Here is a 72,089-nt window from a genome sequence, read left to right as displayed (position 1 = left end):
ATGCGTACTTATGCAAGACGTCAAGGTAGTAGCATATGCATCACGACAACTACGACCCCATGAAGGAAATTATCCTACTCATGATTTGGAATTGGCCGCGGTGGTTCATGCGCTAAAAATTTGGAGACACTACCTCATTGGAAAAAGGTGCCAAATTTTTATTGATCACAAAAGTCTCAAGTATATATTTACTCAGTCAGATTTAAAACTCCGTCAACGAAGATGGCTTGAGTTGGTCAAGGATTATGATCTTGGAATAAATTACCACCTGGGTAAGGCTAACGTGGTTGCCGATGCACTCAGTCGAAAGCCTGTCAGCCTAAATGTCATATTGAAATCCTTGCCTCCTGAACTTCAAGAGAAAATCGCTCAGCTCGACCCGATCATAGTTAATGCTAGCGTCGCTAATGTTTTGGAAGTCACCCCCACACTTGAGGAAGAGATCCGCAAGGCCCAGCTGGCTGACATCGAGCTACAAAAACGTGTCAAGAGCCCAATGGCAGGGCAGACCCCAGATTTCTCAAAGGACAAACTCGGTACCCTCCGATTCCATGGAAGGATTTGTGTACCCAATCAGCCAGACTTAAAGAAGAAAATCCTGTCGGAAGCACACAAATCCTCATATTCCATTCACCCGGGAGGTACGAAAATGTATGAGGACCTTAGACAAATGTTCTGGTGGGATGGAATGAAGAGAGATATTGCCTATTTTGTGGCCTGTTGCGACATATGCAACAAGGTGAAGACAGAGCATCAGAAGCCAGCCGGACTCCTCCAACCGCTGCCGGTTTCGCAATGGAAATGGGATGACGTTTGTATGGATTTCATTACAGGACTGCCTAAGACTCAGCGAGGCAATGATGCAATCTGGGTCATAGTGGACACCTTAACTATGGTTGCTCACCTCATTCCGATCAGCACCAGATATCGAGCGGATCAACTTGCACAGCTGTATGTATCCAGAATAGTCAGTCTGCATGGAGTCCCCCGAACCATCACTTCCGACCGAGGTTCCCTGTTTACCTCCGCTTTTTGGTCACGTCTCCATCAAGCCTTGGGGACAGCGCTGAAATATAGTACTGCTTATCATCCTCAGACGGATGGACAGACAGAGCGGGTAAACCAAATACTCGAAGATATGTTGCGAGCCTGTGCTTTAGCCCAAGGACCTAAATGGGAAGACTGCTTGCCATATGCCGAGTTTTCATATAACAACAGCTTCCAGACAAGTCTAAAAATGTCACCGTATGAAGCTTTGTATGGCCGTAAGTGCCGCACTCCTTTAAATTGGTCTCAAACTGGATATGGCCGTATCTTCGGAACAGATCTCATGATGGAAGCTTAGCAACAAGTTAAGGAAATGAGGGACAGATTGCAATTGGCCAAATCTCGACAGAAGAGTTATTATGATGCAAAGCACCGACAGATCAGTTTTGAACCCGGAGAACACGTATACCTCCGAGTCACTCCTATGAAAGGAGTCAAGAGATTTCAGACTCATGGAAAGTTGGCACCTAGATTTATTGGTCCATTTCTAGTCATGACCCGAGTGGGCTCTGTTGAATATCAGTTGGAACTACCCCCTGAATTGTCGGACGTGCACAACGTGTTTCATGTTTCCCAGTTAAGGCGATGTATATCCCCGCCTAAGAAAAGGACTGCTATGGCTGAGATAAAATTGGCAAATGATTTAACCTATGAAGAGAGACCGTTTAGAATTTTGGATCAGATGGAAAGGGTCACTCGCAGTAAAGTAAGAAAATTCTACAAAGTTCAGTGGGAGCATCACACAGAGTCAGAATCAACTTGGGAGCGGGAAGAATTTCTACAGTCACATTATCCAGAGTGCTTTTCCCAAGCAACCGAATCTCGAGGACGAGATTCATTCTAAGTGGGGGAGGTTTGTGACAGCCTGGTTTTTGCCCTCCTTTATTTGCCTAATTTTTCATTTGAATTGATTTTGAAATTTGGAGTTTTTGAATCTTTTCATATGAACTTAGACACTTGGGTACCCTTGGCTTTCACCCAAGTGCATCATTTCTCTCCCTAACCATCATTCCCTCTCTGATCCTACCCAAAATAATATTTGGAATATTTTTCTTAAATGAAAAATATTCATTTTTCCTCTCTAAAACCCTAGCTAGTTCAATGAGCTCCAAAGCAACCCCAATTTTTCTGGCTCACAAAAATCTGAGAAAATTCACAAATATTCTTTGAACCCTAGGGCACCTTCCTGAGCAAAAATATTCAGCACTTTTTGGAATATTTTTGCTACAGAAAATATTTTCAGTTCTGGACAGAAATGGTGGTTCCTACAGCAACTACCATTTTACTTGCTCCATTGTGCCTGAACTTTCTTGTGCATCATCACCTTAGTAGATGATGGCTAGCCTCCAAAGCACAACCCCCAACTCCCAGCCATTTGACCTCAGTAACCTCTCAAAGTTACTGCTCAGAAACTTACCTGGCTTGTAAAATCTTCTCTACTGCATCTGGAGCCAAACCAAAGCGTGGTAATCTTCAAAACTACCACGAACAACAAGCCAGACATGATCTTTGGACGTTGGTCAGCCTGAGGGAAGAGTTCACGCGGTGACCACGCATGTCCATGATGCCAGCATGCGTGTCGACGCGCTCCGAGTGCCGCCGAGCGCTCTGTTTCGCGTGTGCTCGCTTCCCGGACTGCCCGAGCGTGCCAAACTTCGCCACCATCTTCGTCTCAACTCCCTTAACTCCCCTGGCACTCGCCGATGCCAGAGCTCGCCGCAGCGAGCACGGGCGCGGTCCGGCCAACGCCATAGTGCGCTCTGCACTGTGCTCGTCGCCTTCCTCTTGATCCTGTGCTCGTCCCCGTTCGCCCACAGTCCCCGCGTGAGTTGCGTCGCCTTCTCCTCCTCTCACTGACGCCGCTTGTTGCCGGGCGCAGTGTCCAGGTGTCACCGGCGGAGCCCGATCCACCCCCCGACGCTGGCCTATAAAAGGAGCCACCCCCAGCCTCCTCGAGCACCATCCTCCACTCCCACACACTCCACAAACGTGTAGATAGCCGTAGCCCGGCCGGGCAGGCCGCGGGTCGCCGTCCCCGAGCTCGAGCTCGCCGGCGATCCCCTCGGGTCGTCGCGGTAGCTCCAGCCCCTCCCAGGCCAGGGCGACCCTTCCAGAGCCTCCGCCTCTCTCCGGTGAAGCCGTCCCGTCCACTTGGAGCCCCTGGAGTTGCCTCTGCTCGCCGTCTTCCTCATCTCCGGCGACCCCCGCTCTCTGCCTCCACTTGCGAGGTCGATTCCGACGCCGTTCGAACACCCCTAGCTACGCAACGGGTATGGGCAGGTGCGCCTCCATCCCCTCTCTCGATCCCTCCCTCTCGTTTGGGCTAAGGAGCCCTCGTCGCCGGCGAGTGGTCCGGCGAATCCGCGACCCCCTCTTTTTCCTCGTCCCTCTCCCCCTCGCCTGACTAGCGGGGCCCGCTAGTCAGCCACTCTGTAGGTGCGTGAAGCGGTATGAGTGGTGGCGCCCTGAGGCTTTACGCCTTCGACGTCACCCCCTAGTCTGTTTTATTTAAATTCAAATTCATTTAATTTACAGATAGCTTGAAACAACTATAACTCTTCAACCATAAGTCCAAATGAATTGATTCTTTTTGCATTGTGTTCTTTGCAAAGAAATCTAGCAGCTCACCAAAGATGAGATTTTTCTGTGCTGCCTAGATTTTCTGGTGATTTTCAGAAGGGTTCTTGATATTTTCTTCTTGTGTTTAAAATTATTTTCAGAGGGTGAGGCTTGTCTTGAGGATCACCAGAAGGCTTGTGAACCTCATCTGCACTAAGGCAAGCCACAACAACATTTTCATGGTGCCATTTCAATATTTATGATTTTCTTTCTTGAATGAAAAGTTTAATCCATGCATTTAAATAACCATTATGTTATTTTTATTCTATTAAGTGCTTATTTCAGTTAATATGCTTGATTTACAGAATGTTTGAAACTAACTTAGCTGGTAAAGAATCTAGGATTCAATTGTGATGATGAAAGAATAATATTGTGATACAAATGAGTAATTACTTGAAGTTATTTTCTTGCATGAGTAAAATAATAAAAATTTGCTAGAAAATATTCTGGTTAAAGTAAGGTTTTTCCTAACCAGAAAAGTGGCATAAGTTGTTGATGATTATGCTTAGTGTGAATATGGTTGACTCAGTCATTTCCATTAATATGTGATGCATGGGTTAAGTTGCATTTCATGGCATACTATGACACCGGTTATTTTTACCTTAAGTTGAACCTGAATATAACTCAACTTGAACATATCGTTGGCCGGGTCATGGTGCCACTGAATCGAGTTTTTCCCAGTGCAACCACATTTGCCTTATGGGAGGCCTTGATTCGGTCCGTTGTCACCCAACTAGGGAAGGTTATGGGCTTGCTTACCCTGGCCCGGTAACCAGACATAACCTTGTGTGCCCGTTGTTGAGATTATGGTACCGGGTCTCCTTGTGGGATCGTTTTGGCCACGACGGTGGTTGTTGTGTCTTTGGTAGACACGGGGCTACCCAGGACTAGCCCAGTGGGGATTGTGTCGGAGTGGCCGGGAGAGTGTCATGGCAATGGAGGGGTTTTGTCGGAATGCCGTTGGTCCACCCGAATGGGAGTGCGAGGCCATGGGTTCCGTGGTGTGGGTATAGTGTGCTACCTCTACAGAGTGTATAATCTATCGATAGCCGAGTCCACGGTCACGGACACGCTCGTAGTAGGTCCCACCATGGGTGAACGTTTAATAAATTTTGCACACTAAGTTATGAACTTTGCACTGTTGATGATGGCGGAAAGGCCATCGAGATGTTCGAGACCAAGCATTGGTCGTGGTTGTGATTGCCGTAAGGATCACAAGCCACCCATGCCAAGACCACGATGGTGGTTTGTGTGTGATCCGAGAACGATCACGGTTGGTAAGTCAGTCCTGAGGGACGTTTATCACAAGAGCATGGTCACAGCATGTTGAAGCATTATTGCATTATTAATTGGTTAATTATCATGATATTGTTTGTCATTATGATTAGCCTGTTGTGAGATTGCAAGTACATTCAATGTACTGACCTGGCGTGTCATGCCAGATTTCAGGAAAGTCTCGTTGGAAAGGAGCGCTGCTCGAGTCTAGATCGTGTCCACATTGGTGTCCCTGTGCTATGGAGTTTCCGCTACGACGTTGTTCCGTTGTCGTGTAGTTGTTATGATCGAGGCCCCTTTATGTTCACTAAATAATGTACATATTGTTCAGCCGCATCGTGTGTGCCGCTTGGCCTCGACTCCGTTGTAATATAAACTCTGGTTCGCTAGCATCAATAAAGCGGTTGTTTTCTGTACCAAGATGTTTTGTGTTGCCAGAAGACATGGTCTCTGGGCTGGCAATGCATGGTAAACCGGTCGCTCTGAGCCGGGGTGCCACAAAATTGTAAGAAACCTAAATATTAGAATGATTCCTGCAACTGCACAATAATGTGCTATTAGCGAAAGGACCATGCATGAGCAAACCTCGATGGTAAACCGCAGTGTCTCCAATTGTTTCCCTGCAACACATATAAGGAAGATCTTGATCAGTTTAACTAAGGGTTGCCATACTATCAGTAGATTATGTATTGAGTACAACCAAATTCAATTTATTTCTCACATGCATAACAATATAAAATTGTACCCACAACAAATGCAAATGGTGTGGGCGGCGCTTAACCGGAGGACGGGGCCAGTGATTTCGGCAGAAGGTGTCGCGTCGTTGGTCGGGGCATGTGGGACGGGGAAGGAAGAGGATCGTGTGGGTGGGGTTTGGATTACCTAACCATATCGACGAGGTCGCGCAACAAGAAGAAGGGTCGCCGGCGAGGAGGCCGCGCAACAAGAAGAAGGGTCGGCAGCGAGGAGGCATCGCTGCAAGAAGAAGGGTCGCCGACGAGGAGGCGGCGCTACAAGAAGAAGGGTTGCGGGCGAGGAGGCGGCGCTGCAAGAAGAAGGGTCGCCGGCGAGGAGGCTGAGCTGCCAGTAAGCAGCAGTGAAGGTTTGAACTTGGAAAGCAAGGAGGAACAGTGGAAATGTGGCTTTTGGTGGGAGGGAGGGGGCGGGGAGATAGATATTTCCGCGGTGGCAGAAAAATTTCGCTCGGTGCCGCGAGAAACTGGCGCACAAGTGTGGTTCAAGCGCGGGCGGTGGACTGTAGACGACGAAGCTTCCTGCGTAAGCCAGACAAGAGGGTGCGCCCAGATATTTTATATCGCATCCCACACGATTCTTGCTAGTAAGCTGTTTGTGGTATACCCGATTTTTTCATTATGTTCTGAAAGAAAAAATGGTGTTTCGGAGGGAAAAGATGGTGTTTGAATTGCTAGAACATTTATCTACAGTGAACATGCAACTACATGAGTGTTGTGTTAAAATCTGGAATTATTCCGGTTTCGTTTGGCATTTTTATGCATTAATTGAGTTTCTAGGCATTTAGTGTGTATAATTCAAATTTGAACTACAAGCACATGCTCCAGTGCACCAAAGTTTGTTGAAAAATCACATGCGTGTCTTTGGGTGAATTTATAGGTCCCATGCAAGAATGGGAATGAAATTCAAACATCTGGGCGTCGTGGCTCGGCCGGGAACATTGAGAAACTTGGTTTTTAAATTCTTGTAAGTCCCAAACTTGCCTGAAAATCATGAAACTTGGCATGGAGACAATTCATGGCACCAGCATGCCGTGGTAAAAAAAATTGGCCGAATTGGGACAAGTTTTGGCATAAGCTTCTTGCAAATTGTAGCTTCTCTGAAGAAGGCATGTGGTTTCGTGAGGGAACGTGTCACCTTTGTGTGCGAAACGACATACGCTGCCCCCCTCTTGATTTTCTACAAAGCAAACACAGAACTATATGAGTGTTGTGTTTAAATTTGGAATTATTCCAGGTTCATTTGGCCCTTTTTATGCATTAATTGAGTTTCTGGGCATTAATGTGAATAATTCAAATTTGAACTACAAGAACATGCTCTAGTGCACCAAGGTTCTTTGAAAAATCACATGTGTGTCCTTGGGTGAATTTCTAGGTCCCATGCAAGAAATGGGAATGAAATTCAAATATCTAGGCACTGTGGCTCGGCCGATAACATTGAGAAACTTGGTTTTTTAAATTCCTGTAAATTCAAAACTAGCGTGAAAAATCATGAAATTTGGCATGGTGTCATTTCATGGCACCGACATGCTGTGGTAAAAAAATTGGCCGCATTTGGACAAGTTTTGGTATAAGCTTCTTGCAAACCGGAGCTTCTCTCAAGAAGACTCGTGGTTCCCGAGGGGGGACGTGTCACCTTTGTGTGCGAAACGATATACGCTGCCTCCCCCCTTGTTTTTTACAGAGGCAACATAGAACTATATGAGTGTCGTGTTAAAATTTAGAATTATTCCGGGTTCGTTTGGCCTTTTTTGTACATTAATTGAGTTTCTGGGCATTTAATATGCATAATTCAAATTTGAACTACAAGAACATGCTCCAGTGCACCAAAGTTGGTTGAAAAATCACATGTGTGTCCTTGGGTGAATTTCTAGGTCCCATGCTAGAAATGGGAATGAAATTCAAACATCTGGGCGTTGTGGCTCGGCCGAAACGGAAATATTGAGAAACTTGGTTTTTTAATTCTGTACATCCAAAACACACTTGCAAATCATGAAACTTGGCATGGTGTCATGACATGGCACCAACATGCCGTGGTAATTTTTTGGCCGAATTGGGACAAGCTTTGATATAAGCTTCTTGCAAACTGGAGCTTCTCTGAAGAAGGCTCGTGGTTCCGAGAGGGAACGTGTCAGCTCCGTATGCGAAACAACATACACTGCCTTCTCACGCCTTGTTTTTTACATAGGCAGCTTAGACTAAATAGGAGTTTCATGCTAAATTTTGGAATTATTCTGGGTTCGTTTGGCCTTTTTTATACATTAATTGAATTTCCAGGCATTTAATGCACATAATTCAAATTTGAAGTACAAGTGCATGCTCCAGTGCGCAAAAGTTAGTTGAAAAATCATTTATGTGTACTTGGGCGAATTTCTAGGTCCCATGCAAGAAGTGGGAATGGAATTCAAACATCTGGGCGTCTTGGGTCGGTCGGAAACATCGAGAAACTTGGTTTTAAAATTCCCGTAAATCCAAAACTTGCCTGAAAATCATGAAACTTGGCATGGTGTCATGACATGGCACCAACATGATGTGGTAAATTTTTTTGTTCGATTTGCGAAGGCGCACACATTAACAATCAACAAAGTCATTTCGGAACAAGTGCTGTCACGTTACAAATCGAAAACACAAGTATTATTGAAACCGTGGGCATTCTACTTACCATTTACGTGCTGCCATGTGTCCCCTTTTTTTATTGGCTAGGAGGTGCCGTGCGGGGTAGCTATTTGAGTACGGGAGGCATGCGATTAGACCCGTGCACGTGCTCATCGGGAGGAGAGCCCTTTGACCTCAATTAATGGCACCCGAGCCCCTGTTTCATGGCGTGGCTATGTCTCACTCGACTGAGACTTAAGAGAGAAAAAAGAAAATCTGAAAAGAAAGTTTTGCACGGATCTTGATGTAAGATCCGACAGACCTATATAGCATCGACTGCGACATATAGCAAGACTGATGAATATAAGCACGACGATAGTGGATAATTAAAAAAGCCACATACGGCAACGCCCGAAATACACAAGGGCAAAAGAAGATGGAAGACGCAGACAACGATCTGGCTCGCTGATCTCTACTTTCTTGATGCGTTGCTGCAGGCCGCGGAGACTAGTTCTTGCGGCAAGCGGCGATGAGCTCCTTCGTGTCCTCAAGACGCTGCTTGAGAGATTTCACGGATTCCTCCACCAGCCGTTGGCGCTCGATGCGGAGCATGACATTCTCGTCCATAAGTTCTTGACGATGACGCCGGTCCTCTTCAACAAGGCAGTGGTCTCCTCGTGTTGCTTCATCCTTCCGGCGGTCTTCGCCCTCAGCAGGCCGCGCTCGGTGCGGAGCTTAACCATGTTCTCCCCTAGTCCTCGGATGACGCTGGTAGCATTCTCAAACGAGGCATTCATCTCCTCCTGCACCTTCATCCAGTCTTAGATCCGACCCATCAGGTCATCGAGCATAGCGCGCATGCGCCTGTGAGAGTCCTCGCCTGCTCGCGAGACATTTTCCCAGGCCGCAGCGGCGCGGGCGGACATCGCTGCTGCATTCATGGCGTGGCGGGACATCTTTGCTGCTTCCGCGGTGCGGCCGGACCAGCCTGCTGCATCAACGGCGCGGCGGGACCTCTATGCTGCTTCGGGGGCGCGACATGTCGGCTGCTTTCGCGACGAGGCGGGACATCTCTCCTGCTTCTGCTTCCACGCTCACCTCTCCCTGGTGGTAATCTCTTGACCCAGAACTCACGCTGATCATGGCAGACGCAAGGGAACGACGATGAATGACTTGTTTGTTTTTGTGGATGAGGAGTTGAGGAGGAATGTGCAGTCATTTTGGAGTAGTAGTATTTATAACCGAGTACTACGCTCCTAAGTGGGAAACCGTTTAGGTTTTGATCGGTGTGAACAGGTTTGTAATTAAATATAGCATGGTAGTAGTAATTTGGAATATGACGGGACACAGGCTCAAAATTTATTGAGGGTTCTATAATTTCTAAGTGCGGCATTATTCCTGGACGGCGTAATGTGGGCACGCTTTCTTGACCGCATATGTGGCGTTTGCACCATAGGGTGCACCACAATAGGCGATGTCAGCACATGTCTTGTTCCAACAATCATGCGCGCTCGTTATTACCATCGCACATGATTCTTTTAATTAGAATGTGTGCCTGTCTAGCGCACACATGTTGATTTGTCTAACTATTTCTGTTTGTTGTGGCTAATCGCAAACAGTTCGTCCGTGTGAAGTGTATGCCGTCAATGGCAGACACATTGATCTGGCTCAGTGTTTTTGTTGTGTTGCCTAATCGCATACAATTCACCCGTCTGAAGTGTATGCCCTCAATCGCACACACCTTCATCTGGCTGCCTGTTTCTGTTGTTCCGCCTCATCACAAGCAGTTAATCCGACTGAATTGTATGCCGTATATGGCACACCTTCATTTGGCTGCGTTTCTGTTCTTCTTCCGCATCGCAAACAGTTCATTGAACTGAACCGTATGCCCCGCATCACACACGCAACTAAAATCTAAACTGTGTTTGATGTATCCGCCATCCCAAATGTTTTACATCTTTTTTGACGGTTTTTACATCACCGTTTGTGATTAATGCATCGCACACAGTTTCGTCGAAGGGTCTCTGATTGTTGTGTCGCGTTAGCAGCATCCTACAGTAGTGATTACTCTTTTTTCCATGAACTTAATACACTAGATGCATGCTGGATAGCGGTCGATGTGTGGAGTAATAGTAGTAGATGCAGGCAGGAGTCGGTCTACTAATCTTGGACGTGATGCCTATATATTGATCATTGCCTTGGATATCATCATAATTATTCGATCTTCTATCAATTTCCCAACAATAATTTGTTTTCCCATCATGTGCTATTTCTTGAGAGAAACCACTAGTGAAATCTACTGCTCCTGGGTCTATTCTTTATCATATTTGCTTTGAGATCTATTTCTATTCGCTTTTGTTTCCAGATCTATTATTCCAAAAACCCAAAAATACCTTGCTACACTTTTTTTAATTATTTTATTTTGTGTTTTATCGAGATCTATTTATCCAATCTACAAAAAAATTATCCCGTCAACTCGACAATTGCTGGCGCCTTTACCCGTAGAGGGATTGACAATCCCTCATAAGCGTTGGGTTGCAAGTATTTGTTCTTTGTGTGCAGGTACTGTTTACATAGTATCGCTTGGTTCTCCTACTAGATTGATACCTTGGTTTCATAACTGAGGGAAATACCTACCGTAGCTCTGTTGCATCATCCCTTCCTCTTTGGGGAAATACCGACGTAGTTCAAGCGACATCAAAAGGAACTTCTGGCGCCGCTGCTGGGGAGACATCATCAACATCTATCAGGTTCCTAATCACGAATCTCATCTCCTTGCAATTTACATTATTTGCCATTTGCCTCTCATTTTCATCTCCCTCACTTCACAAAATTTATCCGTTTTATTCGCCCTCTTTTTCGTTCGCCTTTTTCTCATCTGAACTATCTTTTTCTGTGTGATCTTGCTTGCCTACTTTGTCACTATGGCTAGCATGACTACTGCTCCTTTGTCACCAGATTTTGAAATTTTATACTTCAAGCAGAAACAAGGAGAAAATTTGAAAGATGCTTGGTATAGGCTAATGGAATCCTATTGCATTAGCAATCTAAAAGGGGATGCAAAGATTTTGCTTCAAATTTTTTATATAGGATTAGCTTTGCATAATAGACAACTTTTGGATTTTGCCGCTAAAGGGAACTTTATTGAGCTTGATGCTAATACTGCTTATGAGATCCTAGAGGGGATTTTGGGAATTCCACCAACCAAAAAGGGGATTTCTTTTACTCAAGAAGGGGCTCAAATTTTAGACAAGTTGAGTGATTTGCATAAACATTTGGTTGAGTTACAAAAATAGAACGAACCTCTTAAAAATATTAGTGGAAACCTCAATCGCATGAATACTTTGATTACTCTTTGCAGTAAGCGCTTGGATATTTTAGATCTCAAGTTGGTCTCTTTTCCCAAAAATCTTGGGAAGCGTAAAGAGCCTCCCGGGTTTGAAAAGGCCCTTACAAAATTGCAAAAACCAAAGATGATAATACTTGAATCTATGCATTATGCCTAGCTAGGGGCAATTTCTTTTTGCCTTTTTTCTTTATGTTCTTGAGTGTTTACACAATTATGCTACTAATATGAATGTATTTTTAAGTTTTAATTAGTGTTTGTGCCAAGTAAAGCCTTTGGGATCATGTTGGGTGATAGTTGAGATCTTGTTGAAAAACAGAAACTTTTGCGTCCAGTAGCAGAATTTTGTAAAATCACAGACGGGCGATAAAATTCTGACTTTTTACACAAGATTGATATACGAATTGCCTGGTTGTTCTAATTGTTCAGAATTTTTGGAATTACAGAAGTATACAAAGTTTTTAGATTACTACAGACTGTTTTGTTTTTGACAGATTGGGTTTTCGTTGCATTGTGTGCTTATTTTGATGAATCTATGGATTGTATTGGGGGGTATAAGCCATGGTAAAGTTGGAATACAGTAGATATAATGCAAAAATAAAATATGAATGGGTTGCAACATTACTTGGAGTGGTGATTTTCTTTATTATACTAACGGATTTCACGAAGGTTTTGTTAAGTTTTGTGTGATTGACGTTTTCAATTTTTGAGTGAGATCACGATCGATGAAAGAATAAGGAGTGAAAAGAGCCTAAGCTTGGGGATGCCCCATGGCACCCCAAGTTATTATTCAAGGAGAACCAAGCAACAAAGCTTGGGGATGCCCCAGAAGGCATCCCCTCTTTCTTCTAACAACCATCGATAGTTTACTTGGAGCTATATTTTTATTCGTCACATATTATGAGTTTTGCTTGGAGCGTCTTGTATTATATGAGTCTATGCTTGTTTTGCCTTTTAGTTTGGGTCATCTATCCTTGCTGGGACACACCTATTTGAGAGACCCAAAATTATGCTATGATTTGTTAGAATTTCTCTTTATGCTTCACTTAATTTTTCTGAGCTATGGAATTGCTCTAGTGCTTCACTTATATCTTTTTGAGCACGGTGTGCTTTAATATTTTTGAAGAAATGCTCTCATTCTTCACTTAGATTAATTTGAGAGTTAGTTAATTTTTGAATAAATTCTCTCATGCTTCACTTAAATTATTTTTAGAGGCAAAAAATTTATGCTCATGTTCTTCACTTAAATTTGTTTGAGCTTGTCAAAAGCAATTGCAATATATGAAACTAGTCCCAAAGTGATAGATATTCAAGGGGAATATAATAAAAACTTTCATGAAGATCATTGGACAAAATAAACTTGATTCTTTGTAATAGTTTTGAGATATAATGATAGTAATATATGAGTCATGTTGATGAGCAATTATTCTTTTGTAAGAATATTGGTGTTAAGGTTTGTGATTCCCTATGGAAGCACGGAAGTCAATAGTTATGCAATGAAATTACATCCTACTTATGATGCATTACTCAGTGTTAGTTATGCTTAATGATCGCTTATGTGATTTTTTGTTTCTTGGTTGGTTGCTTCTCAATCTATTTGCTAGCCTCCACTTGTACTAAGTAGAAATACGACTTGTGCATCCAAAATCTTTAAACCCAGTTTTGCTCCATGAGTCCACCATACCTACCTATGTGCGGTATTTCCGTGTCATTCTAAGCAAATTTGTATGTGCCATCTCTAATTTTCAAAATGAATTTCCTTTTTGTGTGCTCGTACTGCTCATGAAGCGGCAGGGGGTGGCCAATATTTTCCATGCTAGATGTGTTATTCTCAAGATGATTGTTTATTCACTTGTCATTGCACGAGAGTACGATGGTAATAGGTTTGCCCAGTCCCGAAATGAAAAAGAAATTTACTTTATGTTGTCAAATAATAAATTCCTTGGAAAGTGTTGGTATGGAAGGCACCCGTGGATACGGCTAGCCATGGATTGTGAAAGAATGGTGGAAAAAGGAATAAACTTTATTTTCTGTTTGGGAACCGCCTATGATATATCTAGCATGGAAAATGTTGGGAATTACTCGGTCGTTTTTGTTGACAGGAAAAGTTTGCCTCTCAAATTTTTTATCTCTTAATTTTTGCTTTGAGCTCTGGCACCTCTACAAATCTCTACTTCCCTCTGCGAAGGGCCTATCTATTTACTTTATGCAATTTTTATTTTTTAATTGAGTCTCCATCTTCTCTTATAAAGCACCAACTAGGGAGCACTATGATCATACTTGAGCATTGGATGTAGCTAATATGCGAGTGTGTTTCATGAATGGATCAATGATTGAGCATGATGGGCTAGGGATAACTTTATTTAGTTTTGATATTTTGAAAGAAATGGTTGCTTGTTGATATGCTTGAGTATTGAAATCTTCACGTCAAAACTAGACTATTGCTTTGAACCATATAAAAGTCCAAATGTCCATGCTACAAAAGATAAGAATATGTGATGAACATGTTAGGCAGCATTCCACATCAAAAAATCTTTTTTTATCATTTACCTACTCGAGGACGAGTAGGAATTAAGCTTGGGGATGTTGATACGTCTCCAATGTATCTATAATTTTTGCTTGTTCCATGTTGTTATATTATCATTCTTGGATGTTTTACAATCATTTTATAGCAACTTTATATCATTTTTTGGGACTAACCTATTGACATAGTGCCCAGTGCCAGTTGCTGTTTTTTGCTTGTTTTTGCTTCACAGAATATTAGTAACAAACGGAGTCTAAACGCAACGAAACTTTTTTGAGAATTTTTTTGGACCAGAAGACACCTAGTGGGCCAAAGATGTACCAAAGGTTAGGCCCGAGGTGGGCACAACCTAGGAGGGCGCGCCAGGAGGCCCAGGCGCGCCCAGGGGAGTTGTGCCCCCGTCAGTGACCTCCCGCACCGCCTCTTCGCCCTATAAATACCCAAATATTCCAGAAACCCTAGGAGAGTCGACGAAACACAATTCCAGCCGCCGCAAGTTCGAGAACCACGAGATCCAATCTAGACACAATCACAGAGGGGTTCATCATCCTCATTGGTGCCTCTCCGATGATGCGTGAGTAGTTCACCATAGACCTACGGGTCCGTAGGCAACAACTAGATGGCTTCCTCTCTCTCTCTCTCTCTCTCTCTCTCTCTCTCTCTTGATTCTCAATAGAATGGTCTCTTGGAGATCTATTTGATGTAACTCTTTTTGCGATGTGTTTGTTGGGATCCGATGAACTTTGAGTTTATGATCAGATCTATATCCATGAATATTATTTGAGTCTTCTTTGATCTCTTATATGCATGATTATTTAAAGCCTCGTATTTCTTCTTCGAATCTTTGGTTTGTTAGGCCGACTAGATCGATTATTCTTGCCATGGGAAGAGGTGCTTTGTGATGGGTTCGATCTTGCGGTGTTCTTTCCCAGTGACAGAAGGGGCAGCAAGACATGCATGTATCGTTGCTATTAAGGATAACAAGATAGGGTCTATTCCTACATGAATAGATCTTGTCTACATCATGTCATCCTTATTGCATTACTTCGTTTTTCCATGAACTTAATACACTAGATGCATGCTGGATAGCGGTCGATGTGTGGAGTGATAGTAGTAGATGCAGGCAGGAGTCGGTCTACTAATCTTGGATGTGATGGCTATATATTGATCATTGCCTTAGATATCTTCACAATTATTCGATCTTCTATCAATTGCCCAACAGTAATTTGTTTACCCACCGTGTGCTATGCTATGTCTTGAGAGAAGCCACTAGTGAAATCTACGGCCCCCGGGTCTGTTCTTTATCATATTTGCTTTGAGATCTATTTCTATTCACTTTTGTTTTCTGATCTATTATTCCAAAAACCAAAAATATCTTGTTGCACTTTTTATTACTTATTTTATTTTGTGTTTTATCGAGATCTATTTATCTAATCTACACAAATTTTATCCCGTCAACTTGCAATTTCTGGCGCCGTTACCCGTAGAGGGATTGACAACCCCTCATAAGCGTCGGGTTGCAAGTATTTGTTCTTTGTGTGCAGGTACCGTTTATATTGTGTTGCTTGGTTCTCCTACTATATTGATACCTTTGTTTCATAACTGAGGGGAATACCTACCGTAGCTGTGCTGCATCATCGCTTCATCTTTGGGGAAATACCGACGTAGTTCAGGCGACATCAGCGGCGAAGGGACTATTGGCCTTTCACCAACCTATAAGAGTAAAAATATAGCGACGGGAAGAAGTATTCTCCCATTTCCCTCACCTGCTGCCTCTCAAGCTCCAGCGCCCAGATCCAATCTCACCCTCCTCCTTCGCAGCGCATCCTAGCTCCCATTCACAGCAATGGCCGATGGCACCCTCAAGGGGCACTGGGCCAGTTCCTCTGTTACAGATGGCACCATCCTGGAGCTCCGAAGCATGAGATACATCCCCACAGAGGTCACCACCCACGCGTCGGACCCCAACCAACAGGTGCCCGCTCCCAATCCAGGGGAGAGGGTAGTATTCGTTCCCCACTTCGTCAGAGGTCTGGGATTCCTGCTGCACCCCTTCGTGCACGGGGTCATGTTTTACTACGGGCTGGATTTTCATCATATGGCCCTGAATTCCATCCTCCACCTGGCCTCCTTCATCACGGTCTTCTAGGCCTTCCTCCGCGTCGAGCTGCACTTTGGCCTATGGCTGAAGATCTTCGGCGTCAAGCTGAAGTCTAGCGGCTCCAACCTCGCGGAGTGTGGAGGCGCCATGATCAGCAAGAACCAAAAGGTCGACTGGTTCAAGGGCACCTTCATAGAGACCGTCAAAGAATGGCAGCATGAGTAGTTTTACATCACTGAGCCGCTTGCCGCTGGCTAGGCCGAGGTCCCAGCGTTTTCGACCGGGCCCCCGAGGAAGCTCGTGTCATGGAAGAAGAAGGGCATCGCCTGGGGAGCCCTGGGGAGGTGGAGGCACTGATCAAGAAGATCTAGTGGTGTCTAATTAGAAAAACCTCCAGCTTGCCGACCTAGTAAATGTCATGCTCCACCGCCGCATCCTCCCACTCCAACTTCGAGCCACCCCGATGTGGGAGCACAAGTCCGAGGAGGCAGGGCCCGTCCATCACTTCTTCCCCTCCAACTTGGTCGGAATGTGGACGTGGCTGTTTAAGTCATCCGAGGATGATTTCCCCTCGGAAGGGCACAACCTCGGCTTCGAAGCTGGCTACGACGCCCTCGAGGTAATCTGTTGATGAACAGTTCTATATTATGCGATGTAGACCTTGACTAATTAACTGATCTTTATGCTTGCAGAAGTGGATCACCAAGGCACAATGGATGCTGTGATCGCACACTGCCCGAGGGGGAGAGCACCCCTGCTCACAGCCCTCCTAGTCATGGACCCGCGCCTGGTGATCCCCAAGGGGTCAAAGCTCCAGAATGGCGAGGTGGGTCTTCGGACCCGGGAGACCTTGGTCACTAGATCCGAGGAAACCCACGCATCCTCCACCGACGAGGACAATGTGGAGGAGGACAAAGAGGAAGAGAACCCTTCCCTCAAGGGGAAGAGGGCGGCGTCCAAGGACGCCGAGGCTGAAGCGCGACCAAAATGTTAGAAGAGGGCGCGCAAGGCCCCTACCGAGCCCGCCAGCAGGCCCGCTCCATCAGAGAAGATCACCTTCTTCGACGAGTTGGACGACGATTGATGACCCACAAGTATAGGGGATCAATTGTAGCTCTTTCTGATAAGTAAGAGTGTCAAACCCAGCGAGGAGCAGAAGGAAATGACAAGTAGTTTTCAGTAAGGTAATGTCTGCAAGTGTTGGAATTGTAAGTAGCAGAGTAGTTTGATAGCAAGATAATTTGTAACGAGCAAGTAACGATAGTAGTAACAAAATTGCAGCAAGTAGCCCAATCCTTTTGAGGAAAAGGACAGGCCAAACTTATGATAAGCAAAGTGTTCTTGAGGGTACACGGGAATTTCATCTAGTCACTTTCATCATGTTGGTTTAATTCTTGTTCGGTACTTTGATAATTTGATATGTGGGTGGACCGGTGCTTAGGTGTTGCTTTTACTTGAACAAACCTGGTACTTATGATTAACCCTCCCGCAAGCATCCGCAACTACGAGAAAAGTATTAAGAATAAATTCTAACCATAGCATTAAACTTTTGGATCCAATCGGTCCCTTACAGAATAGCGCATAAACTAGGGTTTAAGGTTCTGTCACTCTCACAACCCATCATCTAATTGCTACTCCACAATGCATTCCCTTAGGCCCAAATATGGTGAAGTGTCATGTAGTAGAAGTTCACATGACACCACTAAGGGAATCACAACATACATACTATCAAATATCGATCACATATCAAATTCACATGATTACTTGCAACATGATTTCTCCCGTGACCTCAAGAACAAAAGTAACTACTCACAAATGATAATCATGCTCAAGATCAGAGGGGTATTAAATAGCATATTGGATCTGAACATATAATCTTCCACCAAATAAACCATATAGTAATCAACTACAAGATGTAATCAACACTACTAGTCACCCACAAGCACCAATCTATAGTTCCGATAACAAGATTGAACACAAGAGATGAACTAGGGTTTGAGATGAGATGGTGCTGTTGATGACGATGATTTCCCCCTCTGGGAGGGAAGTTCCTCCGACGGAATAGCTCCGTCGGAGGGCAAAAGTGCTCCTTCCCAAGTTCCGCCTAAATACGGCGGCGCTCCGTCCCAAAAGTCCTCTCTTTATTTTTCTAGCTCAAAATAACCTGTATACCAGAAGATGGGCACCGGAGGTGGGCCTGGGTGAGCACAACCCACCAGGGTGCGCCTGGGCTCCCTGTCGCGCCCAGGTGGGTTGTGCCCACCTGGTGGGCCCCCTCTGGTAGTTATTTGCTCCAATATTCCTCAAATATTCCATAAAAAATCTCCGTGAAGTTTCAGCTTGTTTGGAGTTGTGCGGAATAGGTGGCCTGACGTAGCTTTTCCAGGTCCAGATTTCCAGCTGCCGGAATTCTCCCTCTTGGTGTGTACCTTGCAAATTATGAGAGAAAAGGCATTAGAATTACTCCAAAAAGCATTATTATGGATAAAAACATCATAAATAACAGTAAGAAAACATGATGCAAAATGGACGTATCAACTCCCCCAAGCTTAGACCTCGCTTGTCCTCAAGCAAAAACCGAAATCAAAAAACATTTCCACATGCTTTGAGGGAGAGGTGTCGATAAAAACAAAATTCGGACATAGAAGCATCATGTTCATTATTATAACAGCAACAAATTTAAACATAAGACTTTTGTCATAGAACTTTTATCATAGACTTCTCATGAATAAGTAGCAGTTCATCACACAGTCGAAGTATAAAGTAAAAACTCTATTAGAAACCAACAAACTATGTTCTTAGTCAACTTTGCAACTGCAATTCATCATCTTTTCAGGAAGGGTCATGTATCGGAGCCTTTAGGCAAGTCCACATACTCAACCATCATATAGTCTTCTATGATTGCTAACACTCACCGCGTACACATGAGCAAAACGTTTCAACTGGACACATAGAAAGATAGGAGCTTATAGTTTCGCCTCCCAACATATTCACCTCAAGGGTGATGTCAACAATAATAACTCACGCTATCTATATTCAACTGGACATATGTGCCTAGATCTTTCCTCACCACATGATGCTTGCCAAAGGAGAAAATAAAAAAGGAATAGAAGGAAAACTTTGACTCTTTGCATAAAATTAAAAGATAGGCCCTTCGCAGAGGGAAGCAGAGGTTGCCATGCGCTTATTTGTTTGTATGCTCAACCCTTAGTGCAAAAGAATGTCATGTTGCATTGCCCCTTGTGATAGCGACCTTTATTATGCAGTCTGTCGCTTTTATTCTTCACCATCACAAGTTCGCGCAACGCTCAATTTCCTCTTACACTAAATGATCTCACACATTTAGAAGCAATTTTTATTGCCTTTTGCACCGATGATAACTTACTTGAGGGATCTTGCTCAATCCCTAGGTAGGTATGGTGGACACTTGAGAATAAGATTTGGGTTTAAGGGTTTTTGGATGCACAAGTAGTATCTCTACTTAGTGCGGAATTTTTGGCTAGCAAAGATAGGGGGCAAGCACCACATGTTGAAGGATCTATGACAATATGACTTCTATGTGAATATAAACAAACATAAACCATTAAGTTGTCTTCCTTGTCCAACTCAACAATTTTGGCATATAATATTTTGATGAGGGCTCACAATCACAAAAGATTTCTAGGATAGTATATTTATATGTGAATCTTCTCTGTCTTTATTAATTCTTTCATGAGTTGCATCATTGACTAAGGCTATGTTTGTCAATCTCTAATAAAATTTTCTACTTATTATTTTCCTTATGTGGTGCCATCACCTACCCTAAGATTAGTATATGATCCTCTTGATTTATTTCTTTTCTTTTTATTTATTTCCTTTCTCTTTTTCTTCCTTATTTCCTTTCTTTTATTTGCAACATGAAAGTAAAGAAAGCAAAAACTCAAACTAACTTTTATATATCTTGCACACGATTACAAGGATAGATCACTAAGAAAACTCTCAAAGAAGAAAGGATCGAACTAAACTTTTATTCATCTAAAGCAAAAGATCCAACTAAAATAAGTAAAGGCAAAAGGATAGTGGGATGATACGATACCGGGGCACCTCCCCCAAGCATGGCGGAAGCCAAGGGGAGTGCCCATACCCGATACTCAATTCTCCTTCGGTGGTGAATAAGATGATGGTGGTGATGAAGCGATCCTGTCCTTAAGGATCAAGAGATTCTCCAATCGACGGATGACGCTCCGGAGATGGATGATATGCTCTTGATGCAGAATATTTTCGCGAGTAAGATACTTATTTTGTATGCAAACTATTTCAATGATGCGAAAGGCTTCAATCTCAGCAGGAGTAAGATGAGTAAGGTAAGGCTTAAGGATATCTTCTTCCTCCTCCTCGGTCGGCAGTGCTTGTTCTGCCACCGAGGGTGAATCTATGGTAGCTTCCTTGCCCTTGTCTCCCTTGACGACATCCGTGGGCTCCTCCCTCTTCAGCTCGATCTTCATCAACCAAGCATCTTCTTCCATGTTGTTGGAGGAGGAGGAAGACATGATGCCTGGCTTGATAGATCTGACCGGAAACAGCAAGAAAAGAGAACAGAGGATTTCTCCACGATACGGTGGTTAACAGGTTCGGAAAGTATATATAGATTTTTTTTATCTTGGAGGACAAGCAAGCTATAGAAAAACGGAGCCCGGGAGGTGTCCTAGGTGTACGCTTCCTGGAAGTTTCTTATTTTCCTATTTTCCTAAATATTCCAAAACTGACAAAAAATATTTTTATGGATTTTTCGGAGTCCGTTTACTTACCGTATCACGTACCTCCTTATTTTCATGATTCTGGAATGTTCCGGAAGGACTCTTTTATGTGTTCGTCCGGTGTCAAAGTTTGGATAAGATTGCTTTCAACAATAATAGGCGTACCTGAGATATAATGTTTTATTCGTTGCCCATTGAAAACCTTCGGGTTAGTACCTTCGGCATTATTTATTTTGATGGCTCCAGACCGATAAACCTCCTCGACAACATATGGGCCTTCCCATTTTGAGAGGAGTTTTCCTGCAAAGAATCTGCAATGAGAGTTGTACAAAAGAACATATTCTCCGACTTTAAACTCACGCTTTTGGATTCTTTTGACATGCCATCTTTTAACTTTTTCTTTGAATAATTTTGCATTTTCATAAGCTTGGGTTCTCCATTCATCTAAAGAGATAATATCAAATAACCTCTTTTCTCCGGCAAGTTTGAAATCATAGTTGAGTTCTTTGACTGCCCAATATGCTTTATGTTCTAACTCAAGAGGCAAATGACAAGCTTTTCCATAAACCATTTTATAAGGAGACATAGCCATAGGATTTTTATATGCTGTTCTATAAGCCCAAAGTGCATCATCTAATGTCTTAGACCAATTCTTCGTGGACCTATTGATAGTCTTTTGCAAAATTAATTTTATTTCTCTATTGCTAAGTTCAACTTGACCACTAGACTGAGGATGATAAGGTGATGCAATTCTTTGGTTAACATCATACTTGGCAAGCATTTTACGGAAAGCACCATGAATAAAGTGTGAACCACCATCAGTCATTAAATATCTAGGAACTCCAAACCTTGGGAAAATAACTTCCTTAAGAATTTTAATAGAGGTGTTGTGATCAGCACTACTGGTTGGAATAGCTTCTCCATTTAGTAACATAATCAACAACAACCAAAATATGTGTATACCCATTAGAGGAAGGAAAAGGTCCCATGTAATCAAATCCCCAAACATCAAATGGTTCAACAACAAGTGAATAATTCATAGGCATTTCTTGACGCTTACCGATATTACCTATTCTTTGACATTCATCACAAGATAAGACGAACTTACGGGCATCGTTGAAGAGAGTAGGCCAATAAAATCCAGATTGCAATACCTTGTGAGCAGTTCTATCTCCAGCATGATGCCCTCCATAATCTTCGGAGTGACATTTCCATAGGATTTGCCCCTGTTCATGCTCAGGTACACAACGTCTAATAATACCATCTACCCCTTCTTTATAATGATGTGGGTCATCCCAAAAGTAATGTCTTAAATCATAGAAGAATTTTTTCTTTTGTTGGTATGTAAAGCTAGGTGGTAAATATTTAGCAATAATGTAATTAGCCTAGTCAGCATACCAATGAGTACTATGAGAAACATTTATTGCAGCTAACTGCTCATTAGGAAAACTATCATCAATAGGTAGTGGGTCATCAGGCACATTTTCAAGCATAGATAAATTATGAGCTACGGGGTTCTCAGCTCCTTTTCTATCAATGATATGTAAATCAAATTCTTGTAACAAGAGAACCCATCGAATAAGTCTAGGTTTAGCATCTTTCTTTTCCATAAGATATTTAATAGCAGCATGATCGGTGTGAACAATTACTTTGGAACCAACAATATAAGGTCTAAATTTATCACAAGCAAACACCACTTCTAAGAATTCTTTTTCAGTAGTAGCATAATTTCATTGAGCACTGTCTAAAGTTTTACTGGCATAATGAATAACATTCAGTTTCTTATCAACTCTTTGTCCTAGAACAACACCAACAACATAATCACTAGCATCACACATAATTTCAAAAGGTAAGTTCCAATCAGGTGGTTGAATAATAGGTGCAGAAATTAAGGCTTTCTTGAGTGTTTGAAAGGCTTCTAAACAATCATCATCAAAAACAAAAGGAATATCCTTTTGCAAAAGACTCGTAAGAGGCCTAGAAATTTTAGAAAAGTCTTTGATAAATCTCCTATAGAAACCAGCATGGCCTAAGAAACTATGAATACCTTTTATATCTTTAGGACATGGCATTTTCTCAATTGTATCAACCTTAGCTTTGTCCACTTCAATACCTCTTTCAGAAATTTTATGACCCAAGACTATGCCTTCATTAACCATAAAGTGGCACTTCTCCCAATTCAAGACAAGATTTGTTTGTTCACATCTCTGCAAAACTCGATCAAGATTGCTTAAACAATCATCAAAAGATTTCCCGTAAATAGAGAAGTCATCCATGAAAACCTCAACAATCTTTTCACAAAAGTCAGAGAATATAGCAGTCATACATCTTTGAAAGGTAGCAGGTGCATTACATAAACAGAAAGGCATATGTCTATAGGCATAGCTTCCAAAAGGACAAGTAAAAGTGGTCTTTTCTTGATCAGGTTGAGAAACAGGTATTTATGAAAAGCCAGAATATCCATCAAGGAAGCAAAAGTGTGTGTTCTTAGATAATCTTCCAAGCATTTGATCAATAAAAGGCAAATGGTAGTGATCTTTTCTAGTAGCTTTGTTTAATTTTCTAAAATCAATTACCATTCTATAGCCTATAACAATTCTTTGTGGAATAAGTTTATTCTTATCATTAGGAACAACAGTTATACCTCCTTTCTTAGGGACACAATGAACAAGACTTACCCATCTACTATCAGCTATAGGATAGATTATACCTGCTTCCAGAAGTTTTAATATTTCCATTCTTACCACTTCTTTCATCTTCGGATTTAACCGACGTTGGTGATAAACAACGGGTTTAGCATCAGGTTCCATATTAATTTTGTGCTGACATAGAGTGGGACTAATGCCCTTTAAATCATCAAGAGTATATCCAATAGCAGCTCGGTGCTTCCTTAGAAATTTCAATAATCTTTCTTCTTCATGTTTTGAAAGTTTAACACTAATAATAACAGGATATATCTTCTTTTCATCAAGATAAGCATATTTCAAAGTGTCTGGCAATTGTTTTAATTCAAACATAGGATCACCTTTAGGTGGAGGACGACCTCCTAGAGTTTCAATAGGCAAATCGTGTTTAAGCAGAGGACGTTGTTCAAAGAAAATCTTATCTATTTCATTTCTTTCATGCATATGTAAATCATTTTCATGGTCTAGCAAATATTGTTCGAAAGGATCAGTGGGGGGCACAGAAATAGAAGCAAGACCAATTAATTCATATTTACTAGGCAATTCTTTTTCATGAAGCTTTCTATTAAACTTGGAAGAATTAAACTCATGAGACTCATCACCAAAACTAACACCGACAGTTTGTTTCTCACAATCTATTCTAGCATTAACGGTGTTCAAGAAAGGTCTACCAAAGATAATGGGACAAAAGTCATCTTGTGGGGAACCAAGAACAAGAAAATCAGTAGGGTATTTTATTTTCCCACACAAGACTTCAACATCTCTAACAATCCCAATTGGTGATATAGTGTCTCTATTAGCAAGTTTAATAGTAACATCTATGTCTTCTATCTCTGCAGGTGCTATGTCATTCATAACTTCTTGATATTAGGTGTAAGGGATAGCACTCACACTAGCACCTATGTCACATAAACCATGATAATAGTGATCTCCTATTTTAACTGAGATGACAGGCATGCCAACAACAGGTCTATGTTTGTCCTTTTTATCAGGTTTGGCAATTCTAGCAGCTTCTTCACAGAAGTAAATAACATGCCCATCCATATATTCTTCCAAGAGATCTTTAACCATAGCAATACTAGGTTCTACTTTGATTTGTTCATCAGGTTTAAGTGTTCTAATATAGCTTTTGTTAACCACAGTTAAAACTTTAGCATGTTCCTTTATCCTAACAGGAAAAGGTGGTTTCTCAATATAAGCGGAAGGAACAACTGGATCAACATTGTAAAGTATAGTTTCTTCTTTAATTGGTATCGGTTCTTTAATTTCTTATTTAATAGGTGGGTCATATTTAAACCACTTCTTTTTAGGGAGTTCAACATGCGTAGCAAATGATTCACAAAAGGAGGCTACTACCTCAGAGTCAAGTCCATATTTAGTGCTAAACTTTTGAAAAGCATCGTATCCATAAAAGATTTAACACAATCATACTTAAGCTTAATACCTGCCTCTTTACCTTCGTTGAGTTCCCAATCTTTAGAGTTGCGTTTAATTCTTTCCAAAAGAACCCACCGGAATTCAATAGTCTTCTTCATAAAAGAACCAGCACAAGAAGTATCCATTGTTTGATCATTACGAGAAAGCCGAGCATAAACGTTCTGGATAATAATTTCTCTTGAGAGCTCATGATTGGGGCATGAATATAACATTGACTTAAGCCTCCCCCATGCTAGAGTGATACTTTCTCCTTCACGAGGCCAAAAATTATATATATAATTCCGATCACGATGAACTAGATGCATAGGATAATTTTTTTGATGGAACTCCAATCGATTCCAATTCCAAGATCCAATATCATCACATAGCCTATACCATGCCAATGCTTTTCCCTTCAAAGATAAAGGGAAAAACTTCTTCATAACTTCATCCCCGGGTAAACCTGCAAGCTTGAACAATCCACAAATTTGTTCTACATATATCAAGTGCATATGAGGATGTTTGGTTCCATCTCCTGCATAAGGATTAGCTAACAGTTGTTCTATCATACCCGAAGGAATTTCATATTCAATATTTTCAGTAGGTGCAGTAGGTTGAGGGGTAGCTAATTGTGGTTCTGGACGAGGTGAAGATACCCCGAACAAACCCCTCAAAGGATTGTTTTCCATAGTAACAAGTGGCAATAAATTTCAGCACACTATATAAATGTTTCCTTACCAAATTCCACTTACCAAAGGCGCTTCACTCCCCGGCAACGGCACCAGAAAATAGCCTTGATGACCAACAAGTATAGGGGATCAATTATAGCTCTTTTCGATAAGTAAGAGTGTCGAACCCAACGAGGAGCAGAAGGAAATGACAAGTAGTTTTCAGTAAGGTAATGTCTGCAAGTGCTGGAATTGTAAGTAGCAGAGTAGTTTGATAGCAAGATAATTTGTAATGAGCAAGTAACGATAGTAGTAACAAAAGCGCAGCTAGGTAGCCCAATCCTTTTGAGGCAAAGGACAGGCCAAAACGGTCTCTTATGATAAGCAAAGCGTTCTTGAGGGTACACGGGAATTTCATCTAGTCACTTTCATCATGTTGGTTTAATTCGTGTTTGGTACTTTGATAATTTGATATGTGGGTGGACCGGTGCTTAGGTGCTGTTCTTACTTGAATAAACCACCTCCTTATGATTAACCCTCCCGCAAGCATCCGCAAATACGAGAAAAGTATTAAGAATAAATTCTAACTATAGCATTAAACTTTTGGATCCAATCGGTCCCTTACGGAATAGCGCATAAACTGGGGTTTAAGCTTCTGTCACTCTCGCAACCCATCATCTAATTGCTACTCCGCAATGCATTCCCTTAGGCCCAAATATGGTGAAGTGTCATGTAGTCGATGTTCACATGACACCACTAAGGGAATCACAACATACATCCTATCAAAATATCGAACACATATCAAATTCACATGATTACTTGCAACATGATTTCTCCCGCGGCCTCAAGAACAAAAGTAACTACTCACAAATGATAATAATGCTCAAGATCAGAGGGGTATTAAATAGCATATTGGATCTGAACATACAATCTTCCACCAAATAAACCATATAGTAATCAACTACAAGATGTAATCAACACTACTAGTCACCCACAAGCACCAATCTATAGTTACGATAACAAGATTGAACACAAGAGATGAACTAGGGTTTGAGATGAGATGGTGTTGTTGAAGATGTTGATGGAGATTGCCCTCCTCAAGATGGGAGAGTTGTTGGTGATGATGATGACGATGATTTCCCCCTCCGGGAGGGAAGTTCCCCCGGCGGAATCGCTCTACCGGAGGGCAAAAGTGCTCCTGCCCAAGTTCGGCCTCGAGACAGCGGCGCTCCGTCCCGAAAGTCCTCTCCTTATTTTTTCTAGGTCCAAATGACCTATATACCAGAAGATGGGCACCGGAGGTGGGCCTGGGTGAGCACAACCCACCAGGGCGCGCCTGGGCTCCCTGGCGCGCCCAAGTGGGTTGTTCCCACCTGGTGGGCCCCCTCTGGTAGTTATTTGCTCGAATATTCCTCAAATATTCCATAAAAAATCTCCGTGAAGTTTCAGCTTGTTTGGAGTTGTGCGGAATAGGTGGCCTGACGTAGCTTTTCCAGGTCTAGATTTCCAGCTACCGGAATTCTCCCTCTTGGTGTGTACCTTGCAAATTATGAAAGAAAGGCATTAGAATTACTCCAAAAAGCATTATTATGGATAAAAACATCATAAATAACAGTAAGAAAACATGATGCAAAATGGACGTATCAACGATCTCTTCGAGATGGGGAGGGAGAAGCCTACGCCCTGGAGGTATGTCATCGTCACTATGTTTGTTTTTTAACAAGTCTTTCTATAAATATAAAACTCATATGAGTAATTTTCTTCAGTCCGCCGAAGGTGCGTCTCAGTAGCGACTCCTCAAACGGGCTAGGAGACCCTCATGCCCAGCACTTTTGATGCTGGGTTCTGAGCCACCCCCGCCTCATGCTCCAGGGCGGGCTACTGCGGGGTGAACCGAAGAGATGGAGGTAGCCCTAACGAGCTCCTCCTTGAAGGAAGAGCACCGCGCGTTGATCGGCGCGGTGCTGCAGGGATTCCAGTCTGCAGAGGCCGGAATGCCTGAGGTCTTCAAGGGCCACGTCATGAGCTTCGAGGTATTTATTTGTATTTGTATTAAGAACAACCTCCCTGCTTAGATTTATTTGCAAATCCATGTATCTGTCCGAAGATGTTTTCACTTATGTTACATCATAGCACTTAGACAGCGTAGCCAGTGAGTAGTCCCTGAGCCCAAGGCTAGTTTTAAGAAACTAGCATTGGGGTCGAAGCAAAATATCGTAAAGTGATAAAGAAGTAGCCCCCAGGACTCTGGCAGGCATCATGAAATGCGTGTCAGGAGTATTGATATCTAGAACAGGGGCTAAGTAGAAATTATTTGGTTGCAGGTTTCGACTTAGGCTCCGAACTCCGCCTCCGAGGAGATTGCGGAGATGAACCGGAAGCTCAAGAGGTCCGAAGAGGACCTTGATCTGATGAACAAGCAGATGAAGCAGTCCAAGGTAAGCTATAAATTCGAGGTGGTGTCAAATTTATTTTGAGCAAAGATAGCTTATTTGAATTAAAAGCTAATGCCGAACTGTTTTAATGACAACTACTATGGCCGAGCTTGAGCGGCTCATGGCCGAGCTGTTGAAAGCTCGGCAGGAGGCCCAACAGTAAAAGGCTGCGGCTACCAAGGCTGAGAAGGACCTAGCCACCGAAAAGGTGGCTAGGGACAAGGACCAGGCGTGGGTCCTAGAGGTGGAGGAGACCCTGAAAGGCATGTACGAGGCTCGCGATGCCCTTCAGGTCAAGGAGGAGAAGGCCAACGAAGATCTCAAGAAGCTCCGTTAGCGCATGTCGAGCTCCAACCTAGGCCCGGGCCAACCACGAGGTGCTCCAGCATGTGGAGGAGATTGCCGCGGGTAAGCCATTTTTTCTTTAGTGTGTGTTTGGCAACAAGCGGTTCGTCGAGCTCACCCAGTTCTGGCGCTCCACAGAGGTCTCTGCAGATCTCCCAAAGAGTGCATCGGATGCCACCCACAACTTAGGTGAGCGGGAGGGACACAAGGTGGAGAAGACATTCTGGCAACAATTCTGATAACCCACAAGTATAGGGGATCGCAACAGTTTTCAAGTCTAAAGTATTCAACCCAAATTTATTGATTCAACACAAAGGAATCCAAAGAATATTTGCAAGTATTAGCAGTTGAGTTGTCAATTCAACCACACCTGGAGACTAAATATCTGCATCAGAGTGATCAATAGCACAGTAGTATGGTAGTTTGATAGCGAGAGCAATGATAGTAACAGTAACAGTAGCAGTAGCAGCAATAGTTTGTAGCAATTGTGACAGTAGTAGAAACAATAGTAACTTAGCAAAAGACAATATGTGAAAAGCTCATAGGCATTGGATCGGTGATACCGTTGGATAACATTCATCATGTAACAGTCATAACCTAGGGCGACACAGAACTAGCTCCAATTCATCAATGTAATGTAGGCATGTATTCCGTATATAGTCATACGTGCTTATAATAAGAACTTGCGTGACATCTTTTGTCCTACCCTTCTGTGGCAGCGGGGTCATAAGGAAACTAAGGGATATTAAGGCCTCCTTTTAATAGAGAACCAGAACAAAGCATTAACACATAGTGAATACATGAACTCCTCAAACTACGGTAATCACCGGAAAGAATTCCAATTATTGCCACCTTGGGGTATGCGGATCATAACACGTAGGAGGTGCATACAACTTGCAAGATCGGATCAATAACACACATATATTCATGAGAACATAAAGGGTTCAGATCTGAAATCATGGCACTCGGGCCCTAGTGACAAGCATTAAGTATGGCAAAGTCATAGCAACAACAATCTCAGAACATAGTGGATACTAGGGATCAAGCCCTACCAAAACTAACTCGATTACATGATAAATCTCATCCAACCCATCGCCGTACATCAAGCCTACGAAGGAATTACTCACTCAATGGCGGTTAGCATCACGAAATTGATGATGGAGGATGGTTGATGATGACGAAGAAGGAAGACCCCCCTCGCCGGAGCCCCGAACGGACTCCAGATCTGGCCTCCCGATGAAGAATAGGAGGTGGCGGTGGTTCCATATCATAAAACATGATGAAACTTCCTCTCTTATTTTTTTCTCAGGAAATAGGAATTTATAGTGCTGAGATTAGGGTCAGCGGAGCCATGTGGGCCCCACAAGCCACCAGGGCGTGCCGAGGGGGTGGGCGCGCCCTGGTGCCTCCTGGGCACCTGTTGGCCCCCTCCAGTGTGTTGGGTTCTACGGTAGGGTGCGTCGACTGCAAATTAAAATTTTCCTACGCGCGGAACAACCAGGAACATGCTATGGGAGATGGATCACAGTTCGTTACCACTAGTCGCGCAATGCCGTGCAGCGGAAGAAGAGTTGGGGCAGCGCGTCCGCGTGGTTCGTCTCCTCCTCGTTCGATCTCCCTCGAACAGCCGGTCATCGGATCCCTCGTACAGGTTCACCGGAGCGGCGCAGGTGCACCGCCTCTAATGGTATCTGCGCGTGCAGGAGGAACATCATGTGGCGGACTTCTAGGTTCGATCACACAATCGGCGGCGAGAGGAGGTGGCTATTCGCAACACATGCAAACCCTTGTGACAGCGCCGAAGCGATCAATCGCATGAGTGTGCCGCACCCCACTTTATATAGGCGTCCGTCGCGGGCTCAACACTTGGGCCTCGCATGGACCCTAAAGCCCTTAAGTCTACTCGGCCACAATCCGAATACAGCTCGGATCATATCCGACCAATGTCCTCGGATTCGACCTCGTAGGTTCCTTCCCTTAAGCGCGCGACCCCTTAGGTTCAAGCCGGCTTGGTTGCAGTTCGGATCACCTCCGAACTGCACAGTTGGTAGCGGCCTCTTGCAAGGCATGCCGAACACCAAGCAGACTATGAAGCTGGTTAGGCGAACCTGTACATCATACTTCCATTCCTTTTGCCACACGATATACGTTGTCGGGCTCAAGGCGAGTCTGTCATCCTTGTGCTAGTCCGACCTCTTTCTCGTTCCAGTGATGCCGACCATAATCCGGATTATCTCATAATCCTTGTCGCATGGCCATGCTTATCCTGGTCGGATCACACGGGGGCCCAGAGTATATCTCTCCTGATCGGAGGGGCAAATCCCATCTTGCTCGACCATGTCTCGCAGCATGGGTCTGGACAAGCCCGAAACCTACCTTTGTAACTACCCAGTCACGGAGTAGCGTTTGGTCGGCCCAAAGCAGGTCTGTCACCATCCCGAGTACATGTGCCAGCTCAGGTCTTAGGACATAGAACGTATGTTGTACTAGAGACTCAAAGATGACATATCGCTGTGTCTCATAGTTGGGTCTATCCGACTCGGACCTTATCTCGACTCGGATCCGACTACGTCAAATCCGACCAGATCTTTCCAAGTCCATATTATCTGGTTAGCACCCAATGCTCCATGGCTAGTGAGACCAAGCCATCGACCATGTCATATGCTAGTCTAGTCGGCTGCACGTCCACACAGCCCTTTCGACTAGGGACCTTTTAGGACAGTCATCATACAATGCATAGTCCCACAAACAAGTCACGTACTTGCTGATACACATCATTGATAATGTCCAAGGACTATCTTTATTCATAAACACATAGGAAATATCATCATACATGATTGCCTCTCGGGCATATCTCCAACACAGTGGGTCTTTGCTCCAGTATTTTTTTAATATTCCATAAAAAAATCTCCAAAAAGTTTCGTCCAATTCCGAGAACTTTTATTTTTGCACAAAAACAACACCATGGTAGTTTTGCTGAAAACAACGTCAGTCCGGGTTAGTTTCATTCAAATCATGCAAATTAGAGTCCAAAACAAGAGCAAAAGTGTTTGGAAAAGTAGATACGACGAAGACATACCAAGTTCTAGGCATCTCCACATCCAGAGCTGCTAAATCATCGGATGAAGCAGTTGGTGGAGCTTCTTCGTATGGCATGGTCGGCGCTCCAGGACCTCTACATCAATCTATGGCCTGCGGAGGTGCTGCCGACTAGCTTCTTCGGGCTCCTGGCTCGGCTGCAGGAAGCTGTCCCGTAGGTGGCTCGCTAGAAGCGATCCGCGTGCCTGGAGGGGGCTTAGCGAGTGTACGCCTGCGGGAAGACGCATTTTCGGCATGCTGAAGCAGCGGTTGTGGCTGCGGGACCCCCGAAGGGAAGGATCGGTCAGTGAAGCAGTTCCTCGCCGAGGTAGTAGAAGGGCCCGGATTACCGAGGCCAGGTGTCCCAAGGACACTGTATTTTTAGATATCACTTCGGAGTGCGAGGTGTCTGGGATGTACAAAAACTATCTTTTGCTTTAATGAATGCGACTTTACATTCCATCATGTGATTGTGCTTGTTATTTTTTTGTTGTTTTTTGACTGCTGTTTGACCGTGTTAAACTGAAAGTGGCCAGTCGTCAGCTTCGACCCCATGTACAGTATACAGAGGGTGTTCTTTTTAGGCAATAGTGACCCTTAGCCGACGTCTCAATTCTCGAAGGCGGTCCGTGCTCAAAAGAACTAGGCAATCGGACTATAATGGCTTTATGACTTTCACTTAGTCATAGGAGTTTGACTGTGGGGGCCGATGACGAGCCCCCGATGTGTGAAGTGGTCGGCTATGTAGCCGGGGTCTATGCCACTGACCACTTCGGCTAATGCTAGGGAGAAGCCCTTCGTTTAACATGGGTGATGGCTAACGACACATCGCTTAATGTGGTCTTTGGACCGCCGACAAGTTTTTGCTCACCAAGACAGTCAGTTTTCGGCTTTGTCCACTGAGGCGCTCTGCCATGCGAGCTGGCGGCACTATCGCAGTGGTTGGCATTTCCATAGCCATTCCGAGATATATTGCCCTGCGACTTCCATTGCTCCGTCTTATGACATGAGTGTTCATCATCATATTGCTTTGCATGATCATATAGAGTTGAAATGATATTTGTGGAAAAGCCACCATTCATCATTGTTATACGTGTTACACTAGATCATTGCACATCCGGTACACTGCCAGAGGCATCCATATAGAGTCATATTGTTTCAGTATATTGAGTTGTAAGTAAATAGAAGTGTGATGATCATCATTATTAGAGCATTCTCCCAGTGAGGAAAGGATGATGGATGCATTGAATCCCCCACAAGTTAGGATGAGACTCTGGACTAAATAAAAAAAGAAGAAAAAAGAGGCCAAAAGAGCCCAACAAAAAAAGAGAGAAAAAGAGAGAAGGGGCAATGCTACTATCCTTTTACCACACTTGTTCTTAGAGTAGCACCATGTTCTTCATATAGAGAGTCTCCTGAGTTATCACTTTCATATACTAGTGGGGATTTTTCATTATTGAACTTGGCCTGTATATTTTGATGATGGGCTTCCTCAAATGCCCGAGGTCTTCTTGAGCAAGCAAGTTGGATGCACACTCACTTAGTTTTAGTTTGAGCTTTCATACACTTATAGCTCTAGTGCATCCATTGCATGCCAATCCCTACTCCTCGCATTGATATCGATTGAAAGGTCTCTCCATTGCCTAATGATCCGCCGAGTTGATGCGAGCCTTTCTTCCTTTTTGACTTCTCCTATATATCTCTACCACTGCACTCTATTCCACCCCAGTGCTAATATCCATGGCTCAGACTCATGTATTGAGTGGAGTTGAAAGTGCTGAAGCGCATTAAAAAGTATGATACAATTGCTTGGCTTGACACCGGGGTGTGCTCATGATTTATACTTATGCGGTGGAAAGGCGGAGTCATGCCATGCTTACATAATTCAATGAGTAGGGATAACATTCATTGAGCATCGTATATTTTGAAAAAGTAATGATTATGTTCTTATATTCATGGATATTATTATGTTGATATCAATTACTTCATCGTTTCTCACTATTTATACCGTAAACAGATCACATGATAAACATGCTAGGTACCATTCAACATCAAAAATTCTGTTTTGTTTATTTACCTACTTGAGGACGAGCAGGAATTAAGCTTGGGGATGCTGATACGTCTCCAATGCATCTATAATTTTTGATTGTTTCATGCTATTATATTACCAATCTTACATACTTTATATGCAATTTTATATCATTTTTTGGGACTAACCTGTTAACTCGGTGGCCAGTACCAGTTACCGTTATTTTTTCTTTTTTTTTGGCTTTTTCATAAAATCAATACCAAACGAAGTGCAAACACGATGAAACTTTACGGTGATTTTTTCTTGACAAGAAGGGACTCTAGAATGTTTGGGAGGAGGCCAGAAGATCTATGGGAGAGCGACGAGCTCACACGGCGCGCCCAGGGCGCGCCACCTGAGCTCATGGGTCCCACACAACTCCGTTTGACCTAATTCCAACTCCATAAATTCCCAAATGTTCCCAAACCAACAGAGAGCCATCCAAAACACTTTTTCCACCGCTGCAAGCTTCTGTTCTTCTGCGATCCTATCTGAAGGACTTTTCCGGTACTCTGTCGGAAGGGAAATCGATCATGGAGGGCTTCTACATCAACCTTACTGCACCTCCAATAATGTGTGAGCAGGTCACCACAGACCTACGGGTCCATAGCTAGTAGCTAGATGGCTTCTTCTTGCTCTCCGATCTTCAGTACAAAGTTCTCCATGATCTCCATGGAGTTCTATCCGATATAATCTTCTTTTGCGGTGAGTTTGTTGGGATCCGATAAATTGTGGGTTTATGATCAGATTATTTGTTGATAGTAATTAAGTCTTTACTAAACTTATTATGCATGATTGTTATATCTTTGTATTTCTCTCCGATCTATATGTTTGGTTTGGCCAATCAGATTGATTTATCTCCAATGGGAGAGGTGCTTTGTAATGGGTTCAATCCTACGGTGTCCTCACCTCGTGCAGAAGGGGTAGCGAGGCACATATTTGTATTATTGCCATTAAGGGTAAAACGACGGGGTTCAATAATATTTCTTGGTTTTATTCTGTCTAGATTATGTCATCATACTTCATGCATTACTCTGTTTGTCTTGATTTAATACATAGAGAGGCAAGCATATAAGCGCTCTCGAAGTGGAGTAATAGTAGTAGATGCAGGTAGGAGTCAGTCTACTTGTTACCGACGTAATGCCTATATCCATGATCATTGCCATGAATAACATCATAACTATGCGCTTTTATATCAATTGCCCAACAGTAATTTGTCTATCCACCGTATGCTATTTATTCGAGGGAGAAGCCTCTAATGAAAACTATGGCCCCCGGGTCTACTTTTATCATACTGCGAAAAAACAAAAATAGCATTTTGTTATCTTTTATTTTACTTTACAATTTATATATCTACCACTACCAGATTTGATCATTGCAAGTAACGAGTTCAGGGGGATTGACAACCCTCTTGTCCGCGTTGGGTGCAAGTATTTGCTCTTGTGTGTGCAGGTACTGTTCACTAGGATTTGCGTGGTTCTCCTATTGGTTCGATGACCTTGGTTCTCATTGAGGGAAATACTTATCCGCTACTATATTGCTTCACCCTTCCTCTTCGGAGAAAATCCTACCGCAGCTCACAAGTAGAATCGCCCGACTCGGCCCCACCCCAAGAGGACCCCTCCTGGCCGCGGCGCCAGTCGACGGCAGCATCGTTGGCGCTCGCCGCCCGACCCCGCCTCGTTCTGTGGTCGCCTCCGTCCCGCCTCGTCGGCCATCGGTGAGCTCTCTCTATCTCCTCTCTTCCCCCCTCTCCCTCCCCTCCTCTCTTCCCTTCTCTCTGTCTCCTCTGTCTCCCGGTCGCCGGCTGCTATTTCTTAGATGGATTGATGGATATTGCATAGATAGATGGATGGATAAACTGAATTTGCTACTCCTAGAAGTTTTGCTATTTGTGAATGGCACTAGTAGCTAATGTGAATGGTGAATTTGCTAGTATGTCTCAATTTTTTTGCTATTGTGAATGGTGAATGATGATAAGTATGTCTCAATTTTTTGCTACTATCAATCGCGGATGGTCCTAGATGATATTTGTATCTTTTTTCATTCTCAACTTTGAAACAACCAAGCATTAGAATTCAACAAGCAATTTCAATCCAGGGACATTCTAGACATTTCAACACATAACTTATCCGACAATCTCAGATTAGAATCTAGAAAAGAACTCAATGGCTAATTCTGTGGGAAGTTTCCCGGAATCAGATTTTGATGAATCAAAAGCTGAAAAGAACTAGGCCTATATCTCGCTCACTATGAGATGTAACACCCTCTCGCCTCTTTGCTTGGATGTGTGCTTGTCTTAGTGGGGCGGTCCAATATCTCGGTTTGGCAACGTTCTATATATCGGTACGAACCAGTTTTTAGAACTTTTCGTGCAGTTTTTAATTTATATGTTTTTCTTTATCGGTTCTTTGTTTTATTTTGGTTTCTATGTGTTTTCCCTATTGGTGTTTTACAGTTTTCTTTGTGTTTTCTTTTAGATTTTTACCATTTATTTTTCAAATACATATAGAAATAAACATTAAACTTTGTTCATATACATGTTCAACATTTTTCAGATACACGTTAAACCTTTTTAAAAATACAGGTTAAAATTTGACAAATGTACATTGAATATTTTTGAAACACACGATGAACATTTTTTTATACACACATTTAACAATTTTCCTTCAAATGCTAAGCTCCCCGATTTGGAGCCTCCTGGTGTGTCCTGGGTTGTGGGAGTGCCCATGGGCCCCACTTGTAAGGGGTGTCGTTGGTAGAGAGCAACACACATGTATACAGTCGTAATACGCTGATCATTGTTTTTGGTTTTGAGAATGTTCTAGAAGTTGTTTCCTGTTTTTTTTTCCTATGTTTTCTCAACCTAGTTTCCCCTTTTTTTCTATTTTCACATATTAATTCATGAACATGTAAGCTCTTGAAGATTTTTTTTGAAATTCATGAATTTTTTTAAATTCATCAATATATTTAAAGTTCACGAACATTTTAAAAGTCTATGAACATTTTTAAATTTGTGAACCTTTTTAAATTCAAGAACATTGTCCGTGATCCAAGAATATTTTTAAAATTCACAAACATTTTATTGTTTTTAATTCGCAACATTTAAAAAAATCATGAACATCTTTTGATTTAACGGGTCTTTCCAAATAAATAAACGATAGTCGGTTTTCCTGAGCTAGCACCAGGAGCGAGTAGAAAGAAAAACTAAGCGAGAGAGCGGAGCGAGAAGCCGAACTGAGCGAGCGAGAGCTTCATGGGCCGGCCCATATGTGACCGTTATAGCAACAATTTCGTCGTTTCAGCATTGAATACAAGCTCCTAAGGGGCTTCCACAACCAATACTGGCTGACACCACGGCCGAAACGTGTAAGGACATCACAACCATGCACCGAACAACTTCACTCTCTTATCAAAACAATTACCGTCTTCAACAACAACCCAACATAATATATGAAAAAAAACACTGCCTAAACATAATTGAAATCCGAACCAACGCAGATAAAACCAGAATGAAACAAGACCGCAATAACAAGTTAGAGAAAAAAGAAGTTAATCCTAGGAGTGAAAAATAACGTGACAAAGCTTGCGTTAGCCTTTAGTGGGACAGTAGTCCCGACCAAAACTAGCGAACCTAATGATTTATCCACCCTAGCTCTTTTTTCTGTTCTTTTAGGAACACCCAAGAGCTTTGCGTGTTGATTCATTAGGAACGTGAGGAAAATACATAGTTTTCTTAGAGATACATGGAGCAACGTGCATACCCAACCGACCAAACCACCTCTCTTCTTCTGTTTCCACACTAGGATTTAGAACCTCCATTCTAGGCAATTTTGATCTGTGGATGAAATCATTTCACAAAATGAACTGCTTTTATTTTTTTTACTCAGTTGACCTTTTTGAGTGGCGCCCGCACGAAGACGCCACACTATACTGTGCAGCGCCTGATTGACAGGCGCTGCACACCTAACCAGCGTCGCACCCGGGTGATTCGAGAATTACTAAGTCAGTGTGCAGCGTCTGAGAGCTAAGTGGCACATTATACAGTGTAGCGCCTAGCGCTTAGGCGTTGCACTAGTGGTTGCTTCATTTGTAGTGGTAAATAATGCAACCACTAGTGCAACGAAATGAAGCAGTGCAACGCCTAGAGGCTAGACGCTACACTGTATAGTGTGGCGCCTAGCTCTTAGGCGCTGCACATTGACATAGTAATTTTTAGGTAGTCCGGGGTGCAACGTTGGGCAGGCATGTAGCGCCTATGAGTCAGGCGTCGCACAGTGTAGCGTGGCGCCTTCATGTCGGGCGTCATTCAAAAAGGTCACCTGAATGAAAATTTTTAGGGACAGTTTATTTTGTAAAATGTTTTTATCCACAGGTCAAAATTGTTAAATTTGCCTCCGTTCTACCATGATGCGAGATACGTCCTCCGTTTGCACGGAAGGCGCGCGTTCTCGAATGTACGGTTGTTACGCTCCTTCCAAAGGTACAATAGAACCAGATTGATCAGTGCATTTAGGCTTTTATGCTGTTTGCCGGGCGTGGCATCGTGTACCCCTTGCCATAAGGTACTATGTCTTTGTAAATATTTCATTATAGACTACATACGGAACAAAATGAGTGAACTATACTCTAAAATGCATTTATATATATCCGTATATGTTCCATAGTGAAATATTTACAAAGACTTATATTTAGAAACGGAGGGAGTACGAGGTGAGTAACGTTTAACACTAAACAAACCACACACCAAGCAACCCAGTGAGCAGTGACATCGGACAATCAAGGAAGAGATAGATGTTGAACGGTTCCTCCGAGAAAACAAAGGTTGCATCCCGTGTCTCCCGCCACTCATGTTTAGTCGAATGCTTTTATTCAGCTACGGTATTTTTGCATCGGCCTTTTCACTCACAGCGTGTTTGGTTGGGGGAGTTGAAGACAGGGAATGGAAGTTTAAGGTAAGTGGCACTTTAAGTCCTTTGATTGACTCAGGGCATGGGAATTAAGAAGGGAAGGGGAAGGAGAATTAAGAGGCCCAACTCCTTCAAATATCTTCCTAGGAGGACCCTGGTAATTTAACCTGGGATTGGGAATTGACAGAGAAAAAAAACATTTTGTTGGTTGGGACGTGGTGAGGGGTGGCCTTTCATGTTGAAAGTTGGTTATTTCTCTGCCTAATCCCACCTACTAAATAGGGGCAGTTAATTATCTCTTAAATTCCCACCTTTAATTGCCTCCACATGCCAAACAGAGGAATGGGACTTCAAATCAACTTCCCATGTATAATCCCTTGGCAAATTCCCATCGCTAAACTCCCATGCCCTCTCCCTGTCGTTACCAAACACGCTGTCTCAGGGTTTAGCTAGGTCGTGTCTCAGGCCAACTCCACCGCACGACTCTAAACAGACGTCTGATTTGGTCGGATTTTATCTCTTTGGAGCGGCAATGGGTTCGCCCATGTCCGCCTCTGTCCGGTGGGTCGTGGGTGCGCCCAATGCGCGGCCGCACCCCAAACCATGTCCGTGTTGGACGTGATAAAAAAACAGAAAAACCAAAATAAAATGACTTAAAAATAAATAAACGCAGTTAAAAAAACTTAAAACATAAGTTAAGGGGTTATGGCCATAAAACGGCTAATTTTTTTAAATAATACATTTTTTTATTAAATTACAGAAATATTACGCTGAAAAAAGATTTTTCAAAAATAGTACACCATCGGCCCGCTGCAGGCCGACTGAGCCCAGTCAGCCCACAGCAGGCCGACTGGTGGCCCATCAGCTTGCTGCTGGCCGATTGGGCTGTCGGCCACCAGATCAAGCCCAGTCGGCCTGCAGTTGGCCGATAGGCCTGCAGTGGGCCGACTAGGCTCAGTTGGCCTGCTGTGGGCCGACTGGTGCATGCCACCATTTTTTCCGAATGATCGCTTGTTTTTTTGTAAAACTTTGACGTATTCCGCACAACCCTTTCCCGCCACCCATTTCCCGCCACCCGTTTCCCGCCAACCCTTTCCCGCCACCCGTTTCCCGCCACCCGTTTCCCGCCAACCCTTTCCCGCCACCCGTTTCCCGTCACCCATTTCCCGCCATACCGCAGTCGTTCTTTCCCGCCATTTTCTCCTGTCTACCTATAAAACCCCCTTCAGACGGAGGTGGATAAGCATTGCAGTGTAGTGTAGTTGAGATGTCCCATTATCCTTTCGATCGTAGTTTTCACCCTGGGATGAGCAGGACTCTTCTGAGGCTAGCTACCGATTTCAGGATGGATAATAGGATAGTTCCATGGGACGAACTCACCGGTAGTGACACCATAATGAATGAGTTGGCTCACCAATTACGTAGGTCTGGGTGGCCTGAAAGGACCTATGAGGAGGTACGTAAAGAACTTCTTAGGTTGCATGACAGGTGGAAGAAGGTAGTGGTGCCGAAGAGTGAAACTTTCAGAAGGATTGCAGCAAATAATCCATGTTTATGGACTGAGGAGAGCGAGGACGAAGATGATATCTTCATGCCGCCGCTTCCGGGTTCTGCATCGTCGAAGGGCAAGAGTTCTTCATCATCGAAGGGCAAGGTTTCTGCATCGTCGAAAGGCAAGAGTTCTTCATCGTCGAAGGGCAAGAGTTCTGCATCGATCGAGGATGACGATGATGACTTCATGTAGTTTTTATGCTGTATGTTGTGAGTTCAGTTACGTGCCATTTAATTTAGATGTAGTTCTATCTAGTTGTTTGTAATGTCTCGTTGTATGAATATTATGTTCTATCTAAATATGATCTTGTAGTTCCGATAACAGAGTACTAAAATAGAGTAGGCATATGTCTCGTACATAAGTACATAGTCATTTGTCTCATACATAGAATAGACATAAGTCTCACACAGAAATAGATGGTAATGTCTCTACTGATAGATAGGAGCGTTAGTGACGACGTCTGGCCTGGCGGGGAGGCGGATCTCGAATGACAAATTCATCACATATAACTCGGTTTCCTGTAGCAATGCAACTCAACAACCCTTTTCCATTCCCATTCACTCAGCATTTCTTCAATCTTGCCATCATCAGTTATGTCAATCAATTTTCTTTCCCCAGGGCCATCTAACTGCTTCCTGCTGACGTAGTACACAAAATTGTCTTCCTTCAACCCTTGCTTCAACATGAATTTAGTCTTCAACCAATCAAAAGTGAGGTCCACTTCACTAACTTGCACAACACTTGGAGAAAAGCCTTGGACATGAACAATAGGGCTAAGCACCCACTGAGTACCCTTAGCCATCTGCAACACACAAATCGCATTGAGTACCTAACCTACCCCTTAATATCCCCACTAACAAATATTAGACATGTCTATATATTACCAAGCTATATATTACAGAATATTAACGGAGCAACTAATACAATTCACCCACCTACAAGTATATTACGAATATTTGCCGGAGCAACTACAAATATTGACAGATTAATATATTTGACTGGACTGCCTATATTACGGACCTTTTTTCTGGACTACTACATATACTGACACTCCTAAATACTTGACATCCGCATATAGGACGGATTTTTACCGGAGCAACTACACATTTTTACACAACTAATTAGTTGACATCTAAATATATTAACAAATACTACCGGAGCACCTACGAAAAATAAAATGTGGGCTGAAATATACCCTTGAAGCGTGCGTGCGAACGAAGAACGACGAACGGCGGCCACCAAACTGCCGGTGCTCCGGATCCAACGAAGAACGACAAACAACAGCTTCACCTCCACCACACTGCCCCAACTTCACCACCACCACACTGCAATGCTTATCCACCTCCGTCTGAAGGGGGTTTTATAGGTAGATAGGAGAAAATGGCGGGAAAGAACGACTGCGGTATGGCGAGAAAGGGTTGGCGGGAAACGGGTGGCGGGAAACGGGTGGCGGAAAATGGGAGGAGGGAAACGGGTGGCGGGAAAAAGTTGGCGCGGACATATGGCGGGAAAGGGTTCTTCATCATCGAAGGGCAAGGTTTCTGCATCGATCGAGGATGACGATGATGACTTCATGTAGTTTTTATGCTGTATGTTGTGAGTTCAGTTACGTACCATTTAATTTAGATGTAGTTCTATCTAATTGTTTGTAATGTCTCGTTGTATGAATATTATGTTCTATCTAAATATGATCTTGCAGTTCCGATAACAGAGTACTAAAATAGAGTAGGCATATGTCTCGTACATAAGTACATAGTCATTTGTCTCATACATAGAATAGACATAAGTCTCACACAGAAATAGATGGTAATGTCTCTACTGATAGATAGAAGCGTCAGTGACGACGTCTGGCCTGGCGGGGAGGCGGATCTGGAATCGGGGACCATCCCAACCTGTCGGGTGCCCTAATGTGACGATGAGGAATCTCAGACTCTCCCTGGTCATGCTGTGTATCCTATGTGGGGCCTGGTGGAGGAGTCGAAAACATGTTCATCCACTGGGTGTGCTGCGACATCTGAACCTGTATGTTGTCCTCGGGATGTTGATCACTCCCCCACGTATCATGTGATGCCGACATAGACGCCTGATATCCATGGGCTCCTACGCGATGGAACGTTTCATCATGAAGAATGAGGTCGCGTCAATTAATATTGAAAACAATAAATATGAAGACACATACCTGCTGGCTGTGACGTCTGCTCTGGCTCAAACACGAAGCTCGACGAGGGACCGTGTTGCTGTGGCTGTGGAGAAAACACGAAGCTCGACGTGGGACCATAGTGCTGCGGGTGCCACGTAGAACTGCCAGGTTGGTCAGGACGGGGTGGCCTGGCTGTTGGCTGATGTGCTAGACGTGGACGTGGTTGATGTCGGTGCATGGAGTGACGCGGCTGCTCCTGCTGGTGCTGAACAACATCGGTTCTCCGGGTGCACGTGATAGCCTCGTACACAGTCCGTATCTTATTCTGATTTCTTTCCAAGAAGGGATGTACCACTGGACGATGATGAAGAAGAGGTCCAGACGATAGTGATCGTCCAAAGGTGGTCACGTCGTCGTAGAGTTCGCGTGTCAAGGTAGCCTGCAAATTTCCATGACGATTAATAATGTCTGTCTCTTGCACGTCAAAGTATGTGACAACATTACGTAAAGAAAATATATCTTACCGCGTACTGCCTAGAGCCGGAAGTATCATAGCTCGGGTACATATCCGACAGAGTAGGATCCGGTATCTCCTCTGGGTGGGAGTACTCAACAATGCGTAACCGTGTTCCGGTCATGTAGCGCCACAAATAGAGATTGAATTCATCGAGATTGAAATTGTGATTCTCGTGCCATAGATTTGTGTTTGCTGTCTCCCATTCTATAACATACGGCTCTAGTCTAACTAGCCAGTCAGCAGTTGTCCTGTTCATGCCCTTCCTTGTCATCCTAAAATTGTGGTGTGTGTTCAACAATTACCTAAAGCTTCGAATGGAGTACTATGAAAGATAATGCAACATTGAAAAACTGGTTAATACCTGTGGATGTGTGCTGGCACCGGGTTCTCTATAGGGGGAGGTAGCTCCAACTGCAGAAGACCAAATTGCCTCATAACCCTCTGTTGTGCCATCTCCTCGACGAAGACATCGAAGATGATCTTAGATTTTGTCATCCAGTAATCTCGGTCCCTTGTGCATAGCACAGACATACCAGCAGGGTATCTCGCTTGTATGGCTGCTTCCGTGTAGGGCTGCCAGATGACCCCGGTGTACGCATCGAACTGCTCGTTCAATGTTGTGTATGCCTTCCTGGTCTGATCACTAGCAAAGCGTCTCTGCAGAGAAGAAAAGTTAGTAGCCGCTAGCATCGAACTATCTCTTCTGCAGAAAAAGTTGCATTAAACTACAACACGGTGCATACCTCGCGACGAGTCCAACACAGACCGAAAGTAGGCATGTCGATGCCGTCAACATCAAACATGGCGTCTATAGGCTCATGAACACGTACATCTGGTCGCCCTATAGAGAACCTCTCCCACGACCACAACTGTAGGAATAGAGGGCATCCAAGAAGGGCTGGCTTTCTCGATGTAAGCTGGCAACCGTTGCACATACCTCGGTATGTAGCCGCTAAGACCGCCGAACCCCAACTCCTCTGTCTGATCTGATCCGCCGTCTGAGCGCTCGCTATCTCGAGTGCCGTAGGGCTAATAGTGGTGACATGGTTCTCCGTGAATATCACCTTGCCGAAAAGCCACAGTAAGTAGGCCTCCAGGCTCCGAGTGATCTGTTCCGCAGTCAACGGCGCCCGGAAGTTCTGGATCTGCATTAAGCGAAGAGAAAGTTTTAGTAAGCCGCAATTATTTTCTGTAAAACTTTATGCACGATAACTTGAAGATAATAGGTAGGGGAAATTACCCGAAAATTTAGCAACCACTCATACTTAGGTCCGTGATGCTCCCATACCGGATCCGGAGCATCCGGAAAAACACCATGAAAACGTTCTGTAAGAGCTCGCTCCCAACCAGCCGGTGCGTCCAACGGTCCCACGGCATGACCTGCCAACGGTAGTCCGAGCAAAAGTGACACATCCTCCAGAGTAGGAGCCATCTCTCCCCATCTGAAGTGAAACGTGTGGGTCTCTGGCCTCCAACGGTCCACTAAGCAGCTCAGCAAAGACCCATCGATGGCGAGGCGTTTCTCACCCGGGATAGACTCAACCAGACGCACGAAAGGTAAAAGGCCGGCCCATTTCAACCTTCATCAGAGAACTTTTTAGTTAGTGTCTCCCATTTCAACCATTAATATGCATGTCAGTGTGCAAATTAATAAAGCACGTACCGCTGAAGCCATCCTGAGTGTATCTTCCAGTTTTCCTTAGGAGTGCGAGTGACCAGAGGCTCAAGCTTACGCTCATACCATATCGCAGCACGATGACCCCTATCAATGTCCCCATTTAGCAACAACAATCCCGACATTCCTGCACATACAAAATTTAGAACATAGTGCCACACTTAATAAAAATTCAGAACATAGTGTCACACTTATTACAAATTCAGAACATAGTGCCACACTTAATAAAAATTCAGAACATAGTGCCACACTTAATAAAAATTCAAAACATAGTGTCACACTTATTACAAATTCAGAACATAGTGCCACACTTAATAAAAATTCAGAACATAGTGCCACACTTAATACAAATTCAGAACATAGTGCCACACCACACTTAATACAAATTCAGAACATAGTGCCACACCACACTTAATACAAATTCAGAACAAACTAGTGCTAGCTTAGCTTCTTCCTCTCGCCCTTACTCCTCTACTGCCTCTACCTCCTCTTCTTCCCCGGTTGCCTCGTCCACACCCAGTGACGAAAGTGGGACAATAGTGTCCCTATGGCCAAATTCATTGCATAGAATGCATTGCCTAGTCGGACCTCCTGCTTCAGATTCATCCATATCATTTCGGATGCGCTGACACTGCCGTCTGCCTCTACTTGTACGCATATGCTCTGGGTTTGGAATGTAACGCCTTTCGGCGGGGTTGACGCTGTTGAAATTACCCATTGATCAAAAACCCATCAGCTCACCTGTCCAGGTATTGAGGACAGACTCTTTCAGAAAATATGGAGACACAAACGATATTGCGTCCATTCCAAGCTGCCCGCAAGTAGCAAGTACATGTGAGCAAGGTAGGTGAAGCAATTTCGGTTTATTGCATGTGCACTCACACGTTGGCCAGGCTTCATTGCCAATTTTCACCTCATGCGTCCTCAACTCATTTGCACATCCGAATTTGTTGTTGGCTAAGCGGACCTCAAACCTTCTTTCTTGATTACCGATGGCGACTACAGTGTGTGACCTAGCTTTTTGCATCTTGTTGTCCATGTACTTCGTGACTCTTTCACAGTACCGTGTATTTGGGTTGTTCAAGATATGCTGCTCTGCTATTTGACGTCTGTCTCTGAAATACTTGACGGTGCCATAGAAAATACCCTCAACGATGGCTGTAAGTGGCAATGCCCGGTTTCCTCTGGGGACAAAGTTGTATGTTTCCGCGAGGTTCGTTATCATGACACCGTACCTTGCTCCATGTGTGTCATGTAGCAAAGACCACCTCTCAAGAGGCTCATGCTCTATCCACTGCTCGAAGGTTTTAATCGACCTCCCGAGCCTTCTCCTAGTACCAGGTGGGTCAAAGCCTGGCAGGTCACATAGCCCAACAGGCTCCTCCTCCACGGCCGCTGTTCCTGTTGCCAACTGTGCAGCTACTGCTTCAACATGTGCCCTCACCGCTGCATCTCTTGCAGCTTTCCTGTCCCTCACGTGTCTCTGCGTGCACACATTAAGTCTGTCGCGTATCAAATTGTACTTCCATAACTGGTTCTGCTTGCAGAGTTTTTTGAACAGATTCATCAGGTTCTTATTTCTAAACTGCGAGAAGAATTTAGCCCCCAGATGGCGCATGCACCAACGGCTCTGCAAGTCCTGCCATGGAACTTGTTCCTCAGGGCCTGGGTTTGTCAGTGTCCTTATCGCACTGAGTATACCTGCATGCCTGTCATGAAGGATGCACACATTGGGCTTCTCCTTCACAACTGATATTTTCAACTGCCTGAAGAACCATGTCCAACTTTCAATGTTCTCACTCTCCACAAAAGCAAATGCCAGTGGGACGACTTGATTTTGGCCGTCTTGACCTATGGCTGTCAGGATCTGACCCTTGTACTTGCCTGTGAGAAAAGTACCGTCAACACATATCACCGGTCGGCAATGCCTGAAAGCTTCGATGCATACACCGAAAGAGAAGAAGAGACGATGCAACACCCTCACAGTTGGGAACTCTGCCATGAACATGTCTTAGATATCGATATAGGTGCCTGGATTCCGCTGCTGCAGGGTGTGGAGGAGGTGGACAACAGAGTCATATGCATCAAAATAAGAACCAAATCTCCTCTCAAGCGCTGCATGCTTAGCCCTCCAAGCCTTGCCATAAGAAATTCTGTACTTGAACCTGGCGAAGACTTTTGTCTGGACTGCCTTCACTTCCATAGCTTTGCCCTGCACTATCTCATCGTAAAACAATCGAGCAATAAGCGTGGATGAAAGGTTGGCATGATCTTGAGGGATGCAGGGAATAAGACAAGTGTGATTAACTAAGTCACTTATCACCCAACTTGTGCCATACTTAGGGAGAAAGCCGTGAACCCTGGCGGGACAATCTGCGTTCTTGCATACCATTGTCAGGAATTTCTGACTGGACACCTGAGCTGTGAAAACCCTTTGCGTGGACATTGCCCAATTAATTATTGCATCCTTCAGGGCTTGCTTGTTCGGATACATAGCACCCGTCGCAATATTGTTCTGGTGATATTGCCAGGCTGAATCATGTCCATCATTCACGGTCATTGCAGATGATAAGTCATGATTCCACCATGCAGGATTCAGGACCTCCTCTGCATTTTCTTCTTCATCTGACTCGTCAGAATCATCGGCATGACCCCTTTCAACATCGGTGTCTTCTTCTTCCATCTGGTTCTGCATGTGCCCATCTACCTCGTCAGCGTCCACCTCGCCATTGTAATCACCATCGGCATTTCCTCCTTCTACCTGACTACTCTGCCCTGGTTCATAACCATAAGCATTTCCTCCTTCTACCTGACTGCTCTGTCCTTGTTCGTAACCATCAGCATTTCCTCCTTCTACCTGACTGCTCTGTCCTTCGTAGCCACCCTCGCCTTCATGTGCAATGACCTCCTTCAAGACGGGAAGCACTAAAGCAACACGATTGCATCCCCTTCGTCACAACCTTGTAACCACCGCACCCAATCGGAGTCTCCCTCTATTGGCCTCAAATAAAAGTAAATTTTTGAACTTGACCGTGTCCACAATGCATGAACACCGACGGTGTGTGTTTGAGTATCAAGACCTAAACTTGCCGCAATCCATTCTTTCAACTGACTAACAGACCATGTTTGTGGTGCGCTCATTGCCACCTCTATGTGAGTAAATTCACTCAGATCTGCTCCCAACTCATTTGTTTGGACAGTACCAGGACCATAGTAAAATCTCAACTTCACTACATCGGACATCTCGACTCACCTATTTTTTTCAACAACGAAATACCAGTATTAGACATGTCTATATATTACCAGGACCATAGTAAATTTGACGATCAATATAATTTAATCTATGTGGACGATTATGATGAGTTGCTTGACTCTTGTTTTAATAATAATATAATAATAGATTATAGTTACGGTCCGTAATATAACCGACAAATATGATAATTCAGTTTATTTGAATAAATAGGCCCATGTTGATGTATTTTTATTTTAATCTATTTTAAGAATAATTTAGAAAAAGGCATGCGTCTTTTTCTACGATCATGTAAAATTCTTCCTTGCAAAGAAGTTTTTATCCGAAGTTTTTTTGTTAGTAGGCCCACGTTGAGGCATTAGCGGGGTGCTATTGCTTGTTATGGGTTAAACTACAGCGTGGCAGTTTAAAAAAAACAATGTGGCATTGAGACGTACTTTAGTTAATGGACTTTAGAAAATACGCAGAATAAAGGTTAGCGTGTAATTCGCTTCAATTTGGCATCGGATACGGACTGAAACGTTTTTTAACATGTAGTTGTACTTTTCCCTTTTTTTGTTTGCTTGTTAGATTTCCATCACACTGACATGCTATGCACATGCCGACCCGAACTCTTTAAAAAATCTTGTCTCTTCTTTCGAATTTTTTATTCATGTTTCCAACTTCTTATCACGCACCTGTGTACGTGTCAAGTATTAAGCAACAACTTATTATCCCCACTAACAACTAATACAATTCACACACCTACAAGTATATTACGAATATTTGCCGTAGCAACTACAAATATTGACAGATTAATATATTTGACTGGACTGCCTATATTACGGACCTTTTTCGGAACTACTACAAATACTTACACTCCTAAATACTTGACATCCACATATAGTACGGATTATTACCGGAGCAACTACACATTTTTACACAACTAATTAGTTGACATCTAAATATATTTACGTATACTACCGGGGCAAATAACAATAGTCGCACACAAAATTTATTTCACATCGAAACATATTAACAAATACTACCGGAGCACCTACGAAAAATAAAATGTGGGCTGAAATATACCCTTGAAGCGTGCGTGCGAACGAAGAACGACGAACGACGAACGAAAAACTGCCGGTGCTCCGCCTCCAACGAAGAACGACGAACAACAGCTTCACCTCCACCACACTGCCCCAACTTCACCACCACCACACTGCCCCAACTTCACCACCACCACCTCCACCAAAATGCTCACCACGACCACACGAGCTACCCCATCAGTAGATCGAGACCTCTTTTGGCTGCCCTAAATGAGTTGAATCCATTCACGGTGCCAAAATCGCGAAAATCTTGCTTATTTAGGTGTATAAATGGGTGGCATTTTTCTGTAGAGAGAGGAGAAGGGAAGAACACAGAGAACAGAAGAAGAAGCGAGCAAGGGGAGAAGAAGAAGGGAGGAAGGGGAGGATAAGGCACGGGCCGGCCAGCTGCGTCAGGTGGCAGCACCCTGTCGGCCAGCAGCTGGCCGATCGGCGGCGGTACGCCGACAGGGGCGCACCACGCCGACAGCCCAATCCCTCCCCCTCGTGACGTGGCCCGACCAACCAGAGGCCGCCACGTGCTAGCCTGGCCTGCAGTCGGCCTGCTGTGGGCCGATTAGGCCCAGTCGGCCTGCAGCGGGCCGACGGTGTATTATTTTTGAAAATAATATTTTCGGCGTATTATTTCTGTAATTTAATAAAAAAATGTATTATTTAAAAAAAATTAGCCATAAAACGGCCCAGTTTTATGGTTCACTTAACGGCCCAGTGTCATAATTAACATAAAAATAAAATAAAAAACGCCGCACGCGCGCTCCTGCCGCGCCCGTCGATGCCATGGCCGTCGCCGTCTTCAGTGGCCGCCGGTGTCGTCGTCGTCGCTGACGAGGTCGACGTAGTCCGGCGGTGTCCAGAGGTGGGCCGGCGGTCCCTGGTGCACCGGGACGGCGGGCTGGAAGGTGGCAGGTGCCTGCACCACTCCTCTCGTGGCGAGGCGTCCCGCTCCGGTGACCGCGGTGGCGTGGGGCACCAGTTCACGCCCCCACGGCGTCTACCATCTTCGAAGCCGTGCACGACCAGCTCCAGTGTTGTCCCACCAGGCCCGGGTGGAACGAGGCCACCGGCGGCTCTTCCATCACCTCCTCCTTCGCCACCATCTCCAGCTCGGGGATGGCGACGTCGCCGGCCGCGGAGAGGGCCGTCATCTCCTCGAGGCCTTCCCATTGGCGCTCATCGTGCATGCGCATGGAGTCCTCCATGACACGCGCCATGAGACGGGCCTCCTCCTCCGCTGTCATGCGAGGAGGTGGAGGTGGTGACGGAGACGGGGAAGGCGACGGCGTGGGCGTGAGGCCGCGCACCCGCGTACGCCCGCGCACCTCCCGACGTGGGCGCCGCGGCCCCGACACCGTGCCGGCGAAGTAGGACGCGCGCTGCATGTCGTGCTCGTCCTGGAGCCACGTGTCCTAGAGCACGGAGTCGGGGGCGTACCTCTCGTCGTAGTAGAGGTCGCCGGGAGGAGGCGGCGGCGGCGCTCGATCTCATCGCGCCGCGCACGGCCGCTCATCGGCACCGGCGGGATTGGGACCCGGTCGGCGGAGAGGTGCCAATTGTTGGGGAGGTGCATGTCGCTCCACGGGACCGGCGTCCTCGTCTCCCAGTACCGCCGGCATACGTCCACGGCCAGGTATTGCCAGTCGCGCTCGCCGGCGGCCCTAGGGGCGATGGTGAAGGGGGCAGGCGCGGGGGCTCGACGGGAGGTGCGCGGCAGTGATGCGGGCTCCTCCTTCTTCACCGAGCCGCGGCGGCGTCCCGAGGAGGAGCCGGCCTCGCGGTCGTCCTTCCCCTTGCGGCCGTAGTTCCAGAAGCCCATGGATGCGAGGCGGCCGGCTGGCGAGTTCGAGGCTAGGGTTTTGGTGCTGTCGGGTTTCGAGGAGGCCGCGGGGTGGAGTGGGAGTGTGGACGACGACCGGTCCCCGGGTTCCCCATTTAAGAAGGACCGCGACCGTTCGGCTAGGCGGATGACAGGCGGGGCCGCCCGCGTGTGCGCGTTGATGTGGGCGGGTGGGAGGTAGGTGGCCGCCTGCTACACGGCCCCGACGCGGACGAGGCGCGCGCCCGTTTGGTGTCCGCCGTGACTCAAACCCGGTGCATGTTTGCGCTCGAAATCGGTCGGCCCGGACACAAAACGAACCAGATGGGTCCGACCCGTCGCGCGCTGGGCCGACCGGTTTGTCTCTTTTACCCCAAATGAACGGGGCAGGACAGAATGGGCTCGCGCGGTGGAGTTGGCCTCATTGCAAGAATCAAGCCGATATAACAGAATGGCTCCATCGTGTAGTTAGATTGGAGAATGAAATATTCCTAGATTTTGTTTGACCGAGGGGAAGAGAATGGAATATGACCAGAAAACAAGCGAGGAATCGATTACTTGGACAGGTTAGAGCATCTCCAGCCGTTGGCCCCCCTAGGACGCATAAAAATCGCTCCCCGGGGGCGAGCCGGCGATTCGTTTGGCGCTGGGGCCGGTTTTGCGCCCAGTCGTCGCCCTCAGTCGTCGATTTTGGCCCACTTTTGAAGCCCAATTTCGGCGAAAAAGGCCCATATGGGCGAGAATAGGCCCACATTCGGCGTGGTTCGCCGTGGCTCGGCGTTCAATTATCAACATAAATATTTTTTATCACATATTTCATCACAGAAAATTCAAATACTTCAACAAAATAGTTCAACAACAAATAGTTCAATACAAATTATATAGTTCAACAAATAAAAACTCATATTTCATCACACGTCGCGCCCGGTGTCGCCCTTGAGCCTCCATAGGTCCTCTATCAGATCTTGCTGCAGTTGATGATGCACCCCGGCGCCGAGCCACCTCGCCGCGGCTTTTCATTGCTCACCAGCAGCTGGGCGAGGGCGGCGAGCACCATGAGATGCTCTTCTTCCTGGACGTCGGCCTCGGCTTCCTCCTCCAGCAGCGCGGCGAGCACTTCCTCGTCATCCGAGTCCATCGCCGAGGCAGGCAAATCGCCGAACACCTTGCGCGCGGTGGGCGTGCACCCGCCGCTAAACTGCCCCTCCGCGGCCGGAAACGGCGGCCGGAAACGCCCAGCTGGTGTCGGAGGGGCTGCCGCGGCGAACCTCTGCTATTTTTTCGGCGGGGAATGGCTATCTACCGGTGAAGGGCGGCGGGGCGGCGCCGGGATATACTTAGTGGCGGCCGAGAGCGGGGGGTGGGAGGCGAGTCGGGAAAGAAAATCTTGACTTTTCACCTGACGGCGTGGGCCAGCCGCGCTATTCCCTTGCGCCGGAGCCCCAAGCGCCCCCAGCGCGCCGGGTTCAGCCTGCGGCCGCCGGGCGAAAAAAAGAGCCGAACAGGCGCTTTTCGTCATCCTCGGGGCGCGACTGGGCCGTTTTTTCGGCGCCGGCGCCGAAAAAGTTACGGGGGGCCTGTTGGGGGCGCGGCTGGAGATGCTCTTACAGAACAAAACGTGAGATGTTCCACGATTCTAAAACGCCGTTCAATCTGCTACCGCGCGACCCACGCTGCGTCAGCCATCATCATCATCTCGTGGCCCAGCTTGATGCATGTTGCACGATGCCGTGCGGCTGGGAGCCTGTCACGCGCTGTGGCCGACACGCGGACGTTCGGGCCCGATGCTTTCCGAATCTGATTGGTTCCCCCAACCAAATACTCCCTCATACACGAATAGGCCACCATTTTGCCTCCCGAGGAAGAAACACGGCGACAACTCGTACTCCAAGCGGAAATAAGATGCAATTTCTAATGTCGTTAGGTTTTCTAAGATAACCAATCTCACAGTATACGAAAATGACTTTGCACTGACGCGGACTTGCCACGATGGTGCGCACAGTTTAGTTGTTGACGGGCTACACGCCTACGCCCACCTACCCACGGCCACGAAGCGCAGAACGGGTTCTCTCTCTCCAGCTTTGCTGCTGGCAGCGTCGCATCGCATTCACGAGTACAGATGACCTCACCGCGTAGGCGCGTACGTATCATCTACTGTGCATACAGTTTTCCTAGTGATATTGATGTATGCGTCGCGGAGGATCATCTGCGTATAGTGCGGGAAAGCTACGGGCTGCAGGAAGCCCGCGCGCAAGGTCACAATCGCAAACGGAATCCGTGCGAGGAAGCGTGATTTGCGCACGATCGAACCCGCAGAGGACAAACAAAGGAGGGGGTCTTCTGCATGCTTCTCGCGGGGGAGATTCTGCTCCATCCGGCATGGGCATGGCTGGCAACAGGAACAGAAGCACGTACATTTTTTTTTACAAGGAGGATCAACACGTGGTTAATGCATCTATATCTATATCAATATAAAAAGACCCAAAGAGGCAGACCCAATTGATCTCGGCCATCAAACCATATCAATCCAACGACCTAGATTGCTCCAATTGTGAGCATTCAATATGTTTAACGCACAATTAATATCATACCAAATATCAACGGTTGTGTCAATCACATAGTTGACGCGTGACAGATACCCTACCCAATATAAACCGTGCAATCAATTTTCCCAATATCAACGTGCATTGCACGTGTGCATTTACTAGTAGAACTAAAACGATTGATTATTCAGTAATGTTAGGTACAATCTAGCATCGATGTTGAATGAATCAACTTACAAGAAATAAAAAATAAACTCGAGGCCATCCACAAAACGATATGATATGTATCACGCCAATATCTCTACAAATCTACCACCAACCCTATGTCATGCATTTGACAATGAAAAAAAACGCTACTCCTAGTCAAAGCCTTTGGAAGGAAACATCGCACCGGCGTCGATGTTGGCGGGTTCAACCAAACGTTGCACTTTGGATTTTGATCTCCGCACCTGAGCTTCGATCCAATACCGACTAAGTCGTGTAGATGTGGGCCGGCGCCGTCATCTCCACCCGAGACCGCCGCCCCAAATTTCGCCGTTCTCCCACGAGTGTGTAGTGGGGGCCTCACAGCCAGCCTCATCAATGCCATGCGGCTTTGTCATCGACCACCTTTGGCGGTGGCGAGAGAGGGAAGAGGGGAGAGGGGAGGGATGGGTGGCATTAAGCCATGCTTTCAGAGAGGAGCACTCATGAAGCCTACATAGTGCAACTCATCCGCAAATATCAATTGGTGTGTTTAACGGACACACTGAGAAAATAGCAGGGGTTGTACATGATCTCCTGTAATTTAGGGTTCTCAATTTCGGCAAAGTTTTCCGGGGCTTGCATTCCTTTTTTCAATAAACTAGGAGATGTGTCCTAATGGATATGGATTTTTTTAAACAAGGCAAAAGACTTGCCATTTCATTGATTAAGGAAGAAGGTTTTAGACAAAAGCCGCTAGCGGCAAATAAAAGACTACTCTCCTGTGAGGTTTGGTCCGAGAGAAATGCTAGAGCCTTTTGCAATACGGCGGTTCCTTCGATGGTCATCATTAATAATATGGAATGTTTTTAGATCCAAGATGATATTTGGAATCGGATGTCTTCTACTGAATCCTTCACCGCATTAACACTAGTTGCAAAAAGAAAAGAATGATCCCAACACATCTATCTTTCAACCAAACACATCTTATTACGCTATTGCACGAATGCTCTATTGCTACTTCTACAATGTCCAAGAGAGAGGGAGAGCACACATTTTTTTATGAGGGGCGCTTTATTACTTATTAAAAGGTTTAAGCATTACACTCGGTCTCTGCATAACTAAGATGCACACAGCCAAAGAAGGTCCTCTCAAAAAAGCGAAAAATAAAAAGAGGCGGAATACAAAGAAATATGTAGAGTCTGTATAACACCTAAACCGGAGGGGGCCAATCCTAAGATCATGCTGCCACCCATGTTGGGTAAAAGTATCCCTCGTTGCAGCCTCCAATAGTGTACACACCTTCGTAAATAGGTCTCGATGCTCCATGCGTTGTAGAGAGGACCATAAATAAAGAGTCCCGGTACATCTAATAGATAACTTGCATAAGAGAAGTACTTTTATCGTTAGAAACCTTACCGCTTCTACATAGCCAAAGCGACCAAATAACGGCAAGCGCTCCCACCCTGAGATGAGTTCTAAACCTGTGATCAATCCCATGTAACCGGTTGCCAAATATATTAACACTACAAGAAGGATACAAGCCAGAAGCTATTTGGATGGTTGACCATATAGAATAAGCCAATTTGCATTGAAGGAACAAATGTCTTATTGTCTTATCTGTTGGGAAACGTTGCATGGAAAAAAAAATCTATGCACACGCAATGATCTATCCGTGGAGATGCATAGCAACGAGGGGGAGAGTGCGTCTATGTACCCTCGTAGACCGTAAGCGGAAGCGTTTCACAACGCGGTTGACGTAGAACTTCTTCTAGCTCCGACCGATCAAGTACCGAACACACGGGACCTCCGAGTTCTGCACACATTCAGCTCGGTGACGTCCCTCGTCTTCTTGATCCAGCTAGACGTCGAGGTAGTAGATGAGTTCCGTCAGCACGACGACGTGGTGACGGTGATGGTGAAGTGCTCCTCGCAGGGCTTCGCCTAAGCACTACGAAGATATGACCGAGGGTGTAAACGGTGGAGGGGGGCGCCGCACACGGCTAGACAATTGTCTGGTGTGTGCTAGGCCCCCACATATATATGTAGGTGGGAGGGGGGAGGGAGCAGCCAGGAGGGCGCCCCAAGTAGGCCGAATCCTACTTGGGGTTTCTTCCCAAGTGGCGTCCCCCTTTCCTTAATTGCCGGAGAAGAAAGGAAAGGGGGGAAGAGAGAAGGAAGGGGAGGCCAAATCCTCCCCCCTTTCCTTCCCCACTTGGTCGACTGCCATGGGGGCGCGCCAGCCCCTTGTGGGCTTCTGTGCTCCCCTCTTGTGGCCCAATAGGCCCAATATACTCCCGGGGGTGAACGGTACCCCCTCCGGTACTCCAATGACTATCCGGTTTTCTCCGAAACACTTCCGGTGTCCGAATTCATCGTACTATATATCAATCTTTACCTCTAGACCATTTCGAGACTCCTCGTCATGTTCGTGATCTCATCCGGGACTACGAACAACATTCGGTCACCAAATCACATAACTCATATAATACAATATCGTCATCGAACGTTAAGCGTGCGGACCCTACGGGTTCGAGAACTGTGTAGACATGACCGAGACACCTCTTCGGTAAATAACCAATAGCGGAACCTGGATACTCATATTGGCTCCTACATGTTCTACGAAGATCTCTATCGGTCGAACTGTTATGTAACATGCGTTATTCCCTTTGTCCATCTGTATGTTACTTGCCCGAGATTCGATCGTCGGTATCTTCATACCTAGTTCAATATCGTTACCGGCAAGTCTCTTTACTCGTTCCGTAATACATCATCCTGCAACTAACTCATTAGTCACTTTGCTTGCAAGGCTTCTTATGATGTGTATTATCGAGAGGGTACCTCTCCGATACTCGGAGTGACAAATCCTAATCTCGATCTATGCCAAATCAATAAACACCTTCGAAGATACCTGTAGAGCATCTTTATAATCACCCAGTTACGTTGTGACGTTTGATAGCACACAAGGCATTCCTCCGGTATCCGGGAGTTGCATAATCTCATAGTCGAAGGAATATGTATTTGACATGAAGAAAGCAATAGCAATAAAACTGAACGATCATAATGCTAAGCTAACGGATGAGTCTTGTCCATCACATCATTCTCCTAATGATGTGATCTCATTATGAAATGACAACTCATGTCCATGATCAGGAAATCTTAACCATCTTTGATCAACGAGCTAGTCAAGTAGAGGCTCACTAGGGACATAGTGTTTGTCTATGTATTGAGATGTATTTAGGTTTCCGATCAATACAATTCTAGCATGAATAATAAACATTTATCATGAATAAGGAAATATAAAATAACAACTTTATTATTGCCTCTAGGGCATATTTCCTTCAGTCTCCCACTTGCACTAGAGTCAATAATCTAGATTACATTGTAATAATTCTAACACCCATGGAGTCTTGGTGCTGATCATGTTTTGCTTGTGGAAAGAGGTTTAGTCAATGGGTCTGCTACATTCAGATCCGTATGTATTTTGCAAATCTCTATGCCACCCTCCTTGACTTGATCACGGATGGAGTTGCAGCGTCTCTTGATGTGTTTGGTTCTTTTGTGAAATCTGGATTCCTTCGCTAAGGCAATTGCTCCAGTATTGTCACAAAAGATTTTCATTGGACCCGATGCACTAGGTATTACAAATAGATCGGATATGAACTCCTTCATCCAGACTCCTTCATTTGATGCTTTCGAAGCTGCTATATACTCTGCTTCACACGTAGATCCCGCCACGACGCGCTGCTTGGAACTGCACCAACTGACATCTCCACCATTCAATATAAATACGTATCCGGTTTGTGACTTAGAGTCATCCGGATCAGTGTCAAAACTAGCATCGACATAACCATTTACGACTAGCTCTTTGTCACCTTCAGAAAAGAGAAACATATCCTTAGTCCTTTTTAGGTACTTCGGGATGTTCTTGACCGCTGTCCAGTGATCCACTCCTGGATTACTTTGGTACCTCCCTGCCAAACTTATAGCAAGGCACACATCATGTCTGGTACACAACATAGCATACATGATAGGACCTATGGCTGAGTCATAGGGAATGACTTTCATTTTCTCTCTATCTTCTGCAGTGGTCGGGCATTGAGTCTGACTCAACTTCACACCTTGTAACATAGGCAAGAACCCTTTCTTTAACTGATCCATTTTGAACTTCTTCAAAACTTTATCAAGGTATGTGCTTTGTGAAAGTCCTATTAAGCGTCTTGATCTATCTCTATAGATCTTGATGCCCAATATATAAGCAGCTTCACCGAGGTCTTTCATTGAAAAACTCTTATTCAAGTATCCTTTATGCTATCCAAAAATTCTACATCATTTCCAATCAACAATATGTCATCCACATATAATATTAGAAATGCTACAGAGCTCCCACTCACTTTCTTGTAAATACAGGCTTCTCCGAAAGTCTATATAAAACCATATTGTTTGATCACCTCATCAAAGCGTATATTCCAACTTCGAGATGCTTCCACCAGTCCATAGATGGATCGCTGGAGCTTGCATACTTTGTCAGCACCTTTAGGATTGACAAAACCTTCTGGTTGCATCATATACAACTTTTCTTTAAGAAATCCATTAAGGAATGCAGTTTTGACGTCCATTTGCCAGATTTCATAATCATAAAATGCGGCAATTGCTAACATGATTCGGACAGACTTAAGCATCACTACGGGTGAGAAAGTCTCATCGTTGTCAACTCCTTGAACTTGTCGAAAACCTTTCGCGACAAGTCGAGCTTTGTAAACAGTAACATTACCATCAGCGTCAGTCTTCTTCTTGAAGATCCATTTATTCTCTATGGCTCACCGATCATAGGGCAAGTCCACCAAATTCCACACTTTGTTCTCATACATGGATCATATCTCAGATTTCATGGCCTCAAGCCATTTATCAAAATTTGGGCTCATCGTAGATTTTTCATAGTTCATAGGTTTGCCATGGTCTAGTAACATGAATTCCAGAACAGGATTACCGTACCACTCTAGTGCGGATCATGCTCTGGTTGACATACGAGGTTCAGTAGTAACTTGATCAGAAGTTTCATGATCATCATTAATAGCTTCCTCTCTAGTTGGTGTAGGCATCACGGGAACGGATTTCTCTGATGTGCTACTTTCCAAATTGAGAGAAGGTACAATTACCTCATCAAGTTCTACTTTCCTCCCACTCACTTCTTTCGAGAGAAACTCCTTCTCTAGAAAGGTTCCATTCTTGGCAATAAAGATCTTGCCTTCGGATCTGTGGTAGAAGGTGTACTGATGACCCATAAGTATAGGGGATCAATCGTAGTCCTTTTGATAAGTAAGAGTGTCGAACCCAACGAGGAGCAGAAGGAAATGACAAGCGGTTTTCAATAAGGTATTGTCTGCAAGCACTGAAACTGTAAGTAATTAGTAGTTTGGTAGCAAGATAATTTGTAACGAGCAAGTAACGGTAATGGTAGCAAAAGTGCAGCAAGGTAGCCCAATCCTTTTGAGGCAAAGGACATGCCAAAACTGTTTCTTATAATAAGCAAAGTGTTCTTGAGTTCACACGGGAATTTCATCTAGTCACTTTCGCCATGTTGGCTTGATTTGTGTTCACTACTTTGATAATTTGATATGTGGGTGGACCGGTGCTTAGGTCCTGTTCGTACTTGAACAAACCTCCTACTTATGATTAACCTCCTCGCAAGCATCCGCAACTGTGAGAAAAGTATCAAGATAAAATATAACCATAGCATTAAACTTTGGGATCCAAATCAGCCCCTTACGAAATAGCGCATAAACTAGGGTTTGAGCTTATGTCACTCTAGCAACCCATCATCTAATAACTACTCCACAATGCATTCCCTTAGGCCCAAATATGGTGAAGTGTCATGTAGTCGACGTTCACATGACACCACTAAGGGAATCACAACATTCATACAATCAAAATATCAAACACATATCAAGTTCACAAGATTACTTGCAACAAGATTTCTCCCGTGACCTCAAGAACAAAAGTAACTACTCACAAATGATAATCATGCTCAAGATCAGAGGGGTATTAAATAGCATAATGGATCTGAACATATAATCTTCCACCAAATAAACCATATAGTAATCAACTACAAGATGTAATCAACACTACTAGTCACCCACAAGTACCAATCTATAGTTCCGGTACAAAGATTGAACACAAGAGATGAACTAGGGTTTGAGAGGAGATGGAGTTGTTGATGATGTTGATGGAGATTGCCCTCCCCAAGATGAGAGGGTTGTTGGTTATGATGATGATAATTTCCTCCTCCGGGAGGGAAGTTCCCCTGGCGGAATCGCTCCGCTGGAGGGCAAAAGTGCTCCTGCCCAAGTTCCACCTCGAGAAGGCAGCGCTCCATCCCGAAAGTCATCTCCTTATTTTTTTAGGTCAAAATGACTTATATACCAGAAGATGAGCATCGGAGGTGGGCTGGGCTGAGCACAACCCACCAGGGCGCGCCCTGGTGTCTTGTGCTCACCAGGTGGCCCCCCTCCGGTAGTTATTTGCTCCAGTATTTTTCATATGTTCCATAAAATTTCTCATGAATTTTCAGCTCATATGGAGTTGTGCAGAATAGGTGGCCTGATGTAGCTTTTTTAGGTCCAGATTTCCAGCTGCCGGAATTCTCCCTCTTTGTGTGAACCTTGCATATTATGAGAGAAAAGGCATTAGAATTACTCCAAAAAGCATTATTACGGATAAAAATAATATAAATAACAGTAGGAAAACATGATGCAAAATGGACGTATCAACTCCCCCAAGCTTAGACCTCGCTTGTCCTCAAGCGAAAACCAAAATCGAAAAACATGTCCACATGCTTAGAGAGAGGTGTCGATAAAAACAAAATACGGACATAGAAGCATCATGCATATTATTATAACAGCAACAAACTATAATATAAAACTTTTATCATAGAACCTTTATCACAAAACTTCTATCATAGACTTCTCATGAACAAGTAACAATTCATCACAACATCGAGGTATAGAGCATAAACTCTATTGAAAACCAACAAACTATGTTCTCAGTCAACTTTGCAACTACAATTCATCATCTTTTCAGGAAGGGTCACGTATCGGAGCCTTTTTGGCAAGTCCAAATACTCAACCATCATATAGTCTTCTATGATTGCTAACACTCACCGCATACACATCAGCAAAACATTTCAACCGGACACATAGAAAGATAGGGGCTTACATTTTCACCTCCCAACATACTCACCTCGAGGGTGATGTCAACAATAATAACTCATGCTACCCATATCCAACTGGATATATGTGCCTAGATCTTTCCTCACCACATGATGCTTGCCAAAAGAGAAAATAAAAAGGAAAAGAGAGAAGAACTTTGACTCATGCATAAAATTAAATACATAAAAGTAAAATATAGGCCCTTTGCAGAGGGAAGCAGAGGTTGCCATGCGCTTATTTGTTTGTATGCTTGATCCCTTAGTGCAAAAGAACGTCACGTTATATTGCCCCTTATGATAGCAACCTTTATTATGCAGTCTGTCGCTTTTATTATTTGCCATCACAAGTTCATACAATGCTCAATTTTATCTTACACTAAATGATCTAACACTTTTACAAGCAATTTTTATTGCCTTATTGCACCAATGACAACTTACTTGAAGGATCTTACTCAATCCTTAGGTACGTATGGTGGACTCTTGAAAATAAGATTTGGGTTTAAGGGTTTTTGGATGCACAAGTAGTATCTCTACTTCATGATATTCAATTCATTCAACAATTTACTCATAGGATATAAGTGAAGCACAAGAGTAAATGACAAACTACTCCAAAAAAGATATAAGTGAAGATCAAGCGAGTAGTTATGTAAATGGGTAGCTATTTGAAGACTCTCTTTTATTTATAACATTCAGATCTAAGTATCTTATTAAAACAACAAGCAAAACAAAACAAAATGACATTTCAAGAATAGCACACATCATGTGAAGAAGCAAAACTTAGGCTCAACTGATACTAGCCGATAATTGTTGAAGAAGAAAGGAGGGATGCCTACCGGGGCACCCCCAAGCTTAGATGCTTGAGACTTCTTGGAATATTAACTTGGGATGCCTTGGGCATCCCCAGGCTTGAGCTTTTGTGTCTCCTTAATTCCTATCATATCACGATTTCCCTAAATATTAAAAACTTCATCCACACAAAACTCAACTAGAACTCGTGAGATACTACTTGTGCATCCAAAAATCCTTAAACCCAAATCTTATTTTCAAGAGTCCACCATACCTACCTAAGGATTGAGTAAGATCCTTCAAGTAAGTTGTCATCGGTGCAATAAGGCGATAAAAATTGCTCCTAAAAGTGTTAGATCATTTAGTGTAAGAGAAAATTGAGCGTTGTACGAACTTGTGATGGCAAAGAATAAAAGCGACAGACTGCATAATAAAGGTTGCTATCATAAGGGGCAATATAACGTGACGTTCTTTTGCACTAAGGGATTGAGCATACAAACAAAAAACGCATGGCAATCTTTGCTTCCCTCTGCGAAGGGCCTACCTTTTACTTTTATGTATTTACTTTCATGCAAGGGTCAAAGTTTTTCTCTCTATTCCTTTTTATTTTTCTCTTTTGGCAAGCATAATGTTGCGAGGAAAGATCTAGGCACATATATCCAGTTGGATATGGGTAGCATGAGTTATTATTGTTGGCATCACCCTTGAGGTGAATACGTTGGGAGGCAAAATTATAAGCCCCCATCTTTCTATGTGTCCTGTTGAAACGTTTTGCTCATGTGTATGCAGTTAGAGTTAGCAATCATAGAAGACTATATCACTGGTACATTGACGTCCTAAACAAACGGTTTAAAACCCCTTTCCGCGACGACATTTGGAACCGTCGCCAAGTGAGTGTGGGCGATAGGGGGGTCCTTCCCACACGACCCAGAAATCGTCGGGCATAGGCCCTCGTGGGACCCAGGCTGGGGGCGTGTGCGATCGGGCGAGGCATGGAAACCCATTTCCGTAGGTATGTAAATCCCACACGGTGAATCCCAGAAATCATTTCCGTAGGTATGTACATCCCACACGGTGAATCCCAGAAATCATTTCCGTAGGTATGTACATCCCACACGGTGAATCCCAGAAATCATTTCCGTAGGTATGTACATCCCACACGGTGAATCCCAGAAAATCATTTCCGTAGGTATGTAAGTTCTTTGTGTGGAAACGTTTGTGCAAGGTGGCCTAACGCAAACAGTTCGCTGCCGGAAGCTGTGTGTGATTGTTAGTTGATCGGACACGCCTACTTTCTAGAAACCGTGTGGGTTGTTTGAGTTCATCGCCCACGGTGTTGTCTGAGTAACCATTTGCAATAGAAAACCCCAATAATCAGTGTAATTAGCCTATTATTGATAATCCATGTACTAATCAAACTGATATTTCTTATAAAACATGCCAGATATTTCATATCCGTATAAAAGCAACCAGGATTTCATAATTGAATTACATCAGATAGCTTCGGCACTCAGGTACGCCATTACACAACAGCACCAAGTTTCACATGCAGCATCAAAATCCTTTGGAAAGTAGCATCATACACGGTAAATAGACAGATGAATCTCATCTGGGAAACTGCAGAAGCGGAAGGCAAATATTGAGCCTTCAGTGATGTTGAATGTCCTTGCAACTTTAGGCCAGTGGCTATGGATAATTGCCCGCCCAACCTTCGTCCTCTTCAGCAGGACTTGAATATTGTACCGTGGGTGTTAAATGAATACCTTCCTCGCCTCTTGACCTTGCAGGTAGTTTGAGAGGTAATCATCGGTGAACTGCTTTGAAAAGTATTGAAAACAAAGCTATGCATAAATCGCTGTTGTAAATTTTGAAATGGCGCAAGGGGTAAAAACAAGGTAAAAGAGTTGTACCATCCTATAGTTGACTGATGTCTTCTTCATTTTGCAAACAAAGATCTTGCTGTTATTCGTCGCAAGTTTCTTCATCCTCACAATCTTTTTGAGTTTCTTGACTTGACTGATATTCATGGACATCTCATTTCCCCATATGCAAAATGGCTCGAACAGTGGGTCTAAGCCTCTGGCAGCAGGACCTACATGTGCAAGACCAAATTGTAAGAAACCTAAATATTAGAATGATTCCTGCAACTGCACAATAATGTGCTATTAGCCAAAGTACCCTGCTTGAACAAACCTCGATGGTAAACCGCAGTGTCTCCCATTGTTTCCCTGCAACACACATAAGGAAGATCTTGATCAGGTTAACTGAGAGTTGCCATACTATCAGTAGAATATGTATTGAGTAGAGCAAAATTCGATTGGTGTCACATGCATAACAATACAAAATTGTACCCACAGCAAATGGAAATCAAATTGCAGAACTGAACCAAACAGTTAAATGGACATCAGACCAAATGAACCAAAATAGTTAACTGAGGACGACATTGCAGAATAGAAACATGTACTAGAAGATAAGACAGTTAACAAAACAAAGAATGCTTGAGAACAGTACTATGAAATGTAGCAATTGTTGGACCAAAGTGTTAACTGAACATTAAATTTCAGAGGACCAAACTGTTAACTGAACATCAGATTGCATATTAACATTAGATAGGACAAATCACTAGAAGGCACTGGCGGTGGCCTCGAGAAAACATCACAAACTGTATTTTAAAGTAGACAACCACGCGGCGGTGTCGACGGTGGCCTCGAAGACGAGGTGCTCCTCCAAGATCTGGCGGTCGACACGCATGTCAGCCATAGCGACCTCATTCGCGCGTGCGGCTGCATGCTACTCAGCTCCACGTTATACTGTGTGTAAAATGGTTGTGGGCGGCGCTTAATTGGAGGAGGGGGGCAGTGATTTCGGTGGAAGGTGTCACTCCGTCAGTCAGGGCATGTGGGACTGGAAAGGAGGAGGATGGTGTGGGTGGGGTGTGGATTACCTGACCATATCGACGAGGCCGCGCAGCAAGAAGAAGGCTCGGCGACGAGGAGGTCGTGCATCAAGAAGAAGGGTCGCCGGCGAGGAGGCGGCGCTGCAAGAAGAAGGGTAGCCGGTGAGGAGGCGCCGCTGCAAGAAGAAGGGTGACCGGCGAGGAGGCTGAGCTTCCAGTAAGCAGCAGTGAAGGTTTGAACTTGGAAAGCAAGGAGGAAGAGTGGAAATGTGGCTTTTGGTAGGAGGGAGGGGGCGGGGAGATAGATATTTCCGCACTGGCAAAAAAATTTCGCTCGGTGCCGCGAGAAACTGGCGTACAAGTGTGGTTCAAGCAGGGGCGGTGGACTATAGACGACGAAGCTTCCTGCTTAAGCCAGACAAGACAGTGCGCCAAGATATTTTATATCGCATCCCACACGATTCTTTCTGGTAAACTGTTTGTGGTATACCTGATTTTTTCATTATGTTTTGAAAGACAAAATGGTGTTACAGAGGGAAAGGATGGTGTTTGAATTACTAGAACATTTACGTATAGTGAACATGCAACTAGTACATGAGTGTCGTGTTTAAATTTGGAATTATTCCGGGTTTGTTTCGCATTTTTATGCGTTCATTGAGTTTCTGGGCATTTAATGTGCATAATTCAAATTTGAACTACAAGCACATGCTCCAATGCACCAAAGTTTGCTGAAAAATCACATGTGTATCTTTGGATGAATTTATAGGTCCCATGCAAGTAATGGGAATAATATTCAAACATCTGGGTGTCGTGGCTCGGCCGGAAAGATTGAGAAACTTGGTTTTTTAATTCCTGTAAATCCAAAAATGGCTGAAAATCATGAAACTTGGCATGGTGTCATGACATGGCACCAACATGCTGTAGTAAATTTTTTGGCCGAATTGGGACAAGCTTTGGTCTAAGCTTCTTGCAAACCGGAGCTTCCCTCAAGAAGGCTCCTGGTTCCGAGAGGGAACGTGTCACCTCCGTGTGCGAAACGACATACGTACACTGCCTTCTCCCGCCTTAATTTTTTTACACAGGCAGATAAACCAAATAGAAGTACCATGCTAAATTTTGGAATTATTCCGGGTTCGTTTGGCCTTTTTTATACATTAATTGAGTTTCTGGGCATTTAATGTGCATAATTCAAATTTGAACTACAAGCACAGGCTCCAGTGCACCAAAGTTGTTTGAAAAATCACATGTGTGTCCTTGGGTGAATTTCTAGGTCCCATGCAAGAGATGGAACTGAAATTCAAACATCTGGGCGTCGTGGCTCGGCCGGAAAGATTGAGAAACTTGGTTTTTTAATTCCTGTAATTCCAAAACACGCCTGAAAATCATGAAACTTGGCATGGTCTCTTGACATGGCACCGACATGTTGCGGTAATTTTTTTTGGCCGAATTGGGACAAGTTTGGTGTAGGCTTCTTGCAAACCGGAGCTTCCCTCAAGAAGGCTCCTTGTTCCGAGAGGGAACATGTCACCTCCGTGTGCGAAACGACATACGAAAACTGCCTTCACCCGCCTTAATTTTTTTACACACGCAGATTAGACCAAATAGAAGTACCGTGCTAATTTTTGGAATTATTCCGGGTTCGTTTGGCCTTTTTTATACACTAATTGAGTTTCTGGGCATTTAATGTGCATAATTCAAATTTGAACTAGAAACACAGGCTCTAGTGCACCAAAGTTGTTTGAAAAATCACATGTGTGTCCTTGGGTGAATTTCTAGGTCCCATGCAAGAGATGGGACTGAAATTCAAACATCTGGGCATCGTGGTTCGGCCGGAAAGATTGAGAAACTTGGTTTTTTAATTCCTGTAATTCCAAAACACGTCTGAAAATCATGAAACTTGGCATTGTCTCATGACATGGCACCAACATGCTGCGGTAATTTTTTTGGCCGAATTGGGACAAGCTTTTGTGTAGGCTTCTTGCAAACCGGAGCTTCCCTCAAGAAGGCTCCTGGTTTCGAGAGGGAACGTGTCACCTTCGTGTGCGAAACGACATACGTACACTGCCTTCTCCCGCCTTAATTTTTTACACAGCCAGATTAGACCAAATAAAAGTATCGTGCTAATTTTTGGAATTATTTCGGGTTTGTTTGGCCTTTTTTATACATTAATTGAGTTTCTAGGCATTTAATGTGCATAATTCAAATTTGAACTACAAGCACAGGCTCGAGTGCACCAAAGTTGTTTGAAAAATCACATGTGTGTCCTTGGGTGAATTTTTAGGTCCCATGCAAGAGATGCGACTAAAATTCAAACATCTGGGCATCGTGGCTCGGCCGGAAATATTGAGAAACTTGGTTTTTTAATTCCTGTAATTCCAAAACACGCCTGAAAATCATGAAACTTGGCATGGTCTCATGACATGGCACCAACATGCTGCGCTAATTTTTTTTGCTGAATTGGGACAAGCTTTGGTGTAAGCTTCTTACAAACCGAAGCTTCCCTCAAGAAGGCTCGTGGTTCCGAGAGGGAACGTGTCACCTTCGTGTGCGAAACGACATACGTACACTGCCTTCTTCCGCCTTAATTTTTTTACACAGCTAGATTAGACCAAATAGAAGTACCGTGCTAATTTTTGGAATTATTCCGGGTTCGTTTCGCCTTTTTTATACATTAATTGAGTTTCTGGGCATTTAATGTGCATAATTCAAATTTGAACTACAAGCACAGGCTCCAGTGCACCAAAGTTGTTTGAAAAATCACATGTGTGTCCTTGGGTGAATTTCTAGGTCCCATGCAAGAGATTGGAGTGAAATTCAAATATCTGGGCGTCGTGGCTCGGCCGGAAAGATTGAGAAACTTGGTTTTTTAATTCCTGTAATTCCAAAACACGCCTGAAAATCATGAAACTTGGGATGGTCTCATGACATGGCACCAACATGTTGCGGTAATTTTTTTGCCGAATTGGGACAAGCTTTGGGATAAGCTTCTTGCAAACCGGAGCTTCCCTCAAGAAGGCTCGTGGTTCCGAGAGGGAATTGTCACCTCCGTGTGCGAAACGACATACGTACACTACCTTATCCCGCCTTAATTTTTTTACACGGCCAGATTAGACCAAATAGATGTACCGTGCTAAATTTTGGAATTATTCCGGGCTCGTTTCGCCTTTTTTATCCATTAATTGAGTTTCTGGGCATTTAATGTGCATAATTCAAATTTGAACTAGAAACACAGGCTCTAGTGCACCAAAGTTGTTTGAAAAATCACATGTGTGTCCTTGGGTGAATTTCTAGGTCCCATGCAAGAGATTGGAGTGAAATTCAAACATTTGGGCGTCGTGGCTTGGCCGGAAAGATTGAGAAACTTGGTTTTTTAATTCGTGTAATTCCAAAGCACGCCTGGAAATCATGAAACCTGGCATGGTGTCAGGACATGGCACCAACATGCTGCGGTAATTTTTTTGGCCGAATTGGGACAAGCTTTGGTGTAAACTTCTTGCAAACCGAAGCTTCCCTTAAGAAGGCTCGTGGTTCCAAGAGGGAACGTGTCACCTCCGTGTGCGAAACGACATACGTACACTGCCTTCTCCCGCCTTAATTTTTTTTACATAGCCAGATTAGACCAAATAGAAGTACCGTGCTAAATTTTGGAATTATTCCGGGCTCATTTCGCCTTTTTTATACATTAATTTTAATTTCTGGGCATTTAATGTGCATAATTCAAATTTGAACTAGAAGCACAGGCTCGAGTGCACCAAAGTTGTTTGAAAAATCACATGTGTGTCCTTGGGTGAATTTCTAGGTCCCATGCAAGAGATTGGAGTGAAATTCAAACATCTGGGTGTCGTGGCTCGGCCGGAATGATTGAGAAACTTAGTTTTTTAATTCATGTAATTCCAAAGCACACCTGGAAATCATGAAACTTGGCATGGTGTCATGACATGGCACCAACATGCTGCGGAATTTTTTTTGGCCGAATTGGGACAAGCTTTGGTGTATGCTTCTTGCAAGCCGGAGCTCTCCTCAAGAAGGCTCGTGGTTCTGAGAGGGAACGTGTCACCTCCGTATGCGAAACGACATACGTACACTGCCTTCTCCCGCCTTAATTTTTTTACATAGCCAGATTAGACCAAATGGGAGTACCGTGCTAAATTTTGGAATTATTCCGGGTTCATTTGGCCTTTTTTATACATTAATTGAGTTTCTGGGCATTTAATGTGCATAATTCAAATTTGAACTACAAGCACATGCTCCAGTGCACCAAAGTTGTTTGAAAAATCACATGTGTGTCCTTGGGTGAATTTCTAGGTCCCATGCAAGAGATGGGAGTGAAATTCAAACATCTGGGCGTCTTGGCTCGGCCGGAAAGATTGAGAAACTTGGTTTTTTAATTCCTGTAATTCCAAAACACGCCTGAAAATCATGAAACTTGGCATGGTCTCATGACATGACACCAACATGCTATGGTAATTTTTCTGTCCGATTTGCGAAGGCGCACACATTAACAATCTACAAAGTCATTTTGGAACAAGTGCTGTCATGTTATAAATCGGAAACACAAGTATTATTGAAACCATGGGCGTTCGACTTACCAATTACGTGCGGCCACACGTCCCCTTTTTTTATTGGCTAGGAGGTGCCATGCGGGGTAGCTATTTGAGTATGGGAGGCGTGCGATCAGACTCCTGCGCGTGCTCATCAGGAGGAGAACCCTTTTGACCGCTACCTGCCGTGCACCTCCCTCCCAACATCTCCATTAATGGCGCCCGAGCACCTGTTCTACGGCATGGCTATATGTCTCACTGGACTGAGATTTAAGAGAGAAAAATGAAAATCTGAAAAGAAAGTTATGCACGGATCTTGATGTAAGATCCGACGGACCTATATAGCATCGACTGCGACTTATAGGAAGCATGATGAATATAAGGGCGATGACATTGGATAATAATTGTCTTACATATTTAAAAACATAATTAAAAAAAGCCACATGCGGCAATGCCCGATATACACAAGGGCAAAAGAAGAAGGAAGACAACTAGTCTCCGCAGCGGGTGGCGACGAGCTCTTTCTTTTCCTCAAGATGCTGGTTGAGAGCATCCACGGATTCCTCCACCAGCCTTCTGCGCTCGTTGCGCAGCATGGCATTCTCGTCCATAAGATTCTCGACGATGACGCCGGTCCTCTTCAACAAGGCAGTGGTCCGCTCCTGCTGCTCTGCACTTCCGACGATCTTTGCCCTCAGCAGGCCGCACTTGGCCCGGAGCTTCGCATTGCTCTCATTTAGTTGCCGGATAACGTCGGTAGACTGTTCAAATGAGGCTTGCAGGTCATCCTGCAACCTCGCCCACCTGGAGATCTAATCCATCTGCCTAAGGAAGAGGGCACGCATGCGCCTGTAAGAGTCCTCGCCTGCCCGCGAGGCATTTTCCTAGGCCGCCGCGGCAAGGGAGGACATCTCTGCCGCATTCGCGGCGCGGCGGGACATCTTTCTGCTTCCGCAGCGCGGCCGGACCAGTCTGCTGCATCGTCGGTGCGCCGGGACCTCTCTGCTGCTACGGCCGTGCAACGAGACATGTTGGCTGCTATCGCGGCGAGGCAGGACATCTCTCGTGCTCCCGCTTCCAGGCTCGCCTCTCCCTGGTGGCAATCTCTTGACCCAGAACTCACGCTAGCCATGGCGGACACAAGGGAACGATGATGAATGACTTGTTTCTTTTTGACTTTTTGTGGATGAGGAGTTGAGGAGGGAATGTGCAGTCATCTTGGAGTAGTAGTATTTATAACCGCGTAGTAATACGCTCCTAAGTGGGAAACCGTTTAGGTTTTGATCGGTGTGAAAAGGTTTGCAATTTGGAATGTGACGGGACGCATGCTCAAAATTTACTGATGGTTATAAGTGCTGCACTATTCCCGGAAGGCGTAACGTGGGCACATACGCCTTCTCGGCTGCGTGCGTGGCGTTTGCACCATAGGGTGCACCGCAATAGGCAATGTCATTACCATCGCGCACGGTTCTTTTAATTAGAATGTGTGTGCCTGTCTAGCGCACACACGTTGATCTATCTAACTGTTTCAGTTTGTTGTGGCTAATCGCAAACAGTTCATCCATGTGAAGTGTATGCCATCAATCGCAGACACTTTGATCTGGCTGACCCGTTTCTGTTCTGTTGCCTAATCGCAAAAAGTTAATCCTTCTGAAGCGTATACCCTCAATCACACAGACCTTGATCTGGCTGACCGTTTCTTTTGTGTTGCCTAATCACAAACAGTTCATTCGAGTGAACCATATGCTGTGTATCGCACACGCCTTTATCTGGCTGCCCGTTTCTTTTGTCCCTCCTCATCGCAAACAGTTCATTGAACTGAACCGTACGCCCTTCATCGCACACGCAACTAAAACCTGAACCGTGTTTGATGCATCGGTCATCACAAACTTTTTACACATTTCTGACGGTTTTCATACAGCACCGTTTGCGATTTTGGCATCGCACACAGTTTCTCGAAGGGTCTCTGATCGTAGTGTCGCGTTAGCAGCATCCTACAGTAGTGTATGATGGTTCAGTATGTGGAGCTCTTACTTAGACTCTGTTGAATAAGTTGAATTGCAAATGCTTGGTGACGAAGAATATAGGTTGTTGAGTTTCAAGAGAATTCATTGTTTGAACCTTAACATGTGAATTGGTTGCTACTTTGTCATGATGAGTTTTATGAGAAAGACTTGCTATTATGATGCTAGGAAAAGTGATTGAAATTACCATTGGTCAAACTTATGCACTTTGCTAGCATCCACACTTCATAAATTATTTCTTTCATCATTTACCTACTCGAGGACAAGTAGGAATTAAGCTTGGAGATGCTGATACGTCTCCAACGTATCTATAATTTATGAAGTATTCATGCTGCTATATTATCATTCTTGGATTTTTTTACAATCATTTTATAGCAACTTAATATCATTTTTTGGGACTAACCTATTGACATAGTGCCTAGTGCCAATTGTTGTTTTTTGCTTGTTTTCTACATCGCAGAAAATCAATACCAAACGAAGTCCAAACGCAGTGAAACTTTTTGTGGATTTTTTATGGACCAGAAGACATCCAATGGGCCAGAGCAGCACCTGAGGGGTTCCCCGAGGGGGGCACAACCCACCAGGGCGCGGCTAGCCCCCCAGGTGCGCCCAGTGGGTTGTGCCCACCTCGATGGCCTCCCGCACCGCCTCTTCGCCCTATAAATTGCCAAATATTCCAAAAACTCTCGGGGGAGACCCTAGTGTCGGTGTCAAAACCGGCGGATCTCGGGTAGGGGGTCCCGAACTGTGCGTCTAGAATCGATGGTAACAGGAGACGGGGGACACGATGTTTACCCAGGTTCGGGCCCTCTCTATGGAGGTAATACCCTACTTCCTGCTTGATTGATCTTGATGAATATGGGTGTTACAAGAGTTGATCTACCACGAGATCGTAATGGCTAAACCCTAGAAGTCTAGCCTATGAGTATATGGTAATCAATCTGTCCTATCCGGACTATGCTCTCCGGTTTATATAGACACCAGAGAGATCTAGGGTTACACGAGGTCGGTTACATAAGAGGGAATCTTCATAATCAATCGCCTAGCTTGCTTTCCACGCCAAGTAGAGTCCAATCCGGACACGGGTATAGTCTTCGGTCTTCGTGTCTTCATAGCCCATCAGTCCGGCCCAATGAGTAACAGGCCGGACGCCCGAGGACCCCTTAGTCCAGGACTCCCTCAGTAGCCCCTGAACCTGGCTTCAATGACGATGAGTCCGACGCGCGGATTGTCTCGGCATTGTAAGGCGGGTTCCCCTTCTTCCGAACTCCAAGATAG

This window comes from Aegilops tauschii, chromosome 5 (genome assembly GCF_002575655.3).
Source record: "Aegilops tauschii subsp. strangulata cultivar AL8/78 chromosome 5, Aet v6.0, whole genome shotgun sequence".
NCBI lineage: Eukaryota > Viridiplantae > Streptophyta > Magnoliopsida > Poales > Poaceae > Aegilops > Aegilops tauschii.
This window is presented reverse-complemented; position numbering follows the sequence as displayed.